At 43.3% G+C, this 70,401-nt stretch overlaps 4 protein-coding genes and 1 long non-coding RNA gene across 6 annotated transcripts; 3 read left to right on the top strand and 2 right to left on the bottom strand.

Annotated features, from left to right (window-relative positions):
* Nucleotides 1-15,398: 15,398 nt before the first annotated feature.
* Nucleotides 15,399-17,809, bottom strand: mrm2 (mitochondrial rRNA methyltransferase 2). Its single transcript, XM_070848413.1, has 2 exons — nt 17,514-17,809; nt 15,399-16,466 (listed from the first exon to the last, which is right to left on the bottom strand). The coding sequence occupies exons 1-2, from the start codon at nt 17,800-17,802 to the stop codon at nt 16,027-16,029; spliced, it is 729 nt and encodes a 242-aa protein (XP_070704514.1). The 5' UTR covers nt 17,803-17,809; the 3' UTR covers nt 15,399-16,026.
* A 918-nt stretch (nt 17,810-18,727) lies between these two features.
* Nucleotides 18,728-21,827, top strand: nudt1 (nudix (nucleoside diphosphate linked moiety X)-type motif 1). Its single transcript, XM_070848206.1, has 3 exons — nt 18,728-18,987; nt 19,973-20,118; nt 21,149-21,827. Exons 1-3 carry the CDS (start codon nt 18,836-18,838, stop codon nt 21,319-21,321), a joined length of 471 nt encoding a protein of 156 aa, XP_070704307.1. The 5' UTR covers nt 18,728-18,835; the 3' UTR covers nt 21,322-21,827.
* Nucleotides 21,828-22,521: 694 nt separating this feature from the next.
* LOC139216959 (uncharacterized) lies at nt 22,522-22,969 on the top strand. Its single transcript, XR_011585589.1, has 2 exons — nt 22,522-22,584; nt 22,661-22,969. It is a non-coding gene; the product is annotated as an uncharacterized lncRNA (long non-coding RNA).
* Nucleotides 22,875-34,208, bottom strand: snx8a (sorting nexin 8a). Its single transcript, XM_070848205.1, has 13 exons — nt 34,141-34,208; nt 33,273-33,400; nt 32,500-32,629; nt 31,200-31,390; nt 30,632-30,752; nt 28,328-28,464; nt 28,099-28,179; nt 27,055-27,215; nt 26,813-26,942; nt 26,653-26,721; nt 25,417-25,566; nt 24,710-24,859; nt 22,875-23,634 (listed from the first exon to the last, which is right to left on the bottom strand). The coding sequence occupies exons 1-13, from the start codon at nt 34,160-34,162 to the stop codon at nt 23,554-23,556; spliced, it is 1,551 nt and encodes a 516-aa protein (XP_070704306.1). The 5' UTR covers nt 34,163-34,208; the 3' UTR covers nt 22,875-23,553.
* Nucleotides 34,209-35,067: 859 nt separating this feature from the next.
* Nucleotides 35,068-65,590, top strand: ttyh3a (tweety family member 3a). Of its 2 annotated transcripts, XR_011585594.1 has the most exons (16): nt 35,068-35,373; nt 35,830-35,999; nt 38,837-39,006; nt 43,926-44,037; nt 44,198-44,418; nt 46,841-46,936; nt 47,968-48,040; nt 49,514-49,589; nt 53,526-53,581; nt 54,613-54,705; nt 55,425-55,517; nt 56,550-56,686; nt 58,229-58,402; nt 59,417-59,492; nt 62,672-63,439; nt 63,471-65,590. XR_011585594.1 is itself a non-coding variant. In XM_070848374.1 (15 exons), exons 2-15 carry the CDS (start codon nt 35,874-35,876, stop codon nt 62,867-62,869), a joined length of 1,701 nt encoding a protein of 566 aa, XP_070704475.1. In that variant the 5' UTR covers nt 35,068-35,373; nt 35,830-35,873; the 3' UTR covers nt 62,870-65,590. The 2 variants fall into 2 exon arrangements, 1 of the variants encoding a protein (XP_070704475.1); XM_070848374.1 differs by having other exon boundaries at nt 62,672-65,590.
* The last annotated feature ends 4,811 nt before the right edge of the window (nt 65,591-70,401 follow it).

Below are 70,401 nucleotides of genomic sequence, written 5' to 3'. Positions count from 1 at the left end.
TTCATGAAGCAGCGAGTCTGTCTGCAGCCCAGTGGTGCATCGGCGTTCGATGAAACCCTGATTCTGGGAGTTTCATCCGAATATGTCAGTCATGTAGCTCAAAGTTGTTTCTCATCACTGCATCACACACACACACTAGTGCTGTCCATCTTGTATCTGTGCACTGCTATTTATTAACACATTTACACTGCTGCACAGAAACCAATTGCTAGTTGTGGGATAAAAAAAAACTGTAATGAAATGTCAGTATTAATCAGTGTAATTGTAGACGCTGACAGAAGAAGAGGAAGAAGACATAACTGATGATCTGGTGCACCGCGTGACTCTGCATTTATGATATTAATGTGTATTTGTTTTTAAATACCCTGTCAGGGATGATTTATGTGGCTACTTTGATAGATGCTTTGTTGAGATTCAGCGGCAGAAAATCAGGTGGCATTATCCATGACAAAATTGAAATGAGCTTATTCTCCGTCATCACGCTGGATGTGCAATCACGGTGACAAAGGATGGGTAACCTATCATCAGCAGGCCCGTCTCAAACTGGGAGACAAAAACAAATCTACTTTGGTTGAGCAGTTTTGGGAGTCACCTTAATTGCATTTCTAAACCTCGTGAGACGGCGGAGTTCTTATGGATGTGACACAGCGACGTGACGATTTGTGTTTTTAATGTAGAAGTGCTTGTTTTAGCCGCTGACAGGCTCAGAGTGTTATTGTAAGTGTGTGACAGCATCATGGAAAGGATCCCTACAGAGAGAGACCTGGAAGATCCTTTTGGTTTAACCACAAACAGCACACACACCAGACTACATTCACTAAAACAGGGATTTTACCCTGCAGAGCACAGGAGTTGCTGCTCTAGTGCTGCTTCGATTGGTCGGTTTGTTTGTGTTATTTTGTGTTACACAAATATTGTGTTGGATCCAAACTAACCCTTTAAGACACCAAAGTCAGACAATAAACTACCTAATCTAGGCAGCAGTTGACCAGCAACTCCTGTGGAAAATTACCATTTTTATCAATGGAGTCTGGTCGCTCTCTGCAAACACACCAAATTCCATTCACAAAAGCAGTAATTTTACACTGGAGTTGCTGTTGTACCACTCACTTGACTGGTTAGTTTATGTGAGCTATTGTGCAACTTTAATGTTTCAAAGGGTTCGTTCAGATCATTTTACCTCACAAAGCACAGAAGTGGCTGGTCTACTGCCTCATCAATCAGTTAGTTTGTTTGTGTCATAATATGTGTTGTACAGATATTGTGGTGGATCTGAACTAACCCTTTAAAACACCAAAGTCACACAAAAACATTAGCAAACTAACCAATCAAAATAGCAGTAGACCTGCAGGCCCTAAAATAGCTGTTTTTGTGAATGTAGTCTGGTGTGTTTTGCAGAGAGCAACATATAAGGCCTCATTTATGTATTTAAGACTTGCAATCCAAAAAAATAACCGTCTTTATTAACGTAATCAGCTGGGGACGTTTCATGTCACCTGTCATGTCTCCCCTTAAACTTCCCACCAAGTCTCTCAAGGCGTCTTCCAGTCTGCCGATAGAGCGCCGCTGATCATTTATCCACGCAGCCTTTCTCAGCAGAGGTCAAAAGTTTCACTTCATTAGTCACTTTTTGTTTCCGTTAATACGCTCTGAAATCACACCTCCCGTTGAGACAAACAGCCAATTGTTCCACATGAGCATCAACCAAATGCGGCAAATACTTTGTTCCTGACACAGTCCATTTAACAGCAGTGTGATTTAGAGGAAAATCAGCAGAACTGCCAGAGTTTATGACTCCTGATGTACAGTTTTTTTTACATTACCACAATAAAAAAAGTGATCCAGGATGTTCAAGGTGTTATTTTGGCTAATTTTCCTGTTTTAACCTCAGCAGATTTATTGTGAACTTCTATAGGAGGAATAACTGTAAACTTTTCCTCGGCTCTTTAGGAAATTCACAAACACACGAGACTCTACAGCCACGATGACAGCAGGTTCATACTGGTGTACTTTTAGCTAAATGCTAACATGAGCACACAGACATCAAAGAGTGTCTTCTAACAAATTACAAATACTTTCTTATCAAAATTATTAAAATAAAACTGCTCACATGTTAGGCATTTAAGTAGCCTTAATATGGGTCTGACCTTAAAGGATAACTAGCTGTTTTCTAACCTTTATTTAAAAGCTATTATTAACCAGGAACAGCCGTTGTATCACGCTATTCAAGTCTACCAGACTCCATTGAGAAAAATAGTTATTTAACTCACAGAACACAGGAGTTGCTGGTCTACTGTGGCCTCAATAACTTAGTTTGTTTGTGTTACTGTGTGTCACATAAATATTGTTTTGAATCTGAACTAACCGTTTAAAACACCAAAGTCACACAGCAATTTACACAAACTAACTGACTGAGGCAGTGACAGACCAGCAACTCCTGTGTAAAATTACTAATTTTTTCAATGGAGTCTGGTGGGTTTGAAGAGAGCGATATAATGAGGTCTATCTCTGTAGGGATCCTTTCCATAATGTTGTCAGTTTCTTAGAATTAAAATCTCTTTCAGTCAATTTCAGTCAAAACAGCAAAAGTCAACCTGAGGTAAAAATTCAGTGGACGTCAGTAGGATTCGTTCTCTGTGGACGAGGAACGTCTGTGCAGAAATTCATGGCGATCCATCAGATAGTTGTCGAGATATCTGAGACCAGAGCGGTGCCACCAAAGTTTTCATCCAAAGGAGCAAAGGTTTAAGTCATATAGGCTGATTTAACTGTATCATATATATGGAGGAGAAGCTGGAAGCTTGATTATAATGAAGGTGTTCTGATGCAGCGCTCGCTCACAGCACTTCATGAATATGAAATCGAAGCTCTCCTAATAAACCGTACGTGGCCGTCGGTAAACCCGAAGCTCCACTTCCTGTTCCTGCTGCGCCGACCGACCAAATAAAACGGGAAATTCTTTCACAGAGAGAGTCTGCTGTTCGCCGTGTCTCCGGTGCGGCGGAGATCATTTTCAGCAGCAGATAAGATGCTTCTATTAGCCGACTCCTGCGTCACGTTATTGTCAAAGTGGCGGGAATCATTTGTGGTCACACTGCAGCTCCGAAATATTGATTATAGAAGAGCGAGCGGACGAGAGAGAAGAAACTCTGGTGTCCTGTGGAGTCCAGCAAGACACAACTTTACTGTTTTTATGGACGTAAATCTATTTCACTTTCATTTAACAGTGTTTTTGTTGTTTTTTTTTATTATTTTATTATGAAATTTTAGATTGAAATCTATTTCTGAGAGTCCTGCTCGGTTACACAAACCAACAAAGGCACCAAAGAGACATTAAAATAAGCCATTTCCTGGAAAACCACACAGTGAACACATTTGCATTAGATCATCTCACATCAAAATGACCCGAGGAAACGCAGTCACATGCTGTTTGTATTTGCACATATATGAGGCGCCGGGCTTTAATGTACACAGGATGTTTCGCTGCCGTGCATGTGAGGTTGTGTCAGTTTGTCTGTGAGGCAGAAAAAGACAAGGACAGAGTGACCTGCTCTCTTATTGTGTGTAATGAAAGATCATTTCACTTTGGCTGCCTTGACAATGGCAATTTTTCACCATTAGGTTCCATTAGTTTTAGTTTAAGACTTTATCAAGGAAATTATCTGGCAGACTTTTCTATCGCAGCGTGTGAAAAAAGTGGATTCACGGCCGTCCAAACAGAGGTTGTTACGGGAGCTGTGGGAGAACCAAGAGATTCACATAACGGGTCGGCGGCCTTTAGTAAAACCATAATGGAAAAAAAAGAATATATTAATAAAGTAATAAGATGAATAGATAATGTATTATATTAGAGCATAACTCTCTTCAAACACACCAGACTCCATTGACAAAAAGAGTAATTTTACACAGGAGTTGCTGGTCTACCACTGACTCTGACTTATTGAGGCAGCAGTAGACCAGCACCTCATGTGTTCTCTGTGGTAAAATCACTGTTTTTGTCAATGGAGTCTGGTGGGTTTGAATAACGCTATACACCAGCTGTTCCCGGTTAAAAGTAGTTTTTAAAAAAGTTTTTTAAAAGGTTCAAATGTATCTCTAATGATGTGTGTCTGTCTCTAACACCTGGTCACCACAGCACGTGTCATAACGTTAGCTAATGGGCTCACAGGCCACAAGAAGCTTGAACATCTAGCATGACGTTACGTTGAAAGCACATGAAACATTAGCGAAACAACAGCACATCTAAACGCTGCTAAACGTAATGAAGCTTCCTTCCTTCCTGGTTTCCTCTAAAGACTCCAGGAAGTCTCTTGGCCTGGCTGTTGTTCAACACTAAGTGATTTTATGGCGCATAAACACCCATAAAACCACAAATATAACGATAAAACACAAAACTTTAACTATGTGGGGGCGTGAAACAGGCAATAACACAGCAGCTGTAATTCAGGCTTTAGCCTCTCTCTCCCACAGGTGAAAGGAGGAGGAGGAGGAGGAGGAGGAGGAGGATAAGGAGGATGAGGAGGAGGAGGAGGAGGAGGAGGAGGAGGGGATCCAGACTTTAATTCTTCTGTTTTCACTTCTTCACTGTGAAAAATGGGACCAAACTGTGTCCACAGTAGTTCCTCTGCATCTCCTATATGATGCCTTTGGGGGGACGGAGCAGAGCAAAAAGCCCAAAACACACCAGAGAGTTGTTTTTCAGACAAAATGTTTTCTTTCTTCTCTTTTATTTCACAAAAGCAGAGGACCGTGGCAAGAGATGCTCCCTCGTTTACCAGCAGGCTTAGGAAAATGGGCGATGGAGCAATAAAACTGGCAACAAGGAGACGGCTCATCCTGCGCGGGGAGCCGAGTCCTGTCACAAAGGAGAAGTTTTCAAAATGGCTGCTCCTGCTGAGGCTGCGCCGCACCTGAAAAAGAAATGAAAAGGAGAGGACGTCAGTGAGAGACTATTTTCACCAAATGAGGCCCACATACAGGAGCCGCGGCGACCATATGGCGAGGCGGTGACGACGGGCTGTGGCGGGGCAGGAGGACGGAGGCAGATAGAGAGAGTTAATGGGACTCAGGTGCTGCTCGTCGCCTCATCAGGCCGCCCCTCACCTCTCCCCGCCTCCGGACCAACAACCCCGCTCACACTCATCCATCTTTTAGTCTCTTTTCACATCTTTCACAATGTTGCTTTTGAATATTTTGGCGTGTCGCTGCTGGAGCCATGTTGTTTTTCTTCTTCTTGTTAGAGCCCGAGCACCAGGACGCTATTGTAATACAGGGAATTATTCTTCTCCTCCCACATAAAACACAATTTTGAGGGCTTAAAAAAATGTTCAACACATCATGAAACTTTGCACACGAGTCCGTTATTGTGAAAATGTGTGTGTTTTATAGGTTTGGGGAAAAAATTCAGCCCCTCCTTCCACTTTGACAGACACAAAATTTGGTACAGTGATGGATCGTGTCTCCTGGTGCCATGACCTCAACCCAACAGGAAGTCGGCCATTTTTAATTTAATTTCAGGTCCTAATGCGTTTTTGGTGATTGGGAGGGGTCGTACATGGATGAACTCACCTGATCCACATCACACTTGGTCAGCGTGTACAAAAGAAGATGAAAAGTTTTTGAAGGTTTACACAAAACAAAAGATGTGATTGATTAGTGCCTGTTCTCTAGCGCCACATAGGGGACACAGGAAGTGATGTCTAACTTCAAACAGTGTCAGTGGAAACACGTGAAGATTCAGAGTCCGGCGACGGGATGCAGCCGCCACACGATCCAAGTTTACATTTTCACAATATCTGGAAAATGGCTCGACTTAGATTTAAAATTCTTTCGTCATTTTAATCTCTTGTCACCTCCGTCTTTGCGCCGAAGCTCCTCTGCTGTATCTCATCACAAACCGCTGGGCTGATCATCTACAGACTTCACTGATCTGTAAGCTACTGTGAGATGTTAAAGAAAGTGATGGTGTAAAAAACCAACCAACTGGTTTTTATCAAATGTGGTCACATGAAACAGTCTGAATATTCTCATATTCTCATATTCTCATATTCTCATCACGGGTCATCAGGGTCAAAGCTGTTTGTAGCTTTATTGTGTCTTCACTTTGTTTCAGTGCTGTAAAATATAGTGAGAAGATCATTTGAAGCCCCTTCTCTTGTTTTTTTTTTGTTTTTTTTGCACAGCGCTGCTACAGTTTGTTTCTGAGGCAAAAAGGCAAAACAAGAAACATCCCACAGCACCCACCAGAATATTTCCTTAAACAGCAGTCTTCCCTGGAGACACACTGTACAGAAAAATACATGCAAGTGTTTTATCAGTGTGTGAGTGATAAGTTGTTTGTTTAAAACGATGATTGTATGTCAGTATAATAACCCTGAAATTCCTCCAAGTTATCAGAGGATCTTTGCAAATTATATGAATATTTAAAATCACAGCTTGAGTCGACCACGACTCTAAAACAGTAACACGTATAATTCAATCCTCCTGCATAACAAAGAGGACGTGTTTTTCCTCCACATTCATCAACCTCCCGCTGCTCTCCGCTCGGAAAGGCTGTTAGACGCCTCTCCGAAAGTGTTGTGTTCCTCTCCCGCTGGTAGAATGACAACTCCCCCCCCAACAGGTGAAGTTTTGCACCTTCCAGGAAGGAGACGAGTCAGCCATAACCAACAGTAGAGCACTGTGGGAGCGCAGACGCTCGGGCCTCCCGTTCTGCTCGGGAAAAACAAAAGAGCCCCGGGTCGTACAGCCGGATGCCGTACAGTGCTGACATGAGGCCCAAGGGGCGCCGCCGCACAGCCGCTGTGCAGCCATGTCAACTTCTGCCTTCAGCATCTTTAGGAAGATTAATGAGCAGGCGAACTCCAGAAGACCAAAGACTCCCCCGCTTCCTCTCTAATCCGGAGGAGAGGGGGGGTTCCAGCCATTAGCCGGGATGCTAAATGGGCGAATTTTACTTCAAAGTCTTGAATTCGATAAACATCTTTAATTTATATCTGTTAATTTATTTGTTTATTTTACTTAGCAGTGCCAGCTTTAGCTAGAAGCTAATTTGCAGAATTACACGTCTGTTAGATGAACACAAGTGTAAAGCAGTGCAGATTCATAACAGCAACATTTGCAATAACATTAAGTCATATCAAGTGTTTGTGTTTGTGTGTGATGGGTACATGAGTGGGCTGTGTAAGACTCTTTTTGTTAAACCAGAAACAGCCCATCAGTCCAAGGCCACCAGACTCCATTGATAAAAACAGTAATTTTCCAGAGGAGTTGCTGCTCAAGTGCTGCCTAGATTAGGTAGTTTATTTGTGTTATTGTCTGACTTTGCTGTCTTAAAGGGTTAGTTTGGATCCAACGCAGTATCTGTGTCACACAAAATAACACAAACAAACTAACCAATCGAGGCAGCAGTAGAGCAGCGACTCCTGTGCTCTGCAGGGTAAAATTCCTGTTTTTGTGAATGGAGTCTGGTGTGTATGCAGAGAGCCTGTCAGTGGCTAAAACAAGCATTTTTAGTGGACCTACTCTACATACTTTTTACTTTTATCCGTACACTCTCTTATATAACTTCATACTGAGCTCCAAACTCAGTTGATCTGTGTTGTATCTTCCCCGTTTTCCTCCTATTGTCTGAACACAGATATATGAGCTCTCTTTACAGTGGAGGAGCCAGATCATTGATCACTTTGAACGCTAAATTAGCGCCACACAAAGCTGTCAAAGGTCAGGTGGTGTAATTACAGCTGAGCAGATTTCCATAAGATGCAAATAGGGGCTGGTTGCTCCAACAACTTCAACATTTTTCAACATTAAATGGGAAAATATTTCGCAGGTTGAGAGAAAAGAAATAAAACCCGGCTTATCTACTCCATAGTAAATGTTCAGCCTCTGTCCAATATGAAAACTGTTAAATCAAGTGAGATGTCATACAATTAGCCCTCGCACCATCTGTCTTCTTCCCAGTCCTCATTCCCAGTTGTATTTTCTCATTTTTCTGTCCACCAGCAGCAGATTGGCCCCATGATTCCCACAGGACTGCTCCCCGCCTGTCCCGTGACAAGCTAATTGAATGGAAAAGAAAACAAAAAACCAATTAAAACTCAGATTCATGTTTCTGCTCTTTGCACTGAACACTTAAACTGAGAGATACTGAGTGTGTGCAGCTCTGCTCTTGTGTTAAACAGCATCATGGAAAGGATCCCTACAGAGAGAGACCTGGAGGATCCTTTTGGTTTAACCACAAACCGCCGTGATATCGCTGTCTGCACACACACCAGACTCCATTGATAAAAATAGTAATTTTACATGGGAGTTGCCGGTCTATCTCTGCCTCGATCAGTTAGTTCATTTGCATTATTGTGCAACTTTGGTGTTTTAAAGGGTTCATTTGGATCCAACACAACATTTGTGTAACACACAATGGCACAAACAAACTAACCGGTCGAGGCAGCGGGAGACCAATGTTCTGTGAGGTAAAATTACTATTTTTGTCAATGAAGTCTGGTGGCTTTGAAGATTGATTTAAAAATAAAGTTCTCATTTCATTTGGAAATGTTTTATCTTGAAGATCAAAGCTCATACATCTCCACATTAAAGGAGAACTGTAATTACTGTCAAATGCACCAAACTCAATTCAGAAAAACACTAATTTTACCAAAAAGGAACATAGGAAATGCTGGTCTATCGCTGCCTCGATTGGTTAGTTTTTTGTGTGTTACTGTGTGACTTTGGTGTTTTAAACAGATAATTAGGATCCAAACTAACCCAATAAAACGGTAGAGCAACAACTGCTGTGTTCTGCACAACAATTCCTGTTTTTGTCAATGGAGTCTTGTTGGTTTGAATAGCGTGCTACAAATGCTGTTTGTGGTTAAACCAAAAGGATCTTCCAGGTCTTTCTCTGTAGGGATTCTTTCCATAATGCTGTTAGACACTTAGAAGAGCAATCACACTAACCCTGCTCTCAACTTAATGCTGATTGCATCGAATGCTTAAAGCTGCGTGATGGTGATCTCGCTAATCCAGCTGCTTTGCAAGGTTACATAAGAAACATTGGCAGTGGAAAAGAAGTAGTTAAATAGAGTCTTTGGATGCGTTTCCACCTCCTTTATGTGCTTATTGTTGGTGCCCAACAGCCTTTACACACATTGGAGCCAAGAAGAGATGAGATGGATTACCAACAGCAGCTTTAATGCAGCATCTTAAACGACTATACCAGGAGTCACTTCACTGCTTTGCATAATCCAAAATGCCTGTGTTTCACAGTTTGAAGTAACGTCTACAGCAGCTTTGCTAGTTTAAATCCTGTTTTTGTTAATTGTTCAAAAGCTTCACTGTCTTCCTCTGCTGCTCAAAGTTTGTAAATGATGTAAACTGATCAGTATCTGGACAAAACAACCACCATCATGTGCATTTAAACAGATAAGAAATGGACAAAGCCTGAAGTAGAAGTGAAGTAAAGTAAAGGAGGAAAAATAAGATTCATATCTACTCATTAGCTGATTCACAGGAAACGTGGCATTAAAGATCTCACCATTACAGATGCGTGAAGTGTTTACAGAGACTGATAAGTGATGTTTCTGGTCTTCAAAGGATATCTGAGGATGATAATGAAGCATTATTATTCATGAGATCCACGAGTTTTAAGCTATACTCGTGTTTAAAGGGTTTGATAAGGAGAGCTGCCACTTCTGAGTGTGTTTCATCAGCTCAGACCTTCTATTACAACCGCTAATAAAGTGTGGGGGCTAGTTATCAGCGGAAGAAAGAGCTGTGGTGTGAAAGTAATGTTTCTGTGTGCAAATGCAGAGAAGACAGCAGGAAATACTATATATTTATATTCCCCACCCTCCTCCTCCTCTTTTTCTACCACAAATAAGTTTAAAAAATACTCGTCTGTGCTTGGCAAACGCTCTTCGTTACCAAAACCTTGTTAATCTAAACAGAAGAAGTCTGAAAAATTACCTAAATGGGCTCTAGATTGAGAGTAACAATGTTAGCATTAGCGTGTTAGCTTGAGGCTAGAGCCTGCGCTGTTATTTCTCATTTTATAGTTGTTTTTTTAAACTATAACCGCTACATCACTCAACATTTAACCACCAGATTTGATCCTTGTTTTCCTCTCTTTATTTTATCAGTCCACAGCGGACCGTCGGTCCACTGCCGGTCAAAAACGTGTGTTTGATAAGTCAACAATACGACCGGTTTGTGCTATGACCATCCATTTTAACTACATATTACATACAATCACATATTACTATGATACTATTGTACTATAATATATGTGTACTATGATACTGTTATATTATTACTGGATATTTTACTTTGTACACTTTAAGAACTTCTAATCCAAATCCTCATTTTCTAGAATAGTATCTTAAATATCTGACATAAAGCAACATGTTTGATTTTTCTTAACCTAGATCATCAGTGTAGTTACTAGTTCAGGTATCCTAGATATTATATATTCAGTATATACATCTTTTCATGACTCCACTGGTAGCCCTCCGCTAGCTTCCTGGTAGCCCTCCGCTACTTCCTGGTAGCCCTCCGCTACTTCCTGGTAGCCCTCCGCTAGCTTCCTGGTAGCCCTCCACTACTTCCTGGTAGCCCTCCACTAACTTCCTGGTAGCCCTCCACTACTTCCTGGTAGCCCTCCACTAACTTCCTGGTAGCCCTCCACTACTTCCTGGTAGCCCTCCGCTAGCTTCCCGGTAGCCCTCCACTACTTCCTGGTAGCCCTCCACTACTTCCTGGTAGCCCTCCACTAACTTCCTGGTAGCCCTCCACTACTTCCTGGTAGCCCTCCGCTAGCTTCCTGGTAGCCCTCCGCTAGTTTCCTGGTAGCCCTCCACTGACTTGAATGGGGATAAAATGATTTAATCATGTGGTTCTTCTGGACTTTCCAATTATTATCAGACTAAATGGATCAAATTCTGATGGTGAAATTAATCATTTCACAGGTTTCGATGCTTAAAAAAGTCTATCCGCTCATTTACAGACATCTCTTTCACAATTTCAGCTTGTAGAAAAAGGCTTTTTGGGCCCAGAGGCGTCACATGACGGACGCCATTGTTGTAATTACACAGTTCAACCATTATGTCGAACTGGCTTCAAAGCCTGGCACCCTTCCTGGGCGGGGGGGCGTTGAGTGAGACCTGTGCTCTGTTTGTCCTTTTTGTTTTTCCCTCCTCCCACAGCTCCTTCAGCCTGCTGCAGTATCGCTCCTGACGTTTCCTGCAGGACTGTGACGACCTCCAAAAAGCAAAGACCAGGAGGAGGTTTCTTAATTATTCCCCAACATGTGTCCCTTTGCACGACTGCGCCAGAGAGGCAGAAACAAAACACCTGGAAGTTTTTGGCAGACTTTGGTGCGTCCCGGTGTGAGAAGCACTGGAGCGCTGCGACTCCAATATCACGTTAGAACAGGCGTGAATATTTTAATTGCACATTTTCTGAGAAGCTCAGTTGTTTCCCGGTGCCGTCGCATCAAACAGCTTGCCAAAAACATCGGCATCATAAACTGGAAGTGGTACCAATAAAGAGAGTTGCAGCTGTCACACAGTCCTGAGATTTCAGATTTATTTATTTGTGAAGATGGTATGAAATTATCATCATAATGGCCGTCATTACTTTGTGTCAGTGAATGCCTGCTTGGCTCAGTCTGCTAACATTCGGAGACAGGCTCAGGCAATAATGAATGTTGTCAGACGAGCAATTCATTTTGGCAACTCAGGTCAGCCAAGGGAATGAATGGCACAACGGTAAGAAATGATATTACCATTTCTTTAATTTCCTGTCAATTTGAGACTTCCACTCTGTTAATATTTGAGACTGTTTATTTTTCACCAATGAGGCCGAATTTAATTTAAAAAGATAACATTTCTTTTTACAATATACCAAGTTTTAGAGTTTCATTGCATCTAAAAAACATCATTTTGCTGGTTTGCATCTGAAAACGATGACGTTTTCTAAATCATTAAGTCGAGCAGCAGCACAGTTTCTGTTAAAGCAAATCGATTGTGATTTCAAACCAATTAAAGGACAACTACAGGACTTATAAACCTGGGTCCTTTTATTTTATTTTTTTTTACATGTTTAGGGTTCATAATGACCAGTAGGTACAAAATGTTTTGGAATTGATCCAGTAGATCACCTCGGCCGGCAGCCGATAGCGGGCGTATAACAGGCAACAATGGCTAGAATTCGATCCTTTGGGGCAACGGCACCTGATCAAAGTAGGTCCACTAAAAGTGCTTGTTTTAACTACTGACAAACTCAGATTGATATTCTAAGTTTCTGACAGCATTATGGAAAGGATCCCTACAGAGAGAGACCTGGAAGATCCTTTTGGTTTAACCACAAACAGCTGTTATATCAAGCTGTTCAAAGGCACCAGACTTAATTGAAAAAAATAGTAATTTTACCTCGCAGAACACAGGAGCTGCTGGTCCACAGCTGGCTCACTTGGTCAATTTGTTTGTGTTATTGTGTGTTACACAAATATTATGCTGGATCTAAACTAACCCTTTAAAACACCAAGGTCACACAATAACACTAACTAACTAACTGACTGAGGCAGCAGTAGAGCAGGTAATTCATGTCTAAAATTACTGTTTTTGTGAATGTAGTCTGGTGTGTGTGCAGAGAGCGATATAGCAGCCGTTTGTGGTTAAACCAAAAGGATCTTCCAGGTCTCTCTCTGTAGGGATCATTTCCATAATAATGTCACACACTTAGAATAACACTCTGAAAACAAGCACTCTTAGTGGACGTACCTACTGTACCAGATCCATTTGTTTTTGCACCTCGCAATCATTCTGAAACCAAAAAGTGTAAAAACATGGCTCAGGTTTAAAAACACCAGAGCTTTCCTTTGAAAGATTTTTCTAATTTCATGTCTTCTGAGGGCCTTTGACACCAGAGCGAATAGATTGGAGCACCCAGGACGAGGCAGATGTATCTAATAAGAATTCAGTCATGTGAACGTAATTTTATTCATTATAACCTGAAGAGGAAAAAAAAAAAAACAACCTTCCTCCTGAAGACTGCACAGGTAACACTTGATTAAGGTGACACAAAGTAGCAGCTAATTATTCTCCTCTTGAGCCTGGTAAAAAACAAACACCGTCATACTGAGGTCGTATGAATATTGGGCTGCGTCACCTCTGATATCCTGAGCAGTGTCGCTCTGTTGAAATGCAAACAAACACATTCAACAAAAGACAAACACAAATGGAAGCAAAGAGGTTCTTGTGCAGCTTATTTGTTCTCAAAATTCAGACAATTAAAGAGGTGATTACAGCACCTCTGACAGTTTTTCTCTCTTCATCCGTTAATATTTACATCTGAACCTGCAGCTGGCCGGAGAAGAATGAATTAACCTGTGAATGAATCATCATTCATCCTGAGCCCGAGTGCTCAGCCACAGTGGAATTTACATAAATCCCACAGTAATTTTGGGAATAATTTAAATCTAAATAGCAAAGCGCTGAATAATCAACAAGTAATGAGAAGTTAAAATTGGTCATCTGTTCACATCTTTCAGTATCAGGCTCATCAGCAGGCATGGCTGCTCCCGCTCATCCCAAACAATCATCCATAGAGGTCGGTGCCTCGTCTACGCGGGTAATTGTTTCAGTTCAAACTGTATTACTCATCATTCCTGACACTGAAAGGCTAAACAGCAGCCTTATTAATTTATTCATGTGAGTCGTCTCTGCCTTCGCTGCCATAAATACAAATTCAGTCCTGATTAGGCTTCTAATTTTCATTTTTACTGACGATCAATTAGGAACAAGCTGATTTCTATGACTGATAATTCAGGAGTCTGTTTGGAGCATGTGTTCACCTGGAAAAGGTAAAAAAAAGCTGATAAACTGTTGCTTATCAGGCCTGTTATTAATCTGTGAATGGCAGCAGCATCATAATGAAGGGAAATAAATGGAACGGGCCAGGAGGGGTCCGAACACGAGGACCCTCGAGGAACTGGAAGTAAAGGTTTGTTTTACCTGCGATTTTTGTTTTCCATTAGTATCTAATTATCAGCGGATAAATAAACTAGTTTGACAGATTTAAATTTCGGCTCTAAAACAACGTCAGAGCGTTTGATGGGCTGTTCCACCCCCCCCTCCCTTCAGGCTGCAGATGGTTCAGTCCACTGGCAGTAAGGTTAAACCAAGGTAACAGCTGATGCCTTTGAGGAGGATTCAAAGACTTTCAGGCAATTAAATCTGCAAAAAAACAACAAAGTCATGCTAATGAAAGAGAAAAGGACGACATTAATAATATTAAAAATAATAATAATAACAGAAGAAGAACATTAAATCCTTTATTACTACTCTGACACCATGTTTACTACTTTTAATTATATTTAAAAGGGAAAAAACATTATTTCATTCATAATTTCTAAGCATAGACATTCTGTAACTGGAGTGTAACTGGATTAGTCAGCAGCATTTAGGGCTGTTTTTAACAGTACAAGACATTAATTATATTATATTATATTAGAGTCACAGTGTAAGTATTGAGTTTTACTTCCCACTAAGTAGAAGCTGGATTTGTTTTGTCTTGTGTTCAATAAAAGCAGATTTTTAGAGAAAAATAGAGATTTTTTTGGTACTTCAGACCCAGACTGTTACCAAACATGTTTTGTAAAGATCTGACTTTGAGGAGTCGAGTTTGTTTGTTCATCAAGAAAGGATCAAAATTCACCACGTCGTCACGGTAACACCTTTGGACGAAAAACTGATGCTTTTCTGACTAAATTTGAGGTGGATCTGGTTAACTGGCTCTTCTTGAGACATCATAGCGTGAAACATGTCATTTCCTGTTTCCACTAGGTGGCGCTATGACTGAATATTGACACACAGACGTCTTCAGGGCGCGACTTTTATCAAACATGTTAAGTTTGGTGCTGATTGGATCATGTAGAGTCTAATTATTAACCACTTCCTGTTTCATGGCAAAACACAGAACTTTGAGGCCTCGCCACGCCCCCGCCGTTCGGTTAAAACTCAAGCTTTTAACAACGTTTCATCATTAAGGTCTTTTCTACACGCTGTCCAAGTTTGAAGCTGATCGGATCAACCCCCGCGGACTAGTTGGTCCATTAACAACTCCTCCAAATCGCCAAAAATGCACTAAAAACTAACATTTAATCCAAAATGGCCGACTTCCTGTTGCGTTTAGGTCATGGCACCCAGAGACTTTTTTGTGCGTCTGGACATGATACATCCGTGCACCAAATTTCATGCATGTACATCAAACTGAAAGGAGGGGCTGAATATTTTAAAATGTTGTAGGGCCGCTATGGAGCCATGTGGCCACGCCCACATCCAACATGTCAGTTTTCACCATTTATTAGTGCAGTTAAATTAGACCAATTCCTTTCACCTCAATCAATAGGCCCTAATCAAAGCACTTTTCAGCACAGTGATGTAAAGGAGAATCTGTCCACAGGAAACAGGCGGATCAACGCTAAGCTGCAGCGTCACGCCGCCTCCCATCACTCAGGCGGGACGTGAGTCTCACACATCGTAAGCTCTCCACGAGGGAACGATTACATGTTTGTACACGGCCGGCGGTGCAGGTTATTAGCATAAGAAGCGCCGCTAGATGACTTTCTGGAACAAAGCAAACACCAAAGTGACTGTGAGGAGCAAACGCTGGGGCGGGGAGGGGGGATAGGGGTGGTAGGGGGGCAAATAATAACAGGAGAGGAGGCGCAGCAGTGGGGCTCCAGAGGAAAACCACACCAGTGGTTGTTGCATTGGTTTAAATATCGGTGATTCACTGCTGCTGCTCTCCGTCCCTGCAAACCAGCAGCAGCAGCAGCAGCAGCCTGTGGCCTGTTTGTATCTGCAGCCCAGAGCCTCAGCGACGCCTCAACAGTGCCCCCTACTGGCCGAGGTTATTATTAGAAGAGCCTCCTCATCACAAACACAGACTGGACTCATGGGAGCCTCCAGAAAACATCTCAGCTGGGAGAGTTATTCGTTTTAGGAGCCACGTCAGGAGGATAAAAGGCTACCGCGGTGCTTTCAGTGGCTTTCTGTACATTCTGGCTATGAAGTATCTCTCGGCTGAGTCCTTCCTGCTGGCGTTTGGCTTTAGAGTCCGAACGCTGCCAAACACGCCGCAGAGTTTCTCCTGGAGTCCACGAGCGTGGATCCCGTCCCAGTATTTGCAGAGCAAAGAGCCGCCGGGCCGTAAAATCTTCTCAGCCAAGTCGATCAGAGACGAGCACATGGCGACGAGCCTCTCGTGGTCCATCTCTCGGAAACCGCTGGCGTTGGGCGCCATGTCGCTCAGGATGACGTGGGCCCGGCCGTCGGGGAGCAGCTTCAGCAGCTTGGCGTGCGTGGCGGGGTCGGTGACGTCGTGGTGGGACAGGAAGTGGGCGCCTTCCAGAGGCGGTATGTTCAGCAGGTCGATGCCAACGACCGTGCCGCACGGCGAGCCTGGATCTGGGACGGAAGAGGACATTTCACCTGGTGGTTACACACTCTCTGCACACACTCACCAGACTCCATTCACAAAAACAGTAATTTTACCTGACAGAATACAGGAGCTGCTGGTTTGTTTGGTTACTTTGCTTGTGTTATTTTGTGTCACACAGATATTGTGTTGGATCCAAACTAACCCTTAAAAACACAAAAGTCACACAATAACACAATCAAACTAACTGATCGAGACAGCAGCAGACCATCAGCTCACGTGTTAAAATCCATGTTTTTGTTAATGGAGTCTGGTGGCTTTAAATCAAGTGCCGTTTGTCAGTAGCTGTGTGTATATTTATAAATTAATTTATTCATTCATGATTTATCCTTCCTCCTCTCTTTGTTTTCTCTCTTCCTACGAGTGTGTGAGTATTTCCTCGTGGGTTGGTGAAGTCTTTAAGATTAAAAGAAAAACATTTGTAACAAGATTATAAATAAGTCAATCAATAAATCAATAAAAAGTGATTACAGTTCTTTATACCTACATTTAAAGGGGACAAATAAAGATTTGTCTTATATCTTTATTTTATAGTGGACAGAAACACCATCAGTTACAAATAACCAGAATAATGATAATAAACAAGTCTGGTGTCCTACCAACTGTCTCACCTCTCCCACCTGTCTCACTTATCCCTCCTGTCTCACCTGTCTCACCTGTCCCACCTGTCCCACCTGTCTCACTTATCCCTCCTGTCTCACCTGTCTCTCCTGTCCCACCTGTCCCTCCTCTCCCATCTCTCCCTTTTGTCTCACCTGTCCCATCTCCCCCACCTGTCTCACCTGTCCCACCTATCTCACCTGTCTCTCCTGTCCCACCTGTCCCTCCTCTCCCACCTGTCTCACCTGTCCCACCTATCTCACCTGTCTCTCCTGTCCCACCTGTCCCTCCTCTCCCTCCTGTCTCACCTGTCCCATCTCTCCCTCCTCTCCCTCCTGTCTCACCTGTCCCATCTCTCCCTCCTCTCCCACCTGTCTCACCTGTCCCATCTCTCCCTCCTCTCCCACCTGTCTCACCTGTCCCGCAGGAGTTGACCCTCCGGACGGCCACCTGGCTCCAGGCTCCGGGCGCAGCCCCGCAGTCCACCACGCTGAGTCCGGGCCGCAGGAGCCGCAGCTGATCGTCCATCTCCAGCAGCTTGAAGGCGCTCCTGCACCGGAAGTTGAGCGCGTGGGACGCTTTGACATACGGGTCTCTGAGCTGTCGGAGCAGCCAGCGCTGCTCGGCGGGACTCTTCATCTTCATCTTCTTCATCAGGGGCAGCGAGCAGTGCAGGGACCTCCTCTGGGGGGTCAGGCACCACATTGTTGTTGGTGTGGTTGGGTCATGAGCGGTGAAGGGTGGACTGCGCATGCGTACAATGCGTAACACCTATATATGTCCCCCGGCAACAAAACCTTGGTAACAATAGTTCCTACCGGGAATACTCACATTTCTGTCATTTCAGTATCACAAAGTTGTTTTATTTCCATCTAATCGACTGTAATAAAATAATGTAAAGGCCCCAGAAAACACACCTGAGGAAATCAAACGTTTCTTTGGCTTTTTTTTAAATCAACATATTGAATATCTTATATCTATTCGCTCTCTGCAAACACACCAGACTCCATTCACAAAAACAGTAATTTTACCTCAGAGAACAGAGGAGTGGCTTCGATTAGTGAGTTTGTTCGTGTTATTATGTGTTACACACACATGTATCAGAATCAGAATTACTTTAATAATCCCCAGGGGGAAATTGCTTTTTGTTACACACAGCTCCAAAAGAATAAGAAAATAACAAAAACACAAAAGTAAATATATATATATATATATATATATATATATATATATATATATATATATATATATATATATATATATATATATATATATATATATATATAGAGAGAGAGAGAGATAGATAGATTTTCATATATATGAAGTACAGGACGTCAGGAGGTAAAATATCACCTTGTTTTTAGACACCTGCAGATACTTCCTGTCACATGATGCAGAGTTCACAGGTGAACACTCTAAAATGTTCTTTTAACAAAGCCTGAGAGAAGTTAAATACTTTCTGTTAAAAATATTATTTTGATTCTCAATGAAATATATAAACACGCCGGTACGTTGGAGCTCTTTAGTTTCTAGTCGAACACATTTGATTAACGCAAACGACGGACCGGCGGATAGAACGCACCGACCAATCCGAGCTCGACTTTTCAGCGCGTCATGTGATGACGTCCGCAGTGCTGTACGCGGGAGTCTCGTACTCATTTCCCGTCTTTCATCACCTTTTCTGTGCTCTTTGCGCGGTCACGTGGCCCTCCAGGAGCAGGTACAGCCGACAGGTGAGATGCGGAGCTCCAAGCTGCTGACCCTGCTGCTGGTGGTCCGGCCCGGCCGGGTGCTGCTCGGCATGAAGAAGCGGGGGTTCGGGGCCGGGAAGTGGAACGGGTTTGGGGGCAAAGTCCAGCCCGGAGAAACCATCGAGGATGGTGCGAGGAGGTAAAACAGCATCACCTTGACTTTAGACACCTGCGGGTACTTCATGTCATGAGATGTTCACAGGTGAAATATTCTTATAAACAAAGCCTGAGAGGGAAAAACTATTAGATATATTAAAAAGTTAAAAAGATTATTCTGATTCACAATAAACTTCCCACAGCTGGAAATCCCTGAAAATAAAGGGAAATATTTAATAAAATCCACTTTTTCATGTCTTTTCAACCTAAATATAATAAACAAGAACAACAAAGCTGAACAAATGAACACACATTTAACGTAAACATAAACATTTAATCAATGTAAATATATATAAGTATCTATAAATATGAGTATTGGATGGTTTAATCTGGTATAAAGTCTAAACTGTGTTTAAATTTGTGTTTGACAGCAAACAAAAACTGTTTTCATCTTTCAGTAAACGCTCCGTTTAGATTTGGCCCCTCTTGTGATGTCACAAGCTGGGATCTGTTGATCATGTGACCTCTTCAGTAGGCTGACGGTCCCGCCCACTGAACGCCTGAATCCACTTGCTACGTGGCTAACGCTAGCTCCGGTGATGAGATGTTGGAGGTCAGAGGCTGAAAAAAAACAAAAACAAAACAGTATTAAGCTAGCTGACACTATGCTAGTTAACGTTAGCTTCTGTGTGTTGATATTAAATCGTGTTTACTAGCTATTAAAGATTAAAAGATTAAAGCAATAGACCAGCAAGTCCTGTCTAAAATGACCATTTTTGTTAATGGAGTCTGGTGGCTTTGAACCAAACAAAATCAGACAATAAAATCAGCAGATGTAGTTGAATCGGTAGAAAACTGATTGTGTTTCTGTTTGTATGGGCAGCACAAACAGATTTCCTCTCTGTGGAAACACTGATATCATCACTACAGACATCTTTACTTGCTTTTAGTGTCTGCGTGGGACGAAATGTGAGTTTATGTCTAAAACATACACTTATAAAATATTTATTGAATTTTGTCATTTTTAGAGAACTGCAGGAAGAAAGTGGCCTCACGGTGGATTCCCTGGAGAAGGTCGGAAATATCAAGTTTGAATTTGTTGGAGAAACACAGCTGCTCGACGTCCACGTGTTCAGAGCCGACTCCTATAACGGAGAGCCAACAGAGTCAGAAGGTGCGTCTCCACCACGCCACACGAGCGGTAAAAAGGATAATTCCAACATTTTTTTTCCCACCAGAGCGAGAAAACGGTGTCATCACCCTTAAGGGGAATAACTGTTTATATTAAAATAAATAAAAAAACTCCCCATGCCCTTTAGAGGGAAAGAGGAACTACATTTTTGCTGTGCATAATTCCAAGTAACTGACATTCATAATACTCTGTAGTCCTGCAGAAATTTTCCCTTTTCACTTTTGGTTCCCTTTAATCTCGACTTCCTGAGTCTGGACGTCATGGCAACACATTTTAAAGTTCAGACAGTGAGGTCGAAACTGTTTTTACTTTTACGCTGTGTCTCCAGTTTCATTACCGGACATTTTTTAAAACAATAGATAACAATGATCCTTCTGAGTGAACTGACTGAAACTCAGTCAGTCAGTGAGCAAAGAGAGCATATTAGTTAAAGGATAACTCCAGTATTATTAAACCTGGGTCCAGTTTTTACATGTGAACGAGCTGCAATGGCTGTAATGAAATCTTTTGAGGCAATTGCACCTGATCAAAGTACAGTAGGTCCACTAAAAGAGCTTGTTTGATCCACTGACAGGCTCAGAGTGTTATTCTAAGTGTGTGACAGCATCATGGAAAGGATCCCTACAGAGAGAGACCTGGAAGATCCTTTTGCTTTAACCACAAACAGCCGTTATATCGCTCTCTGCACACACACCAGACTACATTCACAAAAACAACGATTTTACCTCACAGAACCGAGCAGAGTTGCTGGTCTGCCGCTGCCCTGATTGGTTAGTTTGTGTTATTGTGTGTTAAACAAATATTGTGTTGAATCCAAACTAACCCTTTAAAAAACACTGAAGTCACACAATAACACAAACTAACTGATGAAGACAGCAGTAGACCAGCAACACTACTTTAAAAAGTGCTGTTTTTGTCAATGGAGTTTGGTGTCTTTGAAAAGAGCAACATAACGGCAGAAACGTTTAATTCTGATTTAAGCTTCACTGAGTATTTTTCTCTTGTCTTCCAGAAATGAGGCCTCAGTGGTTCGACTGTCACGAGATTCCCTTCAGCCAGATGTGGGTAGACGACGTCCTGTGGTTCCCCCTGATGCTCCAGAAGAAGAAGTTTGTCGGATACTTCAAGTTTCAGGGTCATGATGTGATCCTCAGCCACACGCTGGAGGAGGTGGAGGAGCTGTGAGGGAAACTGAAGAGAGGAGAAACATTCAAGTGTCCAAATTTCTTCTTTAAGCTCCGACGTGTTTGGTTTTGTTCACGTTCATTCGTTAGACTCTCAGTTAACTGTACATGTAAATAAACTTTTGTGTTACACGATTGAATAAAAATAATATCAAGCAGCTTTACAGTGAAAGAAAAAATCCACTCTTATTTTTCAGGATAATTGATTTAATACAATTCAGCAAGGATCTCTTGAATGTCATATTTACAATATCTACAGGAATAATTAGGTTTCATATTCTGTGCAAGTTAACTCGATTCCCAAAACATTTTTTTCAGCCAAAACAAACGTGTTTCTTACTGTAATACAATTTCTTTGTAAAATAAACTACTGTATGTGCACATATCCTGAATTATTGACATCAGCTGGTGACAATTAGTGATGCAACGTCTAAAACATGAGCCCAAATGTGGCAAAATGTCCCTTTTGATTTTGTTTTTTACAAAAATAAACTATTTTGATAACTACATGTGTATGTGTCATTGTTTTCATGCCAGATATCTGGGAATTTGTGTTCACCCTGATTTAAACTTAAAAAATAACTCACCTTTTTTTTTTTACATGTTTTGGGTTTGAAATGACAAGTAGGTTCAAAAACTCTTAGATTTGGTCCAGAAGATTGTCTGACAGCATTATGGAAAGGAGATAAACCTGGAAGATCCTTTTGGTTTAACCACAAACTGCCATTATATCGCTCTCTGCAAACACACCAGACTACATTCACAAAAACTGCAATTTTACCTCACAGGTCATGGGGGTTGCTGGTCTAATTGCTGTGACTCTGATGATTTAACTTGTTAATTTGTATTCAAATTAATTCTTAAAAACACCACAGTCACACAATAACACAAACAAACTAACTAATCAAGGCAGAAATAGACCAGCAGCTCCTGTGTTCTGTGAGGTAAAATTAGCGTTTTAGTGAATGGAGTCTGGTGTGTTAGCAGAGAGCGATATAACAGCTGTTTGTGGTTAAACCAAAAGGATCTTCCAGGTCTCTCTCTGTAGGGATCCTTTCCATGATGCTGTCACACACTTAGAATAACACTCTGAGCCTGTCAGTGGATCAAACAAGCTCTTTTAGTGGACCTACTTTGACTAACGTGGTAGCTCCAAAGAATTACACAACAGCCATTGTAGCTTCTTCACAGCTGCTGGCTGAGTCGATCTCCTGGACCAGTTCCAACATTTTTTGGAGCTACCAGTAATTTGAACCCAAAATATGTAAAAAAAAAAACAAAACAAAAAAAAAGTGAATTTATAAAGTGAAACGGCCAAAAATCTCCCAGTGAAATGAAAGAAATAAAAGTAGTTATTATTCAATCTGAACTGTGTAGAAATCCAGTTGTGTGATTTATAGCACAGCTGTGTGTTTTAGTGAATTTATTTCATATATCTTTGGTAGTAAATCAATAGCTTATAGTGTTATTACTGATATGCCACACAGGTTGTCGTTTTTTAATCAATAAGTCTCAAATCTCTGCCCTTTGTAGTATTTAGTATTCGTAGTATACACTTTGAGAATAGCTTATAAAATCAAACTGGGAATCTTGCAAACAGTTTAAGCGGAGAAAGCGACGCCGTTGCTCTATATAAAACACTAAGACAGGTGTTTGTAGAAAAGTTTGCTGCGACACATCTGTATCAAAAATACATCAGTCTAAAGTTATTCAGTGAGAAAAACCAAAAACCTTCATGACTGGAGATTTAAAATAATCCCATCCTTTAATGAAGTAAAACTTTCTGTCCCTCGACTATATTAGTGTGTAAAACTTAGGCTAAGTCATAAACAGGAGCTGGAATACATGAATATATGGTCATCCTTCACGTCCGACTGGCCTCCGTAAAAAAGCCTTTAGAGGATTTTCCTTCCTTGATTTGGAAACGGACATTATTTCCTCATCAAGCAGAGCATGAAATGGCAGATTTATGAGCCCACCGTCTTCCCCAGCGACACGGTGGATGATAAAACCCAAAATAAGCCGAGAAGTTGAGAATCCACTTACATTAAAACTCCTCTGGCTGAATGGAGCGTTTATTATGTAACAGAGGACTTTTTTCTAGAAGGAAGAAAAACTTGTGCATTGCATTTTTTTTTTTTTTTTCTGTAGCTCACGCAGAAAAGCCGTTTTCCAGTTTGAGATCCTCGTCAGCGGCGGCGTTTCTCGCCTTCCACCTCGTGTCATTCTGCTCTCAGATGGGAGATTTCAAGCCGTTGTTGCCACCAAAGAGACACCCGAGCTTCGGCTGGAGTTCGTTCCACACCTCGCCCATCTGGGGGAAGAAAAGAAGCAAAAAGTCTCTTTATACTCACTTTTCCATGAAGCTCAGAATAAAGAGTAGAATAAAGAGTGTCACTAATATTGCTCAGTGGTAAACAGGTGAGCATTTCACACCTTGAAGTACTCAGACATCCACAGAAAGCTTCTCAAATGAAGCCATAGGAGCACGTGAGTGAAAAACACTGCAGTATTTCCTCCAGTAACGTCTTCGGGGTGTGGACACCATCAAATAAAAGCCCTGGTGCCTGTTGTACAAATGTACGTTTCCATTTTCCATTTCCAACAATATAGAAATGCTGTTTTCATCAGTTGGTTCTTGATGAATTATTTCCCTCAGCCTTTATTTGAAACAGGCCTGTATGAGAGGCAGGTTTTTATTCCTCAAACAGCAGACTTTAACCCCAAACTATCATCTTTTCCTGAACGTTAACACGTAGTTTTGGTGCCTAAAACCAAACTGTTTGTTTCAGAGCGTCCGCCAGGTGTTTCTTATTGTGGCGTGTTCAGACTCGACTGATTGGTCAGTCACGACATTATACGGTCTGTTATTTCTGTATAGCACAGCGCTGCCGCTCTGATAGTGGACGCCATGAAATCATTTTGAGTTCTAATCATTTACAGCGAGCAGCGTCGAGGAGATAACGTTAGTCATTTGAAGTGTTCTAACTAATATTTCAGTCGATGCAGGGGTCTGTGTTTTAATCTCGGAGCTGAACTGTATTTCGGAGGAAGCAGTAAATGTTTGCTCTTTTAAAACGTAGCAGGAAAAAGGCTTCATGTTAAAATCTATTCATCAAACAGAGGGAATATGAAATAATAATGTTTCTAAAACAAGCTTCCACTATTTGAGAAAGTGGGATACAGTAAGTTATAATAATACTTTATTTGATTCTAAACCAGGCGAAGCGACATCACAGAATCATTCGCTCATGTGAAACGTGAGCCAGCTCAAATCCGAGATAAGGAGATTATCCTCCCCGTGATGCCGTCCGTCATTATCAGTTATTTCGTTTGACTTTAAAAAGCCAATTTAAACGTGTGAAGGCTCCGCAGACGAGCGGCCTCACCTCTCGGTGTCCTTGGACCTGGGAGTTAACAAAAGCCCCCAGGATGTGGGATGTGATGGGAAGGTAGATGAAGATGAGCTGCGTCTCTTGGTGAAGGCAGAACAGGGAGAAGTAGTTACGCAGCTCCATGGTCTGGATGGCGTTTTCTTGCTGGTGAAAGAAGAAGAAATCACTTATGATGATAATCAGTTCAGGAGATTAAGCTTTCTGTGGGGAAATGATCCTCCGGTGACGCCACAGATGAGATGAGATGAGATGAGGCTCCAAAACTCAAGTTACCAAAACAGGAGACTTAAATCTAAATCTCACAACTTTAACTACTTTGAGGCCTAAATCAGACTCATGACAGCTTTTATCTTATAAATTCCTCTATGAAAACAAAAAAGGGCTCATTTCTGGCAGCACTTTGAATAGTGAAAGCTGTAATAAGTCAATAATGTTTGTGCTTGTTGATGTAATAACTGTAAAACCCCACAGAAAGAGACTTCAAGTCATAAGTTACTGAATCAATCACAGTTAATAACTTAAACAGAACCGTCTGACTGGGTCGTATTCACTGAAATAAGAAGTGTGAAAATCAGATGAAAGAGATTTTATGGTTACTGATTTAATAAATAAAAATCTCTCCAGATAACTTCTATGATCGACGTGGTAGGAGCCACATCGGCACCGTGAGTGACGCCCAGCGGCAGAAAGAGCTCGACCACCTGAACTATTCGTGACTCCAGCTGCTCCACGGACGCCTGCTCCTTCGGCTGCACCGTGGCGCTCATCATCTGCCTCTTCATCATGCCGTACTTGTGCAGAGCTCGCTGGTGCTCGTGGAGCACGCCCTTCTCGTGGCGCTCGCAGAGATCCTGCAGAAAAAGAAAACAGAATAATAGAAGAGGTGTCTTTAGAAATGATTAAACTACCGTAGAATGTGTCTTAAAAGGTATTAAATAGTCTGAAATGTTTATTGACTCCATCATCCTGCTACCATTCAGCTACACTGAACAACATATGAACTAGAAGAGAGAACAACGATACCAACGCTGGATGTGATGCAGTTTTCAAACACTTCTGCTAAAACAGCTGCTTTAAAAAAACAAATGAACTATGTTACTGCATTAACAGAGACATGTTAACATTAATAAAAGACACCAACACTTTTAAAAGGAGAAACATTAAATAAAATCACTGCTGATAACAAGGATCCTACTGATCAGAAGAACGCAGCAGCCGTACTGGACGTCCTGAACTCTTTAACTCGACCAGTTACCGTTCTCTTCACTTTGAACTGACAGTCTATATTTAGACTATATTTATATTTTGATGTAGATTTTTATGGCCTTAAATGTGATTAAATGGTGGGTTCAAAGGTTTTAAAAGCCTTAAATCTAACTTGTTGGTAGGTGCAGACACCCTGGATCAGAGTTAACAGATGTAGTAAAGGTGGAAAACTGTTTAAAACTTTATCTGCTCGTCAGTTTATTCACTAAGAGCCGCATTTCCAACTGAGTCTAGAAAAATGAAGCTAGTTAATCATTAGATAATATCCTGAACTGGCAACACGTACATAGTTTTAGAGTTTTTATTTCAGAGGAGGAAGATCACAGGAGGAAATGTCACAATCACTTTGCACAGACGAGCACGTCAGTAAACTGGGAATCTCTAGAGTATCTTTGAGTTTAAGAAAACCTGACAGCATGAAGTATCAGATAGTTTTGTTTCCCTGGTTTATAGTGAATTATTGTGTTTGAAGTGTTAAACAACAACATAAAAAAGAACAAAATAAGACTTTTTTTATGTGACGAGTGTTTGTGAGTAACTTTTCTGTCTGTTGAAGTTACACAGAATCCACCAGCAGAACCCATGACACCAAACCAAATGGTTTCAGTCTAACTGGACTCTCTGTACGTCTCCTCGTCGTTTCCCTCCATGGATGAAAACACTTGACTCACTCTGTACGACTGCAGCAGATCCAGGAACAGATTCAGCTTTTCCACGACGTCGTCCTCCTCCCGTCTGCCCTGAGGACGTCAGCAGAGCAACACTGGTCTTATCATCACTATTTTCATTATACATGAAGACGTGATATCATCAGGGGAAGGGGGGCCGTACCTGCTGGGCGGCTTTGTCGGAGAGCACGGCGAACTCCACGGACAGACTCTTCAGAGACTGGCGAAGGGCCCCCCAGGCGCTCTGCGAGGAGGCCAGCGAGGGAAGAGACGAAGCGTCTGAGCCCAGCGTGCTGCAGAAAACAGCGTTATTACTGCCAAACTCATCCCGAGCGGATTCTCAACAGCACAGAGGCTTTGGTGTGTTATTCTGAACAGGAGCAGGAGGACTCGCTGATGAGATACCTGAGCTCTCGGCCAAACATGAGGAGATCAGTGGCGTTCTCCTTGGAGCGCTCCGCCATCTTCTCGGCTCGGTCCCGCAGCTTGTTGAAGCTGCTGTGAATATTTCTGATCAGCTCTCGGCTGGTGGAGAACTGAGCCTGGATGTCAGCGGGGAGAAACTCCTGCAAAAACAGACGCAGCAAAGTCTCAATCTGCGGAGAACTTCTCTAATCTGTAATCCTGCTCTGCATTCGAGCCAATAATCTACTTTTTAACTCCCTACATTTAGCCTTTTATCCCTTTGTTAAACTGGTCTAAATGTGGTCTCAGAGTCCATTTATTTTGATTATTTTATTGTTGTTATGAGCTCTGTTGGTGCCCTGTAGTCCATAGACGCCTCGTTCTAGTTAAAAGTGGGGGTGCATAATGATTATTTTCTTTTTCAGGGATTATTTAACACCTGAAAATGCCTTTAATCATGACCAGTGAAGCTGCTCTTTCAGTATGAAGCTCGGTTCAATGAAATGTTAGTTTTTCTTTGTGTTCTAGTTTCAGTGGTTTTTATGAGGAAACAACATCTTTAATTTATCAGAATCACACTTCTGGTTCTAAAAACCAAGATGGCGACGAGCATGAAGCCAACGGGTACCGCCGCAGTGGGTTAGGGTTCGTCCCCGCTCGGCCAGGACGCTTTCTGGGCCCTACGATGAAGAACATGCAGGTCATTTTGTATCCAGCTCTCTTTACACGTCTGCTGCTCCACGTGACCGAACGAGGCCTCAACAACAGACGAGTGTATTTTTAGAAAAACAGAGTGGAGAAACACGCTGAGCGCTTTAGGAGGACGAGCAAACGTTTATTCTACTTTAAATATCTGCTGTTTTCTTTATTTTGCACTTTACACATCCTAAAGATATTAACCTGGGCAGTAACTTCACTTTCCTTACTTAATTAACCAGCTGCTTTTTTTACCTTTATTTGAGTCACTTTTCGTGGGTGTAACTGTACTTTTACTCTTTAGGATTAGGGTCAATCAGTCTGTTCCACTCCTCAGCCCTGACAAACCTTTGCCTGGGTTGCACTTCTGTTGGTCATGAACTCATCTCCGGTTTTTTTGTAAGTGTCACGCAGCTTCGTCTGAACATCCTGTTTGGCAAAGAGGGGAGAGGAGACGGTGAGCAGAAAAAGACACTGAGTAACTGGAACAGGATGCGTTTCGCTGCCAGTCATCACGATGATAAAGCTCATTGTGCAACCGCCCGGAGGAGCGAGGCAGAGAAACGAGGTCACGTACGGAGCCGCTGAAGGTGAGAAACGTCTTCACCAGCTCGTCCTCGGAGAAGAAGGGGTGCCGCGCCACCAGGTTGATGAATCTGACGAGAGCACGCCTCCTCCCCTCGATGAACTCACGCTCGGAGACGGAGGTCAGGACTGTGGGAGGAGAGAAAAACAACATGGAGGGAATTATTTTATTAGGACAGAAATAAGAATAATAGATTTTATCTATGGAGCACTTTTCCTCAAACTACTTTTTAGTATTTTCAACTTACAAAATTACTTTTATCATATTTTCTCACAGAAGTATTTTATTTTATTTTGACACTTTTAATGAGAAAAAAATATTATTTATATAGTTTTATTATTTATTTTACAAATAATTTGTAAAAAGTCACTTTAAAAAAATAATAATAATAATTTTGTATCCAGTTCTTAATAATCTTATTCTTAATAAATCAAAGAACCTGTGTCTTTGTCGGGGGTCACGTTGCATCGTGGGTAATGTAGGCATCATTTTAACAAGGAAGACAAACACGAGGAAGTAACAAAAACATTTCTGCTGCATCCATTATGTTTTTACTGTCCAATGTTCATAATAAATAAACTACAGGTAGATTCACTGTTGACAATATTATTACAGACATCCTTTAAAACTCAGATATTTACAAAGTGAAGGAGATCTTATGTTTGGATTTATGTGGTTTGTGTGGTGTCTTCTTGCAGACTCTGTGCTTGATGAAGGTTTCTAATAGAACGAGTGTATAGCGAGGATTCATCAGTGTGTGTGTGTGTGTGTGTGTGTGTGTGTGTGTTGACATCATTATCATTCTGCAGCTACAGTAAGTCTTTGCAAACTGCAGCAGGCTCATTTTACGCATCGCTAGTTTCTTTGTTTCTTTCCGGCAGTGAAACTCTCACGACTGTGTTTGAAGCAACAGAGGAAACTGTTTATTTTAACAATGAACATTTTATTCTTTATCAACCAAAAGAAAACGCTCAGCTAGCAAACACCCCCGGGATATTTAGCTGACCTCTCAGCGAAGCACTAAAAACCCTAATTATAGCTGCTGCACAGGGGGAGTCGGCATTTAAGGAGGAATTTCTGCACGAATTTGAGCCCAATCACCAGCGGCGGCATTTAAAGGAAGATTTCAAATTAATGTCAAAAGTTCAGTTATCAGGAGTTTGTGCAGCTCATTTAGACAACTGAGACGTCTGTACTTTATTTTCTGAGATTAAATTACCTCATTAGTGACAAAGCTGGTGTTTAAAGACGTCATTTCCACGGAGTGAGATCATTTACATGACGACAGAATTCAAAATCCTGTCAGAAATTCAATTTTTGAGATTCGGCTCTGATATCCAGGTGTTTTTCATCAACACTGGAGATCATTATTATTATTATTATTATTATTATATTTATTTTTATTATTAGGAGAGAGTTTGCAGCGGCCGTTTGCAGAGAGACGTGTTGATGTGGTTTAAGGACGACAGTCAGAAGATCAACTGGACCGAGTTTGGTGTCAGTGGAGGAAAGAAAAGGGGAGGTGATGAAAACCAGAGTGAAGGACGCTGTGATTCCTGCAGCTCGAAGCACCAGAGACTGTCTGACTAAACAAAGGTTAAAGAAGAAGAAGAAGAATCACAGGAACGACAGACCTGTTAGGAAAGTACAGAGGGGTACAGAGGGGTACAGAGGGGTACAGAGGGGTACAGAGGGGCACAGAGGGGTACAGAGGGGTACAGAAGGGTACAGAGGGGTACAGAGGGGTACAGAAGGGTACAGAGGGGTACAGAGGGGTATAGAGGGGTACAGAAGGGTACAGAGGGGTACAGAGGGGTACAGAAGGGTACAGAGGGGTGCAGAGGGGCGCAGAGGGGCACAGAGGGGCACAGAGGGGCACAGAGGGGCGCAGAGGGGTACAGAGGGGCACAGAGGGGCACAGAGGGGTACAGAGGGGTACAGAGGGGTACAGAGGGGTGCAGAGGGGTACAGAGGGGCACAGAGGGGTACAGAGGGGTACAGAGGGGCACAGAGGGGTACAGAGGGGCACAGAGGGGCACAGAGAGGTGCAGAGGGGCACAGAGGGGTACAGAGGGGCACAGAGGGGCGCAGAGGGGTACAGAGGGGCACAGAGGGGCACAGAGGGGCACAGAGGGGTACAGAGGGGCACAGAGGGGCACAGAGGGGTACAGAGGGGCACAGAGGGGTGCAGAGGGGTACAGAGGGGCACAGAGGGGTATAGAGGGGCACAGAGGGGTACAGAAGGGTACAGAGGGGTACAGAGGGGCACAGAGGGGCACACAGAAGGGTACGTACCTCCCTTTAACATCCTCTTCGGTGGCAGAGCTGGAACGACTCTGTAGGCAAACCTCTGCAGCAACACTTCATGGAAGACGTCAAAGTCACTGTAGCGTCGGTACACTGATATCTTATATCTCTGCAAACACAGAAGATAATCAGAAGACTGTTTTCTGTTTACTTCCTTATTATATTATATTATTATAGATGATCTTTTTTTATATTTAGCATCATTGGGCACCTTTTCCAACATCAAAACTGATTTCAGCCTAAACAGGTGATAACACGTAGAAAAGACGCCAACATGGCCGACGCAGAAGAAAAGTGCTTTTTCCACTATGAGTACATTCACAGTCTGTCTTCATCACACTTGTGTGCTTTAAGCTCTGGTATTCAGCTACGTGGCTGATAATGAAGGGGTGAAATCAGAGCTTTTCTTCATGTACAACACTGATCATTTCGTAACAGGAGCCCCACATGAAATAATGTAATCTCTCTGTCTCCCTGTGTTTATATCTATAATTTTTATGATTTTGCAGCAGGGGGTCATGAAGGACGCTGCGGGCGGACTCGCGGGGTGTCTTGCCTGGCTGGTGACCTGGTACTCCACATGTTTGAGGAACAGGCCCTTCTTCTCCGGTATGAGCTCCACCTGGACGGTGTCTCTGGCCAGCAGCTTGTCCAGCGTCTGGGACACCGTCAGCACGTCCTCCTGAGCCGGCTGCATCCTCAGCGCGCTCAGGTCCCTGGGCTCCCCGAGCTGAGGCTTCGGTAACTCTGTCAACCGGCACAAATATTCGTTTTGTATGATTAAATCAACAAGTGTGGGGTGAAGCGAGTTTCCTGGCTGGGAGGAATGCTTTTCTTTTTCCAGCTACGTGTCCTCCACATTCCAAGAAGGTCATGAATTGAACGAAATTCACTGCGGCGAATGCAGAAAACGTGTTCTCGGCACAGATGAGGAAGTGGCATGTAGCTGGCTGCCACACCTGAAATAACAGAGAGAGCCTTAAATAATCACACAAGGTTGGGAATGGATCGAAGTCAAACCGGCATAATGGCCACCTCTATGAAAACCATAAAACTCCCCCATCATCTTCCTTCTGCGGGCAGGAGAAAGAATGCAACACTTCAACACAAACCAAGGCTTCTCCACCAAAGTACAAGCACAACTCAATCCAAATGTGAACCGTACACATGAGCTGCAGCCTTTAGCTACACTTAGCAGGAGGCTAAACTATCAGCACAGCCGCTCATCACCTGCACTGATGCTAAATCCAGCGTATATACTGCTATTTATGTGTACGTATATTGTTCATATTCTTATTGTTCTAGTTTAGTTCTTACTTTTTACTGTACATTAAGAGAGAGAAGTTGCACCAGAGTCAAATTCCTTGTTTGCTTGTACAAACTTGGCCAAATAAAGTTGATTCTACGGACATAAGCTAAAAAAACCTCTGCGACACATTCAGGTGTGGCAGGAACATGAAGGCAGCAGCTTCATGGTGAACTTCTCTTCATCTCTCAGACTCTTGGTGGACACTGACTCCTGTTTTACTGCCTTTACTGTCTCCTCTCTGTCAGACAGTCAGTGAACACAGTTGTTGGAACAGAAACTTTTCCTCCATTGAATCAGACTTTCAGCCACATCTGAACGTTTGTGGAGCAGCCAATAGGAACGCTCTCTCTCTCTAACAGGACCTGTGATTGGACAAAGTCTCCTGTCTCCGGGTAGATTCACTAAAACCTGAAAGTTTTACAACACGATGAAGGTCAATACAGATAGTTTTTTACCCAGTGACACCAAACACAAACTGCCTACTGCAGCTTTATGTGCACATCCACAGCTCTCGCCGCTCTGCTGTCACTGGGACGCCGCCGCCTACCTTGGATGCAGTTCTCCAGCAGTTTGGGGCTCGGCTGCTTTCCCTGCTGAGCGAGGGCGATCAAGGCGAGCGCTTTGTAGAGCGTCAACTTGCTCAGGAACCCGTCTGCGGTGTCGACGTGCTCGGCAATCTGAGGAGGACAGAGACAACACGGCGTGAAGGTCGATGCTTTTCCAAGTCCAGGAGCTAAATTCAACTGTGGTCTGCATTCCTGCATGCAAAAAGTGCTCGCTGGACACAAAAGGCAGCGATAAGCTGAGAGGTCAGGAAGAGGGAAACACACTCAGAGCAGTTAGCCTCTAATTCAGCACAAAAAGGAACCAAATCTGACTGATTAAATCATCTAAAGCTCCTCTTTAACAGTCCAGTAGCCTAAATGTTACCTGCATTACCTGAAACACCAAATAAAACCTCACAAAACTTAACGTCTTATGAGAATCAAACAAATATTTGAGCTGAATGAATGCACTCAAGTGCCTCAATCAGGTCTGAGTGCTTTTCATTTGAGTCTGTGAGCCAATAAGTGGACAGAAAGAGCATGTGGATGTGTGTGAATTCAAAAAGGTACAAATGTGTAAATGTTTTGCTGAGTTCTTGAGTCTTTTGTGGTAAACGGTTTGTGTTTTCTATCCGCCTGTGTGCAATAAACAAAATAACATTTTAAAAGTACTGTATCAGGAAAATGCGAAGACAGAAGCAGAGAGAGCGAGACGACAAGAGACTACAAACTCCTGCAGCATCTGAGGACTTGTATTCAGGTGTGAGCCCCTCACCTGGCCTAAAACCGGCTTGGAGAGATCGGTCCTCTGGAGCAGCCGCTGGAAAACTTCGACCTGCACCCTCTCATGTGTCCTGCAGCGGACGGCCTCATAAACTTCCCTGTAATAGGCCGGAACGGAGCCTGAAAGAGGAACAGCACCTTCACATCAGGGCAACCGCCCGAGTGTGACAAATACTTCAGCAGCAGCAGCAGCATACACACATTATCCTGCATAAAGTGACCAATAAAAGCAGCTGCTGAGCTCATGCTGGTCAGCTTGTGTCAGCTTTTATGGGACTGCTCCTTTTTATTTCCCATCATATGACTTTAAAACTATTCCAACACAGATAATACAGCTTTTCTCTGATTGCATATCTTCAGAGACAGGAAATAAAACTGAGATTCAGCACATTACCAGCCACCTCAGAGCCAGTGGGAGTCTAAATATGAAGCAATGATGATTTCAGTGGATGCCTGCTAGTGTGCTGCTGGAGTACTGCAATGCACAAGACTCTCACGTGGCAGGAAAAAAGCATCATAACTTCGCTAAAGCTTCAACATCTCTGCTTTCATCTGCAGCCGAAATATTCCTCCTGCTGCAGCCGATCTGGTGTCAGAGAAAACCCCAACAGGTGAATCAAAGTGAGACCAAACACTCACGGAGGGTTTTAAGATGGAGCAACTTCGATGTGAGATCTGAATGTACCCAAAAGTTCTCATTGGTCAGATCACATCGCGACTCCAGCAGAGCAGAAACAGCAACGAAAAAACCCCCAAACGATATTTCTGACAGCGCAACAGCACGCAGAGCTGCAAAGATGTTAGGAAACGATGCGGCAACACTGTGTTAGGAAGACTTGGAGAAGTTTTCGTGCTGTTACCTTCATTGATGTCTGCTGCCATGGCTCAGGCTGTCATGTGAGCACGAGAGCACCTCCATGTGATTTCCTGCAGAAAAGAAAAAACTAGTAATTTATTTCTTAAAGTTGTAGTGAGGGCTGGTTAAAGTCCAAGCGAGGAGCAGGGCGACATAAAGTGTAACTCACGACCGAGGGAGGGTGTCACACCCCGCAGAAATCACTACTTTTTAAAGAAAAAAAGAAAGAAAAAAAAAGATGTGAAGGTGTGAAGAAGTGTTTATTTCCCAGCAGCGTCTGGCGATGAAGTCCACATTCCCCTGAAAGAAGAATGTTGTCCTCGTGAGAGCTGCGTCTTTCCTGGTGTAAACTTTAATTAGCTTTAATTTGTTCCTCATTCTTCAAACAGGACCTACTGGAGCTGCCTTCAGGGACGCCTCGTACGTTTTAGCTTCTTAGACTCCAACGCTGTAATTTAAAGGCCATGATGTGAGTGTGAGGTTATTATGATCTTTACTTTTTATAGTTGTACTCACCACAAGTGAATGCAGCATGTGCAACATCACTTCTGTACACTTGATATTTTTATATAGTGCTTTTATTTATTTATCATTTGTATTTATTTTATTCTATTCTCATATGTATATTTGTATATAGCTTCCCTTTATTTCTTTTATTTTTGTTTTTTTATTCTGTTTTTTTACCCTCGTTACAAAGCTCTTACTAGCTTCTTACTTTATAGCTTCTTGCTGATGTAAATGGAAATAAACTTTAATTCTGTTCTATTCTATTCTATTCTAATGTTCAACAGTGCCGTTGATAATTAGTCTTCATATTTCCCGCGGTCCCTGAATCTACCATCACCCTAGCACCGTGGTGCCTTCAGGTGGCGCTGCGGGGCCGTTTTTACGGCGGGGAGGGGGGCAGAGTGCGGACCGGGCCGGGCCGGGGAGGAGAGACTGCCAGCTGGGTGAGTGTGGTGAACAGCCGCCCCTGTCACTCCCGTCGGAAGCTGGATGCCTGGCGGACGGATTCACTCGGAGGTGCCGGTGTGAGCCGAGGCGGCGGACGGACGGACGGACCGACGGACGGACTACCGGGGATGAAGCGGACAACCAGCGGCTGAACGGACCGGGATGTAACGGAGCGCAGAGCAGGATGCCCCGCGGAACAATAAACACTCCTCTGGTTGTTAGTTGAGTCTCAGCGGACCGAGCTAACCAGCAGCTAAACCGGCTAACGCTAGCTACATCACGGGTATAACCAGCTTGTTAAACTCTGACTATTTTTTTTTTACCACAACATGAACGAACAGCTAACATTTAGTCCGGTTAACTAGCGGCGCTACACTCGCTCAAGTTGACTAGTTAACAAGCTAACTAGCTCGGCTAATCCCGGCTATAGCATGCTAACACTACTAGTTAATGTTAGCAAGCTTTTAAGCTAGCAAAATCAACGCTAATGAAGTTAGCAAGCTGCCGATCACCACCAGTCTATAATAATAAAGCTTCAACAGATGTTAGGTTATAGATTAGCTGCTGTTTGGGTTAATTATTATTATTTTTGATTTTAATAACAGTCAAACTTTACTAGTTTAGCTAGCTAGTGAGCTAGCCTGCTAACTCCAGAATGAGCAGCAGCAGGTTTTGCTCTTGTCCTCCTCTCCGGACTCAGACGGACTTTCTGAAGCAGACCCCCCCTCTCTGTTTACAGCTACAGCAGCCTCCTCCTGGGGATCTGGTTGACATTAGCTCGCCATGGCAGCGGTGGTTAGCTACTCTCCACCGTGGTGGGTGAACCTCCTGCACAGGCTGCCCCATTTCAGCTTAAAGTTCGAGCAAACCAGCAGTGATTTCCAACCAGAGGACTGGACCTATCAACAGGTAAAACACCTCACTCACTCCTCTGATTCCCATTTAATAGCCCCAGGAATAGAAATGTCTACACCCTTTATGTCCAGCTAGTGATTGAATGAGTGTGCACTTCCAGGATGATGCCGCTTTGCAGCCCTGAGCTGAAAGCTTTTCTTTGTGGCAGATGACCTGTTTGCACCTGTGCTTTGTCCTCACCTTTTCATCCATGTCGCCATCTGTGTTGGCTGATGCAGCCACGTCTCGACCTTTTCCAGACTCCAGCCAGCTGGCATTGCCCGGTGCGATCCAGGCCACCCAGGCTGACTTGAGCAGATTTGTTTACGTGGTTGATTTTAAAGAGAATCTCCACATTTAGGTCAGGCGATGCTTCACCTGCATGTGGGTGTGCAGGTGCTGCCTCTGTGATTGGCAGAGAGACGCCACAGCATGAGATCACCCTTTGGGTTTTACATTGGACAAAGAAATCCTGTAACATATGTGGAGGCCATGTTGTAAGATGGTAAAATCTGTGAAAACAGCTGATTTAATTGCTAGATGGGAAGATGGGAAGTTTCTTATTTATCTGAAATGTACTGCTGTAATTTGGCCATGATATAATATCAGTTATCTTTGCTTTGTTTAGTAGATCTTCTGTGGTCGCTGTTGTTTTTAAAAAGGCTCTGAGAGAGGCTGGGAAATGAGTTCATAGGACTCTAGTTTCAGAGAATAATCACAACAAAAGTGGAAAAACATGGCTGAAAGTCAGGAGATAGAGGAAGGTCTCACTGTGATTCAGAAAATCCAGAAGTGAAACTTTGTTCCTGAGAAACGGGAAGACGCGGTCGAGACGTGTCGTCATCAGATGTGCTAAAGCTTGTTCACGCACAAGTAAAATCCATCCCTGTTTCACTTTGAGTGTCTTCTGTGGTTTTGGCTCAACTTCAGAGGAAAATTGATTAGCGTCTTATTACAAAGTGTTGACATGCTGTAGCGTTCTTCTTCTCATCCCGCTCAGTTCAGCCTCTTCCCGAACGCTCCGTTTTAGCTCCCGAAAAGCCCAGTCTGCTCTGATTGGTCAGCTCGCACAGGCCTCAGCAACCTCCTGGCTCCAAAGGGGAGCCACGTTAGCTTAGCAACATGCTAACACCAAGTTCAGCAGACTAACCTGCCAAATAAACAGCAAAACGACCAAAGACTTCTGCTGCTCTGCTACGACTTTCAACATCTTATCACCTGAGCTAGCATTAGCCGCATAAAAACAATGGTGGACAGTCAGGTGGCTTCAGGTTTTCAGTGGGACAGACTGTCGGCCTCCTGATGGGCTGGAGGAGGTCACATGATCAACAGATCCCTGCTTGTGACGTCACAAGAGGGACCAAATCCAAACGGAGCGTTTTCATTTTGATATTGACAGACGGAGCAGGAGAAAAGTACTCTGAGGGTCTCAGGACACACCAGGGGGACACGTTTATGCTGAAAAGACATTTATTTGTTGAAAAAGGTCCTCGTAGGACCTCCCAGCAGTTGTTGTCCAGCTCTCTGAGGTGGGATCAGGGGTCTTTTCCTGGTAGGATGACGGAGAAGTTCACTGGCTGGATAATGGCTGCAAACAAAATCACCATTAAAAGGACATTCAGTGGAAACTGAGCGGTCGGAGTAATGCACTTTACATTAAAACACAGAGGTAACACGGCTGTTTGAGCACCACATCTCCCAACAGGAGGGAGCCATAAAGGAGGCCATCATTAGCCTCGCTCACTAAACCGTCATTATTAACCCACTGCGCTGACAGGCTGCTAATTATTGTCACCGCAGTGCTCTCACTCAGCCTTCAGGGGAAGTCCTGACACGTCCAGATGGCTGAGCGACGTTACCTCGCACAGATCATATGGAAGAGGTGCAGCAGGATTACAGCGTTCGTGGGTTTCTGCTGCACCCAGTGAACCCTGATTGGCTGAACTGTGCCGAGCAGCACGCAGGAGTGAAGTCAGTCAGCGGCGCTTGTGTCTGATTATCTAGTCTGTGGTTTGTTGGTGTCACAGGGTGGGGACGCGGTCGCCTCCCTGAACATTAAGTTGTCAAGACGGTGCTCTGATGATGAGAAAAACTGAACAAGCAGAGCAGCCGCAGGGTTTTACTAAACAAAGGTGTTAGGACAGAAATGTGCCCCGGCGTGAATCCTCAGGAGAGGCCGTCGGTCTGACCTACATAGGAGCTGCTGCTGTTGGCTCAGAGCTGTGATCGTTTATTTCAGGTTTATTCCTCCGCTGTTGGCTTTGAAAGTCTGTCTGTGTATAATTCACAAAGCTGTGAAATGCAACAGATATCACCTGTTTTGTCTTCATCTCTCCACTTTTCTTTTACTCTTAATTTTGTGAATCAAAATCACATAAAAGTGGGATTTTGTTTATTTTTTGTTGGTTTAAATTTGTCTCTTCAGAGATCGAGTCCACAAGCAGTCGAGATTCAGGAAGTTTATTGTCACTCCGGTCGTCAGCGGCGAGAGACAAATCTAATCCAGTCTCATCTCTGTCAACACATATACTGTAACTGCTTAGTTATTATCTGTATAGCTCTCCTTACTTTTCTCCTACGTCACTTTTTTTTAATCTATTATTTCTATTAATGATTAAAAAGAAACACAGCTGAAAGAAAAATCGGTAATCAATGAAAAAAGAGAAAGATGAAAGTGAGAGTGTAAAATATTTATTAAAGCTCCTTGATGCACACAAATGGACAAAATGATAATGTAATATACCGCTGCAGATGTGTGGTGTCTCCACACTGTGGAGGCCCATTAAGCTCCCTGTTACTGACGGTAAAGTGGCGTCAGTGAGTTTCCATAACGCCGTCTCTCTGTCCACCAGTCCATCCTGTTACTGGGAGGCGTGGCGCTCGCCTGTCTGGCCCTGGACCTCCTCTTCCTGCTCTTTTACTCCATTTGCCTGTGCTGCCGGCGGAACAAAACCGAGGAGCAGCCCAACGCCGACTGCTGCTGCACGGCCTGGTGCGTCATCATCGCTACACTCGTCTGCAGGTGAGCGTGAACACAGTCACATGACCTTTTCTTTTGATTAACACGGGCCCACGACTCCTTTTACCCTGAACTTCAGTCAGAATATCATCAGACATATCGGTGCAGCCTTCAGTGAGAGTGTGGTTGAACTCTTCCTGGTGTTTGGAGTGTTTTGGTCAAGAGAGCCGGAGATGATGGTCTGTCTGTTGTGTGCTGCTGCATATAAATCATAAGAGATCACAACTGGTGCTTAACAGAGAATCAACAAGGGAAAGAAGGTGCCACATCCCAGAGGAGTCTATAATCTTTAAGGTGCATGCTGTATTCTCACACCCAGAGACAAAGAAACAGGAATAGGGAGGATGAATGTGGTCAGCACTGGACATGATGAAGAGTCTGAGAGAGGCAAGAACCAGCCTTTTTCTCTGGATCTGGTAGTTTTAAACCTGGGCCTGTTTGGTTTGATTGGTGCGGATCGCTTGTTGGTTATGAACAGGCTACAATGGTTGTCCGATCAAAGTAGATCCACTACAAGAGCTTGTTTGATCCACTGACAGGCTCAGATTGTTAATCTAAGTGTGTGACAGCATCATGGAAAGGATCCCTACAGAGAGAGACCTGGAAGATCCTTTTGGTTTAACCACAAACAGCCGTTATATCGCTCTCTGCACACACACCAGACTACATTCACTAAAACAGTCATTTTACCTCACAGAACACAGGACTCACCGGTCTGCTGCCGACTCAGTCATTTAGTTTATTTGTGCTATTTTGTTTTACACAAATATTGTGTTGCATCTGAACTAACCCCTTTAAAACACCAAAGTCATACATAACCACAAACTAACTAAGCGATCGAGGCAGCAGTAGATGAGCAACTCCATGTAAAATGACTTTTGTCAATGGAGTCTGGTGTCTTTAAACCAAGCGATATAGCGGCTAAATTTCAGGGACATAGAATTTAGTAATCACATTCAGTTAGTGGCCACATTTGCAGAGTCACCTCAATATGTCAGTATGTCGTTACCAACAAGAGCAGAACATACTGCCTTAGCAGCTAAGGCAGGGCGTTAATGGATGAACAAGCTAGTCATAAACTTCCTTGTAAATTCTTAAGAAAAACGCAGCTGTCCTGCTCAGACTGAGGGGAGTTATATGTGTATGTGTGCCCACATGAAGCACAAAGACCGTAGGGTTATTACATACGCCGGCTCCAGTTCTCTGTTTTTGTTATTTTTACGTATGAAGAGGATGGTGTGAGAACTGTACCATCTGGGCCTGCTTTCTGTCCTCGAACGCTGAATTTGTTTCCTGTTTTCCTCCCTGTGTGTTCGATGGGCCTCTGGAGAGCCATCGCGGCTGATTCAGAGCAGCACAAAGAGCTCGGGGACCTGACGAGTACAAGAACTGCATCACAATCACTGAATCTGTGCGCTGGGACCCACGCACACACATGTCTCAGTTACAGAGGAGAGAGCGGACGTTTCCGTGCTGTTTTGTCGTCTTTGCCTGGCTTCATTACGCTGTGAGAGACACTGGGATTATCTTCTGTTTGCGTTGCTTTCTCTGAGTTTCCACCGGTTGACATCGCAGCAGGGCGGCTGGTTTTGTTTTCGCCTCCTTCACACAGCAGAGTGTGACAGGAAAAGATTAGCAGCCCTGCAGGAAGAAGGAAAACCCTCTGATTCACTGATTCGGCCTGAGAGTGACTCACTTATGATGCTTCATCCCACTCGATGTGGGACGGCGTTCAGCTAAAAGACCAACAGCTGCAACGTAGGAAGAGACATCGATTCTCCAAACTGTCCCTCAGAGACGGAGGTTATTTCACTGACGCATTCAGAGAAACATCTCTAACTCTGCTGTGGGGCATCGTAGACAATATTTCATCATTTTCATAATGAACTTAGAAAATTAGAAAGTTTCCCATGTGATTTTTTTCTTCTTTAAACTTTAAACACTCCAATACTTCAGCCACAATTAACTTCACAAATATAGAAAGATACAAAAAAAGCTCAACATCTCCAGTGAAAAGAAATATGCAAATATAAATATATGATATTTTAATATTATTGTAATTAATACAGGCAGCAAACAGGTGGAGCGTTTTATTAAAGCTCTGTCTAGAGCAAATATTTTCCTGTTTCGTGTTGGGTTGTGCTGTGTTAGAATGGTTTGAACCGGTTATTTCATCCAATAGAAACCGACTTGGTGGCGTGCGTTTTCCAGGAAATATGGATCCAAGTTGGCTCTTGATTGGGCTTAAAATATGAATATTCAATCTAAAAGAACATGATATTTAACCTGATGAAGGCAGACGGCCCACAGGAGGCGCTGTTCTTATGTTCCTGTGTAAATCGGCCTAAAATTAAAACACTAACAGACAGAAGATTCTTTCTTTTTGCAGCAGGAAGCTCAGACTTCCTTCTTGAGTTGTTCGCCCGTGTTTCAAGTTGTTGACGTCAGTACAGAACGCCGTGACAACACGGTGCGGTGGCGTCACCCAGACCCAGTTTTTAAGACGCTCCAGTGTCTCAGTGTGTCACCAGAGTAAAGATGTGTGTGTGATAGTGAACCAGCCCCCCCCTCAGCATCCATTGGTGCCAACCATATCAGCCCAGCTGGTCACCAAGGGGGCAAAAAGTTAGTGCAGGTCTATAGTGTGTGTGTGTTAGTTAGTCAGTGTGTCAGTATGTAGTGCAGGTCTATAGTGTGTGTGTGTGCTAGTTAGTCAGTGTGTTAGTGTGTAGTGGAGGTCTATAGTGTGTGTGTGCTAGTTAGTCAGTGTGTCAGTGTGTAGTGGAGGTCTATAGTGTGTGTGTGTGCTAGTTAGTCAGTGTGTTAGTGTGTAGTGGAGGTCTATAGTGTGTGTGTGTGCTAGTTAGTCAGTGTGTTAGTGTGTAGTGGAGGTCTATAGTGTGTGTGTGTGTTAGTTAGTCAGTGTGTTAGTGTGTAGTGGAGGTCTATAGTGTGTGTGTGTGCTAGTTAGTCAGTGTGTTAGTGTGTAGTGGAGGTCTATAGTGTGTGTGCTAGTTAGTCAGTGTGTTAGTGTGTAGTGGAGGTCTATAATGTGTGTGTGTTAGTTAGTCAGTGTGTCAGTGTGTAGTGGAGGTCTATAGTGTGTGTGTGTGTTAGTTAGTCAGTGTGTCAGTGTGTCAGTGTGTAGTGGAGGTCTATAGTGTGTGTGTGTTAGTTAGTCAGTGTGTTAGTGTGTAGTGGAGGTCTATAGTGTGTGTTTGTTAGTTAGTCAGTGTGTCAGTGTGTAGTGGAGGTCTATAGTGTGTGTGTGTGTTAGTTAGTCAGTGTGTCAGTGTGTAGTGGAGGTCTATAGTGTGTGTGTGTTAGTTAGTCAGTGTGTTAGTGTGTAGTGGAGGTCTATAGTGTGTGTGTGTGTTAGTTAGTCAGTGTGTCAGTGTGTAGTGGAGGTCTATAGTGTGTGTGTGCTAGTTAGTCAGTGTGTTAGTGTGTAGTGGAGGTCTATAGTGTGTGTGTGTGTGTGCTAGTTAGTCAGTGTGTTAGTGTGTAGTGGAGGTCTATAGTGTGTGTGTGTTAGTTAGTCAGTGTGTCAGTGTGTAGTGGAGGTCTATAGTGTGTGTGTGTGCTAGTTAGTCAGTGTGTTAGTGTGTAGTGGAGGTCTATAGTGTGTGTGTGTTAGTTAGTCAGTGTGTCAGTGTGTAGTGGAGGTCTATAGTGTGTGTGTGCTAGTTAGTCAGTGTGTCAGTGTGTAGTGGAGGTCTATAGTGTGTGTGTGCTAGTTAGTCAGTGTGTCAGTATGTAGTGGAGGTCTATAGTGTGTGTGTGTGTGCTAGTTAGTCAGTGTGTCAGTATGTAGTGGAGGTCTATAGTGTGTGTGTGTGTTAGTTAGTCAGTGTGTCAGTGTGTCAGTGTGTAGTGGAGGTCTATAGTGTGTGTGTGTGCTAGTTAGTCAGTGTGTTAGTGTGTAGTGGAGGTCTATAGTGTGTGTGTGCTAGTTAGTCAGTGTGTCAGTGTGTAGTGGAGGTCTATAGTGTGTGTGTGTGTGTGTGTGTGTGTGTGTGCTAGTTAGTCAGTGTGTCAGTGTGTAGTGGAGGTCTATAGTGTGTGTGTGCTAGTTAGTCAGTGTGTCAGTGTGTAGTGGAGGTCTATAGTGTGTGTCTGTGCTAGTTAGTCAGTGTGTCAGTGTGTAGTGGAGGTCTATGGAGCCTCCATGAGGACAATAAGCAGAAACACCAATGGAGGCTCTGAAATCTTTCTGTTCTATCAGATCTCCTCTGGAGGTTCACAGATCTTTAGTTTCTGTTTCTACATCCACTGTTGTTCTGGATCAACATGTTCTCTGTCTTTCTTTAGTCTCCTCTGATGAACAACATGTCTGAAGTCTTTTCTCACTCATTCTGCTTTAGTGACTTCTGGAACCTTTTAGCTGAGGTTGGACACATTTTAGGGGCATGAAGAAGAAGAAGGTCCTCCAAGAAATGACGTCACCAGAAGAAGAAACAGCAACGTGGACGCAGACGGACCATATGAATTAGTTTAAAGGGTTAAAGGTGGAAGGTTATATGTCCACAAACTTGCAACATGTGGACAAAAGTATTAAAATATTAAAAGAAATGTTCATATTTTCCTTTTGGGCAAACGTGAATGTTTCCAGGGCGGTTTCCAGAAGTGTTTTCCTGCAGCCGCTCTCCTGCCTGAGTGCAGCCTTTGTCTGCCGTGCTGTGGGCTTTTGGGACATAGCTGGTCCATTCCTCTGTGTTTCCATGGTTCTGTATGGACTCTTTCTGCCGGAGCTGAAAGGAGCCTGTTGACGGGGCTCTGAGCCGACAGGGTTAACGTGGAGTTCACACGCCTCGCCGCCCCCCCTCGCTCGCCCTCCTCTCTGTCTCCTCTCTGTGTTTCTTTTAGCTGATCCCTCCTCCTCACCACCCTGTCTCCCCTCCCTTCCTTTTGTCTCCCCTCAGCGCTGGCATCGCCGTCGGTTTCTATGGGAACGGGGAGACTTGTGATGGAGTGAACCGGCTGACGTATTCCCTCCGCCACGCTAACCGCACAGTCACTGGGGTGCAGAAGCTGGTAAGACCGAGAGCACAAATTACACCAACACGTTCAATAATTCATGGCCCGTCTGCCATGAGCCTTCCTGGTTTCTCCAACCGCCAGATCTGTGTGGCGAATCCCCGTTTCTCCCCTCTCAGCTCAGTCACGACCTTCCTTGTCCCTGTGCTGTCTGTAGGTGTCCGACAGCACGTTCTCATTGAACCAGACGGTGGACGACACCCTGCAGCAGCTTGAGGCCCAGTATGCGCAGCACGCAGACTACCTGTCCATCATCCAAAAGCTGCAGGGCCAGCTGGACGAGCTGGTCAGGCAGATGGTGGAGATTCCCTTCTGGGACAACAGCAGCATGTCCCTGGAGGAGCTGGCTGTCGGGATCGAGCTTTTCGACTGGTACAGGTACGACTGTGATAGAGCGGTCATTAACACAGTACAGATTAACGCTAGGGGAGAAAGCAATCTGGAAAAGGCAAAAAAAAAGCCTGGATTTGGAAAATGCAGCTCTCCCCTCTCAGTTCTAAGCATAGACACACGGAAAATGCTCCTGCCAACACCGTTACATGCAGCCCTATGGGATTTCCCATCCTGTTGAGTCTGTGGTGTGAATCTGTGAAGCCCTTTGAGATGATTTGAGGCTCTAACGTTAGGATGCTGGAATTAGCTGCAGCCTTTAGCTACGGTTAGCTGGAGGCTAAACTATTAGCAGCATTGAACGTAGCCGCTAATAGCCTGCTTTCATTGTAAATCTACGGACGCAGGCTAACAAACCACTACAACACATTTAGATATTACAGAAGATGAAGTTAACCTCAATCATCCCAGTCGTTGGTGTGATCCCGATGTTGTTAGAGGAAGTTACATGAACATGAACTTGAAACAGCCGTAGCCTTTGGCTGACGTTATGGTTAGCAGCAGAGATGGGCTGTGATTTTAAAATACTCATTAGACTATTAAAAATCCAACAGTTAACACAACATGAATCCAGATCTCTGCAAAGACAAACAGTTTCTTCGTTGCTCATCCAGTCCATCTTCCCACAACCGACCATTAGCTAGAAGGGGTTAGCTTAGCTCTTCCTCCTCCCAGGGTGTGGTGGAGGGGTAGAAGTATTCGGATAATCTTTGAATAGTGACATCAAGTAGTATTTTTGCTTGAAATGCACATTCCCAGTTAGCAGGAGGCTAAACTATTACAATATTCAACATGGCCGCTCGTCTCCTGCTTTCCTGGTGAATCTGTCACCAACATGTGGATGTTCTCAGAGTCTGATAATAACGTTCCCTCCATGACAGAAGCTAACGAACCCCGTCAGCACACTTAGATGTTGCAGGAACATGAAGTCAGCAGCTTCATGGTGAACTTCCCTTCATCTCTGAGACTCTTGGTGGACTCTGACCTGCCTGCTGCAGCTTTCATGCGGCATAAATAAAACTATTCAGTTGCTGTCTGACGCTGCAGAGCGAGGAGAGGCAGCAGCAGCAGTGTTGATGAGCATATGAGCGTCACAGACAACAACAGTGATTCATCTGCTTCATCTCAATAAACTTTCAGCGCAGACACACACGCCTTCAGCTACTCTCTGCCTGGTGAAGGCATCGCTGCCGCTCGTAAACTGCCGAAATGTTCAAAGCGACTTGGTCTGTTCCCCGGTGAGGCGGTGCTGGTGTGTCTCTGCATTAAAAATCACTGAGTGAATCTGACTTACAGCAATCTCAAACTTGCGCTGAGTTTTCTGGTTCGGTAGACGGCGGAGATGTTCGTCTCCTCTGAGATTTGGTCACGAACGAAACAACGAGATTCTGTTGGGATGTAAAGAACAAATCAGAAACATCAGGAGAGATTCTTGCAAATACGGCAATAAATCAGCAAACTTGGATTCAGGAGTTACTTCAGAAATATATACATGGCATTAAAAGGGGGCGGCTTCAATATTTAATGAGTGTGTTAAAGATGCACACACGGCAGTGAGAAGACCGGAGAAAATGTTGGGAAAAGGATTTCAGGGAGGAGATTATTTAGAAAACTGGAATAAATTAAAAGGCTTTGGTGAAGTGCAATCACAGCTTTTTAGGAGAGGGACCAAAAAATAATTATTTTATGATTTCTTAATGTCTGATATTTCAGTCTATGCAGACAGATGGGTGGATTTTAAAGTATCTGAGCTATGATTCATGTTTCTATTATAACTATGTGTATCCATGATAATGTAAAGATGGTGTGAAAGTGGTCTTGCAAAGTGAAGAACCTACAGAGGCTGCAGCTCCTCTCGGCTTTACGGAGCGTTATAACTGTTCGACGTCAAACCTTTCTGTGCAGTTCGCTCTCACTGCGTCATTTTTTAGCACAACAAGCAGCTGTTTTCAATGAAAATACTGTAAAAATTCACTGTGCAGTTTCCCTCAGGACTTGGTGGAGACCAAAACGGAGCTAAAAGAGTAAAAATTTCACTTACATTCACCAAGTGACCAAACATTACTCTAAATTAATGTTAAATCTTTACTGGATATGTAAATAAATCACTGTTTTATCGAATTAACTCATCAGGCGACGATACGCCAGTGTTATGTGTTCAGATCTTGTTTTTGTCCCCCCCCTCCCCCCAAGAGGCCAAAAAATCTATAACTCAGGTTTAATAAACAAGATAAAAATGCAATAATAGTAAAAAAGCACTGAAATCTATAAAGCTTCCTTTATTTAGAGCAATCTTAAATCAATATATTTGTCTTTGCTCGCTCTGAAGAAAGAGCTCCTTCTTTCCGTTGAGAGTTTGTCGTCTTCGCTGCTCTCGGCCGTTTGTTGGTGATGACGTTTGTCTCCACAGGTGGCTGAGCTACATAGGCCTGCTACTGTTCGATGTCCTCATCTGCCTTCTGGTGCTGTTCGGCCTCATCCGCAACTCCAAGGGAACGCTCGTCGGGTGAGTGTCTGCCCCGGAAATTATTGTAGCTGCTGTGACTGAATAAAAAGCCATTAGCTGAACAGGGACACCTTGTTATTACAGTTTAATCAGGATCACAGTTATTAAACATAAGCATCCGCAGGACTCTGGTGATTAGAAATAACACTTAAAATCTGCAGGTCGGCCCTTATAATTTGGTTAATGCTTCATATTAAATAAAAAAAGGCTGTTTGTTTTTATAGGCACTAAAAATGACACAAGAAATGCAATAAAGCCAAAGCCAAAGGAAATGATATTAATCCCTCATATCACTAAGACCACTTAGTGTTATTGATCAAGCGCAAGAAAAGCATCTCTGAGCCAAATGTGTTCAGTATTTCCTCAAATAAAAACCAGCAGTCATATAAAAGCAGCATCTCAATTAAAAGCCGGGGGGCTGGTGTACATTTTAATTAAATAAACTCAACAATATGATAATGATATTTTCTGTGTGTTAACATCTAACACATCTCAACCCAGGACGTCAAATACTGTCGCTAATGTGATTGAGAAATAAACACCTGCCTCTAATAAAGGCTCTCTGCAGCTGAAGCAGGTAAAAGCCCCCAGAATCATTCACAAAAGCTGCTTAAATAACTTGTTTTCAGTTATCAAGTAAAGTAGACTCATTTTTGGTCTTTTTAATTCACACAACTTTACCTCACTGCTGCTGCGTTCACATTCAAATCATGATGGGAAAAAAAAAGTGTTTTCTCTCAGTGAAAAAACATCAAACAGCCAAAAAACGTCACAGAGACGGAAACGAATTTGGTTTATTAACTGTCTGCTTGTAGCGATGAGCGGTTTCCACTGTAGTTAATTGTTCGGCTTAAACATGTTTGGAGATGAGATTTGTGTGTTTTATATACACGTACTAAGGGACCGGTCTAATTACCGTAAACATCCGTCCCTCTGCGCCCCGTGGATGGTTGTTGTTCACATGAATAGTTTTGCTGTAACACTGCTGGTCAAAGGTCCTTAAACGCCTCACCTCCTCCTGCTCTCCCCAGGGTGTGCTTGTTTGGTGTGGTGGCTCTGGTAATCAGCTGGCTCTCCTTTGGGATGGAGCTGGCCCTCTCTGCGGTAAGTGTCTCCATCAGAGCATGGTCCTAATTATGGATAATTGGATCAAACGATTTCTGTGTGCACAGCCAGCGACCGCAGAGTTTGGCCTTTCGCAGGGGCATTTTTATTTTTATGAATCAGTCGAGCTAAAAACTCGAGATGTGGCAAGAAAACTAGAAACTCCAGAATGACGGTCGACTGTTATGGCAGCTCATGAATGATCCTTTTTTGATACAAGAAAATTACATTAAACATTACAGTACAAGTCTGTTTTGTTTTTTTTTACACCGAAGGCAGTTTAGTTACATAAAAAATTCAAACCTACAATGTGGTTTAATTTCTGTTTCAACTCTAACTTAAAGTTTTATATTTCCTTGGGTCCTTTTCACTCAGAACAGTTTTACAACATAAGAACCTTTTTACTACAACTTTGAGTCTGTTAACATGATATCAATCAATGAAAATGTATAGAAGCAAATTAGCAGACGATGGCTCTACCTCCTGAGGCAGAACTTCTGCCAAGCCATACGTTAGAAAGCAGCCGTGCTAATCAGAATTACTTTAATAATCCCTTTAATAATTAATTAATTACTTTAATAATGTAATAGAGCTGACAGTAATAATAGTGCAAGCAGTACAGGCTAATAGAGTTAGCTATTAGAGTTAGCAAATAGTACTAACAGGGCTAATAGAGCTAACAGGGTTCACAGAGATAATAGAGCTAACTATAGAGTTAGCTAATAGAGCTAATTGTACTAACAGGGATAACACAGCTAATAGAGCTAACAGGGCTAACAGACCTAACAGAACTAATGGTGCTAACAGGGCTAACAGAGACAATAGAGCTAACTAATAGAGTTAGCTAATAGAGCTAATAATACTAACACAGCTAATAGAGCTAACAGGGCTAACAGAGACAATAGAGCTAACTAATAGAGTTAGCTAATAGAGCTAATAATACTAACACAGCTAATAGAGCTAACAGACCTAACAGAACTAATGGTGCTAACAGGGCTAACAGAGACAATAGAGCTAACTAATAGAGTTAGCTAATAGAGCTAATAGAGCTAATAGAGCTAACAGTGCGAACACAGGTAACAGTGCTAAAAATGCTAACAGTGCTAACAGAGCTAACAGTGCCCCTATACTATACTGTACGACACTATTTATTGTTACTGTAATTAACAGTAAGACAAACAATTTGTGATTAGAGTCTTTAATGAATTAAATTACACCAGAATTGGTACAATTTGGCTGCAGTACAATTACAGGTGTGTAATTTTATTTATTAATTATTTTTTTCTTGTTGCTCATCGTTTTCCAGATTCATGATGTGATCACAAGCAGATTACCTGTGATTAGAACTGTAGCATTTATTAAAAGAGCAAAAACTATTTATTTAGTTTGTGCGAACAGTCTCCGCTCCGATGGAGCCTGTTCAGTGTTTGCTGCTCCTCATTGTGACGTCTTTATTTCCTCTGTTGTTTTTAGACCTCCAGTGACTTCTGTGTTGCTCCTGACACGTATGTCACTAAAGTGGCGAGACAGTATGGAGTCATCGATCAAGGTATGAATCTCACACAGCAAATATCTCTCGTGTGTGTCACACCTCGGGCTTGTTTTCACTCTAATATGCCCTCCTGGTGTCGGTGCTCTGATTGTTGTGCAGCAGTGAGGTGACATCGTCTGCAGGCTGCGTCTTGTCCATGATTCATAAAAAGCCTCTAAAAATTACTGCCACATCTGCAGCGGGGGGGCAGGAGGGCAGGAGGGCAGCACAGAAGCCTCTGATAAATGTCCTGCCTTCCTCCTCAGTACTCCAACAATAAATATATTTAGAAGATGGTGCTGGAAATAAATTTTTTTTTCTGCTCTCGTCTCTAAAATCTGAGGATTGCAGGCAGAAGTCAGAGGATCAGCTGTTAATGTCGCTGTTATTGTTGCCTCAGGGTGGATTCATGCAACGGGGGGGTTTTCTGTTCTATTTTTGCCGCTGTGACACGGGAACTATTCAGCCACTGAAAGATGCCTTTGTTTTATTTTGATAATTCAATTATGTTTATCACTGAAATGGTTGTATTTTAAATTTATGTACAACTAGAAATGATTTGCTTTTACATCGACCTTGGAAAAGAAACATCTTATTTAGTTCTTGTATATTTTCCCGTTGCACCACATAAATCTCTAAATAGGACAAAGTGTGTAGTTCACTGGGTTTATTGCCCTCTTGCTGCTATATTTCCTAGAAGGAGCATAATTTCAACAATCCTCTTTGGTATTTTTTTTTATTCCTCTGCTTTCTCCTCATTGCACAACTTCGCCCGACACCTGGTGTTAATCCAAACAGAGAGTGAGAGTTAATCTGTGCAGGGTTTTCTTTGTTATTGGTATTATTATTGATGCTTAAAAACAATAGCAGCAGAGACGGAGACGAGCTGCATCTCAGAACAACTACATATTAGTAATTATTTACTTTTTTTAAGCTTGTTTGCGGAGCTTTGTGCTTAAAACATCTGCTTGTTCAGTCTAGTCGACATCTGGTAGCTTCTCATTCTTGGGAAACATCAGCAGTTCGATGACAAAATACTTGGCTGAAGCTCCAGGGGCGGGAACCTGATTTGTTTGTCCTGATTTGACAGCTGTCGCTCACTGGTAATCAATCTAACTGCAGTATTTTTAAACATATATTAAGTTTGAAATGACCTCAAGGTGCAAAGCATGTTAGAATTGGTCTGGTAGATCGACTCAGTAACAGGCTGTAGTGGCTGTAATGTAATCCTTTGGGGCAAAGTCTGTCCACTAAAAGAGCTTGTGTGATCCACTGAGTGTTATTCTAAGTGTGTGACAGCATCATGGAAAGGATCCCTACAGAGAGAGACCTGGAAGATCCTTTTGGTTTAACCACAAACAGCACACACACCAGACTACATTCACTAAAACAGGGATTTTAGAGAACAGAACACACACAGGAGTTGCTGGCTTGGTTGGTTACTTTGCTTGTATTATTTTGTGTTACACAAAGGTTGCGTTGGATCCAAACTAACCCTTTAAAACACAAAAGTCACACAATAGCACAAATTAACCAACTAATCAAGGCGGCAGTAGATCAGCAACCTCTGTGTAAAAACACATGTTTTTCAATGGAGTCTAGTGGATTTGAAGAGAGCGATGTGACGGCTGTTTAGAATAACGCTTAGAATAACAGTCTGAGCCTGTCAGTGGCTAAAACAAGCACTTTTAGTGGACTTGCTAGGATTAAATGACATATATATATATATATATATATATATATATATATATATAAACAAACTTTCTTGCCTTGTATAAATCATTGTAAGTGAAGCTTTATTCTGAGGCGGCAAAAGCAATGGCAGAGTTATAGTTAATAGTCATAGTCAGTCAAGTTGTTTCCTGAAACCTGCATTAGTTTGGTCATTATAAGCTGTAAATCAGTCCTCATTTGACTTCCTCTGTAACGATCCTACGATGAGTCAGGCTCCAAGAAATCTGCTCACCCTGATATTTACATGTGTGGGCGTATGTGTGACAGAAGCTGGCTTGACATCTGCGTCTCATACCGGAAATCCTCCCCTCAGGAGTTTGCTCGACTGTGTGGCGAAACCATGTGTGAGGTCAGCGGCGGCGTTCTGACTGCTTGTATTTGTTGGACGTCGCTGTAGCTTTAAAGTCGCTCAGGATCTCTGGGAGACTCCTACTCGCTGGAGTGGGCTGTAATAGTGTGTGAAAGTCCAAACCCTTAATTACAATCTGGCTCACTGCGTACTGTGAGCACAATACAAGTTTGGTCACGTTGTAATTTAACAGTAACTCCAGAGGTGATGTAAGCGCTCTCTGTGCGCTGAGGAGGGTCACGCCTGAGCCTCTCGGCGGCTGTGTGATCTGCTGTTGCTCAAATGTTGCTGCGTCGAGGGCAAAACGCCGTAATTCAACCTGTTACAGGACGTGTGGACTTTATTCTTTTGGAGTGGAGCTCTAACAGCAGCGGGCGGCACAACAAGACGGAGCTAGGAAATGAAATAAAGCGTCTCCTCGTCAGTCAGTTCATTGGCTTCTGGCCTCTTTACCAGGACTGAACAGTGACTCTGAGAAGAGAAAACACAATGCAATATAAATACACACAGAGATATCAAAACCAAGAGACATCCCTGCTTCTTTAGTGGCATAGGAAGCATTTCACTCCACTAGTACATTATGTTCCTTCTAATTTAGTTTAATTATCAATATCGATTTTTGGTTTTTTTCTTAATAAAAGGGGAGGTCAGTTACTCTGTTGATCAATTAAACTAGAAAATGAGTAAATTTATTCATTTTTCAAGCAAAAAATGCCAAACTTCAGCTCCAGCTCCTGAAATGTTAGCTTGCTGCTTTTCTTTGTCATATATGATGTTGGATTTCTTGGTCGGTCTGATGGAGTTAACAGGGCGGCTACACGTCTTATAATGTTTTAAATTCACATTAACTAGTAAAAGAAATGTTTATTTGTTGATAATTTTGGTATAAAATCTGCTCCAAGAACAAAACGCCTGAATATTTAATCTTTGATGAAATCAGTTCAGACTAGAATTCAAATGTCTCCTGTTACGTTTTGGCTCACAGAGCTGATGAGCTGCAGAACATTTGCTTTTTTTAGGGTTTTGCTGTTCATATATGCACAGTTTGTCCCCTTGTGACCACCGTAGCGTCCGTCAGGAAGGCGTGGAGGACCACACTCTCCTCTTTCTGAGACCTTTTTCTCTCCTGTGCTTCCGTTCAGCCGTTAATCTCCAGCATTTCAAAGCGAATCTCGTTCATGTCGTTGCTCCCGTACATCACACAGTCTCTCGCTCATTCAGAATATAAATGTGAGGAACGCTAAATAATGTGGAGGAAACATTGCTGGAGAATAATGGTGGGCGGACATCAGTCCAAAACGCATGAGGAAGCTGACTGGATTCATCCTGACAGACTGTCTGCAGGCTGAAGGAGACGGGAGGCGTTTACGTCTTTATCTAAAAGCCACATTTAAACTATAAAACAGAATAATAACACAGGGCTCTACATTAGATTAGCATCCTACCTTAATATAATTAACCAATAAACATATTTGAACAAATGTACTTCAAACAGTTATTGTCATTCTACCTTGAGCACACTTATATTTTCAAAGTGGATGTTTATTTTTATTGCAAAATTGTCTTTAGATCTAATTAAACAGAGGAATTAAAGTTTTAAAATGCCTTAAATTTAACTTACTGATGCAGGTAGATGCTGTGGTTTATGAATTTAACTAGAAGTAGACGCTGTGGTTTATAAATTTAACTAGAAGTAGACGCTGTGGTTTATGAATTTAACTAGAAGTAGACGCTGTGGTTTATAAATTTAACTAGAAGTAGACACTGTGGTTTATATATTTAACTAGAAGTAGACGCTGTGGTTTATAAATGTAACTAGAAGTAGACGCTGTGGTTTATAAATTTAACGTGTTTCGTTCTTTTCTTCACAGAGATCCTGCAGTACTACCTCAGCTGCAGTTTGGAAAAGGCCAACCCCTTCCAGCAGGTTCGTTTCAGATATTATACTGCATACTGATTTTTCTGCGTGTTGGCGTTTTTGGCAGGTCAAAGGTCCCATATTCTGCTCAGAGCAGGTTTACGTGCTTTAATGTTCAAAAACACGTAGCTGTTCTCGTAGCTGCTGCAGAAAGATCTGCTGCTTTGTGTTATCTGGAGTCAGAGGGCGTAGGACAGTCGGCCTGCTGAAGGGTTGGAGGGCGTCACATGATCAACACATCCTCTTGTGACATCATAAAGGGAGCCAAATCCAAACAGAGTGTTTTCAGTTAGCCACTCTAGGCTCACTGGAGACACTTGTTTTTATGTTAAAAAGGACATTTAAAAGTGCATTTAGCTCAATATGGGACCTTTTTAGTCAAAGTGAACTTTGTAAAGCACTGTGAGACAACTCTGTTGTGATATTGGGCTATACAAAATAAATTGAATTGAAAAGCATTCACCCCTCAGACGATGAACCGTGAGCTGTCTAAGTGGTACCAGTGTCTCAGAACCACAATAATAGAGACACTGACTGTGTAATTGATAAGAATTCAAGTGGGCACAATGAGTCACTCCCACTTTTTCCATTCAGAAGTACAATACCGCCCATTCTGCCAGCAGGAAAACTGATGCAGAGCAGCTTTTCCTGTGTGTGTGTGTGTGTGTGTGTGTGTGTGTGTGTGTGTACTGACGGCATCACAGGAAGTGTGTTAGAGGCCAGGGAAGCAGAATATCTCTTTTACTGTGATCCTATAGTTTGCTTTAATGGACTACCTACATTTAATCTTGCAAACCACATGAATAAATCAAAACTTTTGAGTGCTGAAGTCCAGGCATCTATTGTTAGTACGACGGTAAAGAAAAGGAAGCTATATATAAAGACTGTCAGCCTTTCAGCTCACATCATTAAGCTGTCAGAAAGCTTCCTCCAGACGTCCGCTGGTCTACAAAGAGAGACAACTGAAGGCACTTGGTAATGATTTAAAAAAAAAGAGGAGAATACTTTGGGCTGTAACAGTGTTCGTACTTTTCTTTCAGAAGCTTTCAGGGAGCCACAAAGCATTAGTGGAGATGCAGGACGACGTGTCTGAGCTGCTGCGCTCCGCCACCAGAGAGTACAAGCAAACCAAGGTAGGTCTCCGGCCCAGAAACGCCACATTACGCGCCAGCTGTCACCACTAACCCGCCCTCTCCGGCCCGGTTGTACACCGCACGCCGTCCTCCACTATTGTGATGGCAGAATACCCCAGTGAATGGGAGCGAGTACACCTGTCCACATAAAGGTCTGCTGACGGCCCACCTGGGACCTGCATTATGTCCATTTAGCTGCTTTCACCGGCCCTCGTCAATGCAGCGCGGCGGTTATTGTCCGGCGGCGGTCCTTACGCTGTGTTGACAGAGGCACAAGCGAGGGCTGACGCTGGGAACAGAGGGAGGCATATTTCACTTCACATACCCACACAGAAATGTGCTGAGGTGGTGGAAATGTTTATATCAGGCAATCAGACGGATTTTCCACTGGAGCTATAATGACGAAGAAGAGAATCTGTCTATTAAAATGTATCGTACGCTAAAATCTGCTTTTTCAGCAGGACACATCCTGATGAATGTGCTTAGAATAGATGATCAGCGAATGAATCAGTGTTTACTCCTCACCTGCTTCCCTTTTGCAAACATTCTTATTCCTCGTGTTTGCAGGAAACTACCACTTAGTTGTATTTCTGTCTGCAATAAAAAGCCGTCCTGTTCTGGTTGGTCGCTGCATTGAACCACGCCAGAGTTGGATTTCAAGTTAAGCCTGTTTCAGCATCACAAGTTTTGTTTTTTTTTTCCTCCTGATTCATTTCCAGGGAAGTTTGGAGGAGATCCAGGGGATTCTGAACACCACAGAGATCAGTCTACACCAGCTCACCGCCCTGGTGGACTGCCGCAGCCTGCACATGGTGAGCCGGGCCGAGGAGCCTCACAAGCGGAGACGCTCTTACTCTAGCGTTGCTCCATGTCTGATGAAAAAGCGCCCGGAGGTTGCTGTGCCGTCTTTGTGGTGCAGCAGCCCCTCTTTCATGCTCGCGCAGCCGACTACACTTGTCACCATAAATAACGTTTCCCCTCCTGGATGCGAGCTCTTGTCCGAACGATGCTGGCTGTGCACCACAAATGAAAGCGCCTGATCGACAAGCGCTCGGCCGCTGCAGAGCTTCGGAGGATCGTCCCTCCGTGGCTTCGAAATTCAAAAAAGTGCTCACGTGCAAGTGCGGCACTCTTAAACGCCACAGCTTATTATTTCATGAAAACTAGAGGCTCTTCAGTAGAACTTGAAATGTGTTTCTGGTGCTTACAGAACGGAGATGAGTCTTTTCAAACATGCATAAAAAGGCGTCGTCTTTCCTCTAATTGTCCAAACTGAGCTCACTGGTTTGAGTTTAAATGAGGAATCACAGCAGATTCATTGTAAAGACCCTCTTGGACTCAACATGCAAAATGTTAAAAACAGCCTCTGCGTTTTTGTTTTGCTCGATGTTCGAGTGTAGAAGCTTCTCTGCTCGCACCGCTACACCTCCAGAACACAGCACATTCAGATTATTTTGCGTCACCTTTTTAAGACACTCTGTGCGTTTGAGACAAATCAGCCAGGAAACAGTTAGTGAGAATAGAAAAACCTCCATAAAGAAAAGCTCATGTTTCTGCTCAGAGGGAGAAACACATGACAAATGTTTAACATTTGGAAGCACGTGGATATCAGCAGGTTTTTGGTTTTGCAAACATCACAATGCCGACCTTTTCAAGAAAGTGGCTGAAGGAATGAAAGAGGGTCCGGTCCAGCAGCATCCACTCCGTTTTAATCGGCTGCATATAAACAGGAATGTTGGATATTCATCAGACACGTCAACAGCTGAGCAGGAACATTCAGAATAAGGTCAAATAATTGTGTGTGTGTGTGGAAACGTACTCACTGTGTTGTGCCCGTTCTGCAGGACTACGTCCAGGCCATGACGGGACTGTGTTACGACGGACTGGAAGGCCTCATCTACCTCGTGCTGTTCTCCTTCGTCACCGCCCTCATGTTCAGCTCCATCGTTTGCAGCGTGCCCCACACCTGGCAGGGCAAGAGGTAGGACGTCCACACAGGGAGTTAGTTAGTTAGTTAGTTAGTTAGTTATTGGGGGGGTGGGCATGTGGTTACAGTGGGCGTGGCCTCCTGTAAACATGCCAACAAACACGTTTTTACACGGTTAAAACAGCAGCAACCCTCCATGTTGGCTGCAGCCTTTCAACAGGGTGGGTCCTTAAAATGGCCTTAAAAATATATAAAATAGTCCCAAATTCTGTCGTTCAGACTTCAAACATTTCTGTATCCTGTTACAGGCCAGCAGCTGTAGTGATTAATATCAAGTACAAATATTATTTTCACATTGATAAACTTATTGCAACACATTTTCTTCAACTGAACCAGTTTTTGTTGTTTTGAACTATTTGTACGTCTGTATTTTATTTTTATGGCAAAATTGGTCTTATAGCTAATAAAACACTGCAGACTTGAAGAGGGAATTAGATTTAACTACTTCTGGTACATCACCTTTCCACCCTCACACCACAGTGGAGCACATAGAGGCCCGTGACTGTGTGCACAGTGAGAAATAATTTAAGAGGATCAGCCTATAAATTAATTATGGTTTTATAACATTTCCTCTGTCCCTCCTCAGTGCTTGTTTCTTGTGTGAATGAACGCAGTAATTCAGTGTAAATCCACACCGATGGGGAAACAGGATTATTTTTGTGTAGAACTTGTTAGTTTGCTGTTCAAAGACGGGCTGTGTTTACCGCTGGGACGTGTCCAGAAGGCTCCAGCTGCTTCCTCAAATAGATCGCTTCCCGTTTTCCCCCCTAATTGTGCCGCGTTGGCCTGAATCCATCGTAACGAGCGCCGGAGCTGGTGTCGTCTTCTGCAGCTGCAGGGGGGGGGGGGGTGAAGTGAAGTAAAGTCATTCGGCAGCCGATCAGGTCTGCAGGGCGGCTGAGGGGGAAGTGGTTTCCCGGGCAGAGGCGTCAGCTCGGCTGCACCACATAATTAGCTGATCCTCCTAATCATTGGGGGGGGGGGCGTGTTAATCAGCCTGATCTCAGCTGGAGCTTCCTGTTAGAAAGCAGAGGCTCGCACGCCTCCTCCTCTGTTTGACTGGACTCATTTATTTCACCCCAGCGTTGCTTCAGGAGTTAGTACTTGTAGAGTTATTAGCACTTTTCACTGACTCTTTGCTCTGATATCAATATTTTGGTGTGTTTAAGCTGCACTGAATTCAATTCTTTGCTTTTCATTTAAATTTGCTGTAAACTCCTGCAGCATGAACACTAGAGGGAGACAGCCTGCATGATGTCTCTGTCAGTATCTTTAAGTTAAGTTATCGCACATGAACGAATGCATTTGTTTTTCCTGATGCAAAAACGTGATTTAAATGTCATTTTTGATTACAGGAGGGTGTTTTTACCACCTGTGTTCAGCCCCGTTCTCTTCCTTCCTGTTTTCTCTTCCTGAATGAAAATGTGACTGAGACAGAAAATGTGGCTCCTCTGTGCTCATCCGCCCCCCGTCAGACAGGACGGGGGGTCCCTCTGGTGGCGGCGGTGCCTCTACAGTGTTGTCTGATGTTTGCAGGAGCGAGGAGGACAGCGAGGACGAGTCTCTGAGCCACGGCGGCAGGCAGAACCACGATAACCTGTACCGGGTCCACATGCCCAGCCTGTACAGCTGTGGCAGCAGCTACGGCAGCGAGACGTCCATCCCCGCGGCGGCACACACCGTCAGCAACGCGCCCGTCACCGAGTACATGTGAGTCATGTTTGTTTGAGTCCTGCTGTCCCGTCAGGAGGACGTCTGTCTGTTCAGAATGAGGTTTAAGAGGTCAGATGTATAAAAATATGATGTTTCTCTCTCATAAGGCTTTTTTTTATTTACTAGAGTTAACAATCTTTCCACAAAACTCTATTTCATCGGACCTGATGTTGTTTGATGTCCTATTATTAAACTATGCACCATTTTACAAAAGTGTCCTCTCCAGATGAGGATCTGATGGTGCTGTCGCCAAATTTAAAGAAGTGATTCCATCAGCATTTAAACCAATGTCATGTATCGATACGACAGAAGACCTTTATGCTAATCTTGGCCCCCAAATCGATCACCTGGTCGATGGTGCTGCAGGCTCCCCTGAGAATGACTCTCTTAATTAAAGAGTTTGGTCCAGACCTGCTCTTTATGGAAAGTGTCTTGAGATAAGACTTGTAATGAATTGGCGCTGTATAAATAAAGACTGATTGATTGATTGAAGATGAGGATGAAGAGAGCTGGGCAGTGGAGCAGGTTTTAAATGCTGAAGAGAAAATGTCTAGTTTTATCTTGGCGATGTACTTTTAGTGGGAAAGATGAGCCCGACGTCCACTATAAGGGACATAAATAATAATAAATCATATTTTTATGAAGGTTTCTTAAATCCCAGTTATTTAAATGATGTAAAACATCTAAATATTTAACCCTGTTTGTCCTTCTGGGCTCAGAGCTCTGTGAGAAGGCAGCAGTGGTGGATCATTTCCTTTTATTTTCCTGGTTTGTGATCAGTGTGGCTGATATCAGACACCCCCAGAAAGGAGCTCAGACCTCCTACAGAAAGTCACGGTGGGGGGGCAACAAATGCAGCTGCTGCTCTCCAGCTGTGCTGCCGGTGAAACCCAAAGCTCTCCTCGCCACGAGCGAGGGGGTCGGGGTGAGGGTGAACGGGAGGGAGGGAGGGAGGGAGGGGAGGCCTCTGGTGTGCTGAAGTCATGACTCACCGTGTGTTTAATTCAACAGGGCTCAGAACGCCAACTTTCAGAACTCTCGCTGTGAAAACACGCCTCTGATTGGACGAGAGTCTCCTCCCCCCTCGGTAAGTGTCCCACCTGCTGTACCAACATGAGAACTGTAGGAGCGCCGCCCGCTCGTCCGGCAGCTGTTTGTGAGGGACTCACTTTTAGCCGCTTGATATGATTTAATGATAAAAATCTGATGTGGCGGGGTTTTTTTTTCTAGCTTTTACTTGATACAAGTTGGAAAGAAAATGAAGAATGCTGCATGCTGTCCATCGGCAATGATCAAGGCAATGAGCTCTTACCTGATTAATAAAAAAAAAACATAATTTAAAGGCCTTCTGACACTCGTTTTTAGAGAGTGAAATACTCGATCTGTAGAGCCTCAGGGTTAGGGTTAGCCTCAGCGACCCCTCAGAGGGGAAACTAAAACGATAAAAACGAGGTAAAAACCCACCTGAAGCGCCAGCGAGCTCATGGCGCCCATTTAAGTTAATCCAAGAAGGAAGTCAGACAAGGAGGCCGCTCAGATTTCAAAATAAAAGCCCCGTGCAGGCTTTCAGTGGTATATTCCATGTGTATTGTTTTCTAATGGGGGTTTAAACACATTTAAAGCAGCAGAAGAAGAAACGCAGCCTGTTTGATCCTGTTAGAAGCTCCAACATCAGTTTAACGACCAAACCAGCGAAATCTGAGCAGGTCAACTAACAGGGCTTTTTTTTTTTTTTAATCGCTGTTTCCTGTTTGAACTTTGCCTGATGATGAAGGTCTGAGGATGAGTATAAGTGAGGGACAGCGTGCAGGATTCTTTGTTTTGATGCTACACATTCACCACTAAGTTAGTTTAAAACTGCGACACACGTTAGACAAACTATGAATGTACAGGAACAAACCTCGTCCCCTCCTGCCCCCCTCCTCTGGTCTGGACCTCCACCACAGATCCCCCCCCCCCCCGGTGTCTGTGTGTCTGCCTGGACGTAGACGCTGCTTTGTATATCTTCTCTATACTCTCTTCTTGTGGTTTTTTGCTTTATTTTTGTGTCTGCGGATCCATACAGTTGTATTTGACTGCCGCCGACAGTAACAGCGGTCACAGCTGGCAGTTAAAGCCTTCGGAGAGTTCAAGATCGTTTTGGTAACCTCACCTGCTATGCTAACAGGTACTAAACACGCCCGCCTCCTCCACCTGCTGGCCTGTTCCTCCTCTGTGCCACCTCCCAGCTCTACTCACCCCTTACTCAGGTCCCACCAGGGCCGCTGGACCCCCACCCTACCCACGACCGCCACCCCCTCTGTCCTGACTCTTGCTAAATGTCCCACCTGGTGTCTGTTTTCTGTGGCCCTGGGCTGCATGTCTCCCCACCCTCCCCCACCTGCACTCCAGAAATGCTGGGAGGGATGTGAAGCAGTGACTCGACCCCACAGAGTGTTATTCTAAGTGTGTGACAGCATCATGGAAAGGATCCCTACAGAGAGAGACCTGGAAGATCCTTTTGGTTTAACCACAAACAGCACACACACCAGACTACATTCACTAAAACAGGGGTTTTACAGCAGAGTTGCTGGTCTACCGCTGCCTCCATCAGTTAGTTTGCTTGTAGTAATGTGTGACTTTAGTGCTTTAAAGTGTTAATTCGGATCAAACACAATGTTTGTGTTACACACAGTATCAAAAACTGTTCACTGTGAGGTAAAATTACTGTTTTTGTGAAAGGAGTTTGGTGTCACTTTGTAATTGCAGCCATCGTAGCTCATTCATCGTCTGATTCCAGTTTTTGGAACTGGTTTTTGTACCTAACAGTCATTTTGAACTCAAAATCTGTAAAAAAAAAAAAAAAAATAGGACCCAGGTTTAAAAATACAGGAGTTTACCTTTAATGTTCTTGTAGGCAGTCATACAAGTAGGTGTTTGCTGCTGTATCTAATGGAATAACTACAAAGAGTCTCGCACCAAACTAACAAATATTCAACTAGTTTGAGGCTAAAAATACAAACAAACAATGCGTCTCAGGTAAGTCACATCCTCACCGGGCCGTCCACGGGAGGTCATGACACTGAAATACACCAAGTTCCTGAAAACACCAATAAAAAACCCAGCCAAACCAGCTTCAGTGCCTCCGTTTGAGTTGCAGCCTCTCTGTGCTTGTCGTGTCCTGTGTTACGAAGTGCATGGGTGCATCTTTTACCTGACGATGTCCAGCGACAGCAAGTGACGTGATAATCCTGCAGGTGTTTGTTCTCTGACGTCCTCGCCCCCTGTAGCTGTTTCTGTGGCGTATTTGAGTCGTTTCCGGCCTCCTTTAGACTCTGCAGTAACTCCAGGTGACCCGTAGGATATATATGATATATAACTGTGCTCTGTAGTGTTTGGTCCTGCATGTCCAGCCTGTGTATTCTTATGTTCCTCCACTGCTGCCTTTGATGTTGTATTTACCTGAGGACTGTCTTCTTACCCATAATGCACTGAAAAATCACTAACAGTGTTGGGGAGGAACTGGTGGACATGTAACAGCATAATAACCAGTGACAGATACTGGAAATATGAATTAAATCAGTTACAAATCGAGATGTTGACTACAGAGACGTTACATTCGGACATTTTCATGTTGGTAAACAGCTCATTTAAAAGCCTTTAACAACACAGTAAGCAACAACCATATTAACAATAGTATCCATATTAATGATAATGGTAATATGATCAATAATTATAATGATTTATTAGTGTTTTTTATACTGTGTTGTACTTTTTTGTGCACTTTAAGGAGCTGCCCTTTTTTAATCTCATTGTACCCAGTACAATGACAATAAATGCTTTCTATTCTATTCTAATTAGCAATATGACAACAGTGAATAACACTTTGACAATAATAAGAATAAAATATTCACCAGCAGAACGTTTTAAATGCCAGCATGGCGTCAGAGCAGAACTACAGTTTAAAAAATGTATAATAAAACGTCTCCAGGACATTTTCAGCTTTAGTGCCCAGTTTGAAACTCATCAAATACACGTAGTTACATTACTTTTACTGAAGTAATTCAAATAGCTGAATTACTTATTACAGTTTTAACAAACTTAACCAACTAATCTGTAACTGATTACATGTCAAAAGTAACCTTCCCAACACTGTTTGTAAAAATGAGAGAATTTCACATGGAGTTTGGTTGAAAGTGTAAAGCTGAGGGTCGACTGAGTTATTTTCACTATAAGGAGTGAAATAATGGCTCATGGTTCACTTTCTGTGTCACTCTCTGTCCTCAGTACACCTCCAGCATGCGGGCCAAATACCTGGCCAACAGCAGACCAGATCCCGGCAGCAGACCAGATCCCGGCAGCAGACCAGATCCCGGCAGCAGACCAGATCCCAGCAACAGACCAGATCCCGGCAGCAGACCAGATCCCAGCAGCAGACCAGATCCCAACAGCAGACCAGATCCCAGCAGCCCCCTGGCGCACTAGACTGGACTGACTGTGCTCACCCCGCCTGCAGCACTGACGTCGGCCATCCAGTCAGTCATTAACTCTCACCTTTGGTTCACCTTTCAGCCGCTCCTCCTCCTCCTCCTCCTCTTCCTCTTCTTCTTCCTCCTCCTCCTCTTCCTCTTCCTCCTCCTCCTCTTCCTTCTCCTCCTCCTCCTCCTCCTCTTCCTTCTCTTCCTCCTGCTTTCCTCCGTCTCACTCGACCTAAAGTGGGAAACCAAATGTGCTTTTACGTCTCATCTCATTAAGTCAGGGCTTGTTTATTACCGCAAGAATTCACCTGCAGCTCTGATGCGACGGAGCCTGGACTGATCTTTACACTCCACTTTAAACATTTCTCACATTTCTTTACCCGCGACGCGGAGGACTGTGGAGGAGCTCACAGACTGACTGATAACTACTGGTGGAGGTTTTGTTTAGCGGCGTACTGCACTGCACTCGAGAGGAAGGGAGATATGCCTTACACAGGAACACAAGAGGAATCAACTGGTTTCTCACACTTGACTTGGATCGAACTGTCATAGAGGAGATTAAATCTCAGTTCTTCAGGTTTCATTCCTGCTGCGTTTGAGTCAACCAGGAAGATTTACTCTCCAGTTGAAGCATAACTCCAGTATTTTTCAACCTGGGCCTTGTTTTTTCATGTTTTAGGTTCGAAATGACTGGTAGGTACAAAAAGTGCTGGAATTGGTCCAGTAAATCAAGTACAACGTATAATCCTTCTGGCAATAGTACCTGATCACAGTAGGTCCACTAAAAGTGCTTGTTTTAGCCACTGACAGGCTCAGAGTGATATTCTAAGTGTCTGGCAGCATTATGGAAAGGATCCCTACAGAGAGAGACCTGGAAGATCCTTTTGGTTTAACCACAAACAGACATTATATCGCTCTCTGCACACACACACCAGACTCCATTCAGAAAAACAATGATTTTACGCAGGAATTGCTGGTCTTCTGCTGCCTCCATCAGCTAGTTTGTTTTTGTTATTAAGTGACTATGATGCTTCAGGGGGTTCAGTTCAGATCCAAAACAATATTGCTGTAACACACAATAGCACAAACTAACTAACCAATCGATGCAGCCGTAGACCAGCAGCTCCTCTGTTCTGTGAGGTAAAATTAGTGTTTTCGTCAATGGAGTCTGGTAGCTTAGAACCAAGTGATATAAGGGCTGTTTGTGGTTAAACCAAAAGGATCTACTGGACCAATTCCAACACTTTTTGCACCTTCCAGTCATTTAGACACCAGGATATGTACAGATAGGACCCAGGTTTAAAAACACCAGACTTATCCTTTAATGTCACTTAACTGTATATCATTCTTGTACATTGGCTTGTTTTGCTTTTTAATGTTAAATCGGATGTCTGGGACCAGTTTTCTGCACGTCTTACAGGTCTGACACTGAACTCTTTTGGCCTCCTTTGGCGTTTTTATAAACACGGATGACCACAGCAGCGACTGTGACTTGTGAAGCTGTGAACTTGACTCTGGCTCTCAGAGGATTAGAAAAGGACTAAAAACGCAGCTGTTTGACTAGATGAGCCACAGCGGGACGTCGGCGTTCGGCCCAAACGGTCACACGGGACGTTTTTAAACCACTGGAAGCAGAAACTTTTCACCACAGTTCGCCGAAGACGAAGGACTTTACCCCTCTTCATCAGACCACTTGTTATTCTCTCCATGTTCCTGCTCAGCTGTAGAGCCTCAGCTCCCTCGACACAACCAGGGATTGTCCACACACACACACACACACACTCGTCCTCGACTTGACGACCAACAAGAATCTGAACAAATTTATGTGAAAACACACAAATCACAGGGGAGACATTTCATGATTTGGTGTCACAAATGTGTTTTAGCATTTCTAGCAGCAGCAGAGGAGACGGGATTCAACCAGTTAATCTGGGAAAAACAGTGGAAGTCTGAGGCCGACGATCCGTCTGAGGTGGACGGAGATGTTCCTCTGCTTCAGGTCGTCGGCGTCAAATAAAATAACGCTGATGTGCTGCTGGAATATACCACTGAAAGTCTGCACGGGGGCTTTTATTTTGAAATCTGAGCGGCTTCTCTTTGCAGAGACGCTTCTGAAACGCACCGCGACGCTTCTGGTGGGATTTGAAGCGCTGACTTTAAGTAAATCGCCTCCCGTCAAAACGCCGCCGGAGCTGATGGCACTTTTGACTCTTTTACTATCCGAGCAGCTTCTTCAGCATCGTTTCTGTCACTTCAGGCCAGTTTGTGAAGATCCGATTGAATCCCTTCGTCGCTCCGTCTCCATCGTCTGATTCTCTCCGTCGTCCGTTAACGGGAGGCTTCTTGTACAGATTATCAACATTCACAAAATGAAGAAAAAAAAAAAAGTGGCTGGAAACGACATTTCATTTTTGATTTCTTAAAAAAAAAAAAAGATTATTCCACATTTTTAAACATTTTTTCTATTTGATTTGTTGTAGTTTTTTATTTTATTTTATAATCTGTAGCAGGAACACTGTTGCTTCATTAATGTGAAAACGATAAATAGATTTTAATTTTTCTTCGAGTGTTTTTTTTTTCTGGGAAAAAAAGAAATCACTGTAGGTGTAAAACTTTTTATTTTATTTTATTTTATACGTCGTTTTTTCTCTAAACTGTGTTCATGTTAAACCTGTGGTTATACTGAGCTTGAATGCTGTGTTTTAAAATTAAACAAATCTTAACTGTGGTGCAGCTGCTGGTTGGATTTCTTTTTGTTTTTGTTGGATTTGAGTGTTTCCAGGTGAAGAGCAGGAGCAGACAGCAGGGAGCAGCAGAGCTCCACCACTTCACTCTCACACAGAGACTATTGTGTTTGGACGGTAAAACTTTAGGAGGGAATCAATACCAAATATTAACTATCATAGCTAATATATGTGATGAAATACGAGGGAATTTTTTTTAACAGATTTTTCTTTTACAGATTACACACCAGACTCCATTGACAAAAACATTAATTTTACACAGGAGTTGCTGGTCTTCTGCTGCCTCCATCAGTTAGTTTGTTTGTGTTATTGTGTGCCTTTGGTCTTTCAGAGGGTCAATTCAGATCCAACACAATATTTGTGTAACTCACAATTACACAAAAAAGTTAAACAATTGCTGCAGCAGAAGATCAGCAGCTTCTGTCTACTGTGAGGTAAAATTTGTGTTTTTGTCAATGGAGTCTGGTGGCTTTGAAGAGAGTAATTAAAGTTCTCCCCTTAATTTGAAAATGTGTAATCTTTGAACAATCAAGATCAAAGCTCACACATTTCCACATTAAAGAACTTCAACTATTTTTACATTGCTCTCCTCAAGACACCAGATTCAACTGAGAAAAACAGTAATTTTACCGAGGAAGAAGACAGGAGTTGCTGGTCTATTGCCGCAACGACCGGTTTGTTTGTTTGTTTGTTTGTGTTATTTTGTGACTTTGGTGCTTAAAACACCAAAGTGACATCATAAAAGAAATAGCAGCAGACCAGCAGCTCCTGTGTCCTGTTCTCTAAAATCCCTGTTTTAGTGAATGTAGTCTGGTGTGTGTGCTGTTTGTGGTTAAACCAAAAGGATCTTCCAGGTCTCTCTCTGTAGGGATCCTTTCCATGATGCTGTCAGACGCTTACTTGTGTATGCTGGTATTTGCTGTTGCAGTGTGATGACAGACCTCTGGCGTGCGGGTGGAGCAGAGCGCCGGTTTGTTGTCTTGTGACCTCGGTGGGCCGACAGCAGGCCAGAGGTCAGAGGTCAGTGTCAGCGCCGGGCCGCCAGTCTGGTTTTATCAGCTTCCTTCATACCGCCAGCCAGCTGCTGTCGCCCCAAACAGTCACGACTCCTGTGGAAGTCTGGGGGTGGAAATAGATGATAGACAGACAGACAGAGGAGGGGGCGTCTTTATCTTTAAAATATACTCTCTTTGTCTTCTAGCTGCTTTATTTTGTATTTTTTTATCTATAAATGCTTCACTGCTTCACTGAAAATGCCTTCATTTTTACTAGAATACTTAAAATGCAGCATTTTTTGGCAGTATAACAATATTTTCCTCTAATCTTTCGAGGTATTTTCTGTCATAGGATGAATCTGGAGATTACATCATCTCCAGGGTTCCCTGCTGTTTATTGTGAGGCCGAGCTGAACAAAGCAGCAAACAAAGCTGGACGGAGGCAGAGAGGTTTTTTACAGCCCGTCTGTTCGACACAGAGACCCCGAGATGCAAATGAAATTTCACACGGTCTCACTGTCGAGGAAATTGAATTACTCTGCTTGTTGCCGGACTGGAGGAATGCATCACTAATGCTTTGAGGTGAAGAGCTGAATGGAGGGAGGGGGCTGCACCCTCGGACCCCCCCGGGACACTTCCTGAGTCTGGCCGGGCTCTCTGCCAGGCGCTTGGACCACGTCTGTCCTTCTCCTCCACGCCAGGCAGCTGCATGATGGCCAGGAGGCACACGAGAGCGTTAAAGCCGCACAGACCAGACTCCCATTTAAAAATGGCCCATTTTAGCAGCCTGTATCAGTGGGCAGGCGGTTATCGCAGACCGTTTACTGACTGGTTCTTACTCTTTTGTCCGGCTGACGCTGGAGTTTCACTGTAACAAATCCAACACACATTAACAGAATATTACTGGCATTTTCTCATAGATATTTAGATGTAAGATCCTTCTGGTTCAACCATAAACAGCTGTTATGTAACTCTCTTCAAACACACCAGACTTCATTCATAAAAACAGTAATTTTACTTTGCAGAACACAGGAGCTGCCTGTCTACTAATGTCAGATCAGTTAGTTTGCTTGTGTTATTCTGTGTTACACAAATACTGTGTTGGATCTGAATTAACCCTTAAAAACACCAAACTCACACAATAACACAAACAAACTGACTGATTGAGGTAGTGGGAGACCAGACAACTCTCATGCAAAATTACTGTTTTCATGAATGAAGTCTGGTGGGTTTGATTAATGGGACACAACGGCTGTTTGTGGTTAAACCAAAAGGATCTTCCAGGTCTGTCTCTGTAGGGATCCTTTTTTATAATGCTGTCAGACACTCAGAATAACAATCTGGGAAGTTTCCTGCACGTCCTACTGGACCAATTCCAGAAATTTTATTACCCATCAGTCATTTGACCCAAAAATAGAAAAAGGAATCTGGCCTCCGTCTCTACTTTTATCCATTTCACTGCTCATAAAGTTCACTTTCAGTTTCTCTTCTCGGTGTCGTCACAGGACAGAAGAGGCGGATAAACACTGAATCAAACCCATGACGAGTTTATGTCTCCGTGTCCTGTTTCTGGAGGGAATCCAGAGGAGGAGGGAGGTCTGTCTCTTTAGAGGCCGGGCACACCTTCACACCTCAGCTCCTCCTTTGTGTTCAGCTCCTGGACCAGTCAGAGGGAGCACGAACCCACTGAAGGGTTTACAGTCATCATCCCTGTCCACAGAGCCTCCTGCTCACTGTGGCCGGCCTCCTCAAAGCTCTTCTCTCCCCTTCCTGCTCTTTAAAGTCATCTTAAGTCTGTGTGTGGAGAGCTGGTTGTGATCCAGATCCACCTCTAACATGAAGAACATCAGTCAGATTATCTCCGATCACAGCCGGGACATTAAAGGAGAACTCCACTATTTTCAATCCAGGGCTCTGTCTTAACATATTTAAGGTTTAAAATGAGTAGTAGATACCAAAAAGGTTTGGAATTGGCATTATAGAAAGGATCCCTACAGAGAGAGACCTGGAAGATCCTTTTGGTTTAACCACAAACAGCACACACACCAGACTCCATTCACAAAAACAGTGATTTTACACAGGGGTTGTCTGGTCTACCGCTGCCTCCGTCAGTTTGTTTGTTTGCTAGTTTGGTGTTTTAAAGTGTCAGTTCAGATCCAACACAATATCTGTGTAACTCACAATTACACAAAAAAGCAAGACAATTGCTGCAGCAGAAGACCAGCAGCTCCTCTGTTCTGTGAGGTAAAATTAGTGTTTTTGTCAATGGAGTCTGGTGTCTTTTGAAGATAGCGATTTAAAAAGTAATAATTAAAATTCTCCCTTAATTTGAAAATGTGTAATCTTTGAACAGTCAAGACAAGTCATGACTTAATAAATGATAAAATGGTGTTATTCTACAACAGGAGCGAATTAGATGTGAAAATGCAAAATGAGATTTATCTGCTAGTTCTGGTTAAAACGAGGGTTTTTTGAACAGAGTCTGGTGGGGTGAATTCAGTTTGAACTACTTCTATTTTGAATGGACAGGCAGGCTGGTACTCCACTCAAGTGCTCCTTACTGTGAAGTTCAAGTCCCTCTCTAGCGGGGAAATGTGATACCTGGATTACCATGGCCTCCTCGCCTTTGGAGCACATGTTGGACAGGCAGGATTACGGCCTGTGCCAGCTGCTGTGGGAGCGCCGTGAGGGCCGGCGGGGCCCGTCACGCCGCTCCTAATCCTGCTGACAATGTCTGCGGTTAATTGGAGGCCGACAGAGTCATGAAGACAATGTGCCAGTTTCCAGCTCCTCTGTAATCCTCTGCACTCCGAGGAATGTCCCTCTGTGGCCGCCGTCCAGACTCCGCCACAGCCACGGCGACCCCACGACGCCCCCTTTAAGTGTTTTATGAAATTTTTGTCATTTTGCCTTTAATTTTGTGTCTATTTGTGAACATTTTTATGTCACTTTGTGGTTATTCTGTCTTTTGACTTGTTTTGTGTCATTTGCATTATATTTTGTGTCTCTTTTTAGTTGCTTTGTGTAACTTTTTTATCATTTTGCATGTTATTTAGCATCCCTCTGTGGCTGTTTTGTATTTCTGTGGTCTGTGTGTCTTTATGGTCGATTAGAAGTTTAGTTGTTTTGTGTCACTTTGTAGTTTTACACGTCGTTGTACTTGTTTTTTGTCTCTTCTTGTCGTTCGGTGTTACTTTTTCGTCATTTGCATTTTATTTAGTGTCTCTTTGTTGTTGTTTTCTTGATGGACTTCCATCAGTGTGTTCTGTGGCGTACATGATGTCCTGTGTTGGGATTTTAAATCACGAGTTAAACTTGTTTTCAGGGGTCACAGACGAGTTACAGAGGGGACGCTCTCTAACGGCAGTGACAGGCCCAAAGTGAGACGGGCTCATGTCCTGCAGGAGTTTTATGTTTTGTAAACAGACCATGAGACACATTTTGGATTTTATCTGTGCAGATAATCGGCCTCCGGCTCGCTGAAGAGCTCCTCTGTCGTTGGATGTTTGTTGCTGTGATCTCTCACCTGGAGCCACAGCGTCAGTATGCAAAGCAATATGCAAAACCACACTTTCAGTCATGATCCTGGCGTCTAGAAACAGCAGCTCCGTTTGTACAGTTTAACCAAACTTGTATTTATTCCTTTGTTATTTTTATTTCAGTATCAACACGAGGCCCTGATTCGCTCTACTGGTGCGTTCGTTACTTTCTTCCTTCTTTCTGAAGCTGAAAACTGAAAACTGTCTTTATCTTCCTGCAGCTGCCGGTGTGGCCTCTCGCTCACAGTCACTCCCAGATGT

Source organism: Pempheris klunzingeri, chromosome 17, assembly GCF_042242105.1.
Source record: "Pempheris klunzingeri isolate RE-2024b chromosome 17, fPemKlu1.hap1, whole genome shotgun sequence".
NCBI lineage: Eukaryota > Metazoa > Chordata > Actinopteri > Acropomatiformes > Pempheridae > Pempheris > Pempheris klunzingeri.
This window is presented reverse-complemented; position numbering and strand designations above follow the sequence as displayed.

Bases quoted from the DNA above. Each gene is read 5' to 3' on its own strand.
- mrm2 (XM_070848413.1), bottom strand. From the start codon at position 17,802: ATGTGGTGCCTGACCCCCCAGAGGAGGTCCCTGCACTGCTCGCTGCCC. The intron at 16,467-17,513 runs GTGAGACAGGTG...CTTCCGTCCCAG, and splicing joins GGTCAACTCCTGCGGGACAG to ATCCAGGCTCGCCGTGCGGC.
- nudt1 (XM_070848206.1), top strand. From the start codon at position 18,836: ATGCGGAGCTCCAAGCTGCTGACCCTGCTGCTGGTGGTCCGGCCCGGC. The intron at 18,988-19,972 runs GTAAAACAGCAT...TGTCATTTTTAG, and splicing joins ATCGAGGATGGTGCGAGGAG to AGAACTGCAGGAAGAAAGTG. The intron at 20,119-21,148 runs GTGCGTCTCCAC...CTTGTCTTCCAG, and splicing joins AGAGCCAACAGAGTCAGAAG to AAATGAGGCCTCAGTGGTTC.
- snx8a (XM_070848205.1), bottom strand. From the start codon at position 34,162: ATGGCAGCAGACATCAATGAAG. The intron at 27,216-28,098 runs GTTTGTCAGGGC...CTGTTTTTGCAG, and splicing joins GAAGTGCAACCCAGGCAAAG to GAGTTTCTCCCCGCTGACAT. The intron at 24,860-25,416 runs GTGGTCGAGCTC...TTCTTTCACCAG, and splicing joins TGGAGTCACGAATAGTTCAG to CAAGAAAACGCCATCCAGAC.
- ttyh3a (XM_070848374.1), top strand. From the start codon at position 35,874: ATGGCAGCGGTGGTTAGCTACTCTCCACCGTGGTGGGTGAACCTCCTG. The intron at 39,007-43,925 runs GTGAGCGTGAAC...GTCTCCCCTCAG, and splicing joins ATCGCTACACTCGTCTGCAG to CGCTGGCATCGCCGTCGGTT. The intron at 48,041-49,513 runs GTAAGTGTCTCC...TGTTGTTTTTAG, and splicing joins TGGAGCTGGCCCTCTCTGCG to ACCTCCAGTGACTTCTGTGT.